The sequence below is a fragment of the Musca vetustissima genome, unplaced genomic scaffold (assembly GCF_032173495.1).
Source record: "Musca vetustissima isolate MV318-11 ecotype Yass unplaced genomic scaffold, APGP_CSIRO_Mvet_v1 utg137912, whole genome shotgun sequence".
NCBI classification, from domain to species: Eukaryota; Metazoa; Arthropoda; class Insecta; order Diptera; family Muscidae; genus Musca; species Musca vetustissima.
Window position 1 is genome coordinate 54,061 of NW_026872404.1, and position 72,089 is coordinate 126,149.

The following is a 72,089-nucleotide window of genomic DNA, read 5'->3' on the forward strand; positions in this document are numbered from 1 at the left end:
TTCTTTGCAGGATATGTAGCAATCATTTACAAAAGCTCCAACGATAACACCTTTTTCATATTTTAACCCATCCTGAATAGTGTTGACAATCATGCAATTTTTTTCCTTTTGAATAATTTGTTGAAAGATATGTGATGGTTTTCGAACATGTTTTTTCAGTGTTTGCAGTTTATTTTCAAATGCATATGCAGAAAACGAAATAAGGGGACCATACTTTTCTGCGCAAGAAGCCAAATGAAGCAGATTATGAACGTTAAAAGAAATGCTGTTCGAACCAAATACAGTTGAGAAGTTCTCGACAAATAATTGAAGCAAATTATTAGCTTGAACAATATTTTGATCCATATGTCGTGCATTGTTAAGAAGTCGATAAGCACAATGTAAAGTTAAAAATTCATAATAAATATCTTCGTGTACATTATTATAAAGAGCAATAATTCCTGTATAAGCAAGGAACTGGTGAAATTCAGTCGCTTTCCAATGACAAAGATCATCTAAAGGCCTGGGTTTTCTTGGGAATTCCCTTGGAATGTATTTTTTAAATTTCACCAATTCAGAAGATATTTTTGAAATATTTTGTTTTGAGGTTTTCTTTTCAGTTTTATTATGCATTATTCTGGTTAGCATTTTTTTGGTGACTCCGAGGTCAATGAGATGCATGCTATCTAAAGGAGTCTGATTTATCATACCAAATCCAATTTCTTCGAGAGGAGTTTTTTCTTCTTTGAACATTTGGGAATGGTGGCATGGATACTTTCGCACAGCAAAGTCCTCATCGGAGATTAGGGAACCACTCTCGCTACTATAAGTCAAGACATTGTTTACCTTCTTCGCAATTTGAGTACACTTGGTGCAGCCATGTGTTGATGTATGTCCAGGAACTCCACAAACGAAAGCTTTTGCTGGTGCGTCACATATTAAGCAACGAAACTTCAATTTTAAATGTTTTTGTTGTATGATAAACTGACCTTTTAGTAGAATCACTTCATCAATGAAGTCTTTCAAATACACATTCACACTACCCGGCTTGGTGTTTCCCAAGTATAATCCAACAACAAACGGTTTTGTTTTCTCCTGAATATTAACGATTCTGCAAAGGATTGGCCACAATTGCACACGAGAGCTTTTGAACAGTGGAATTCCATCGATATTTATATCTAGTTCGACTTCCTCATACTTTTCCAAAATGTGACCAACTTTTCGTAGTTGTGTTTCTATGCCAATATGACAATAAATTCCAGGGGCAACATTTCTCGTTAACATATTTTTTGCTCTGCCCACCAAAGTCTCTCTAGTGAGCGGAACATCTAGACCTTCTTCCTTTAATATTGATAAAAGACTTTCCAAACATTTCTTTGAAGGATTCGTTTCCATGCACCACTTTTTAAGTTTGTCCCGCAACATTAATTTCGGAACTGCAAAATCTTCCATTCCATTTTCCACGAAATCATTTATAAAATCTCCACCGTTTGACACAAATTCACTTTCACTATTTTCTTGTTCACATTGCAAACTTCTGTTTTTATACAATATTTTTTGTTTTTTAATTAATCTTTTATAATTTCTTTTACTCATTTTGTTTATATATTTAATAAATAATCACCTTTTTAACAATAAAACACACAAAACAAATTAATTGCCGATAAAAACGCGTTGTTTCGATGCGATCTACAAAAAAATTACATAAAAATGTGTATATATTCAATATGTTTTAATGACAATAAAAGAAAAGCCAACTGTCGACATTGTCAGTAGAAATACACTACAATCAGTGTCCCAAACCAAACTCTACTCGTAAATTGTTGAAATTTGAACTAGTACAATTGTCTGTAGAAATAAAGTGGTAATATAAGATACACATGGATCTTTGCTCGCAGCAGGGTATTTGCAGAAGATTTTTGACATATATCGATATAAAGGTATTTTGAAAGTTTTAGAAGGGTTTCAATGTAGGTCGATATTTTTACACAGTCTCCATATGGGAAATTACAAAAATCTTTTAAATTCCTTGAAACTGAGGTTTCCAAGGTTATAACTCTCGAAATATGTACATATTGCATATAATTTAAATTCATTTCTATAAAATGAAGTGTTCTTGTCAAAATCTTAAAATATTGGTAATAAATAATGAGTTGCGTGGAAGCTGTGATGGTGGTAATGTAAAAAATGGGTGAAAATATGTTGAAGCCACATGCTGGCATTTTGAAGCCGGATTTTCGGTGTTTTTGGAATTTTTCGTATAATTAGGATGCGCATCCAGATAATGGACTAAACTAATTATAGGATTGTAGAACTCGTGATTTAGCTTCGTTTAGTGTATATCTCATGAATGTGCTCACCGCAGCTTCTTTGCAATTGGGTTCCAAAGACGAAAATTTGGTGCGTAAATTTTTATAAAAAACCTATTTTTGTGTCTAAAATTAAGAAAGTCCATTCAAATTCCGTGGAATCCCGTGATTTTAGTTTTTTTTACGTGCCGGATCTAAAACGGCGGATATAGGTACCTTGAATGTGGGAAAACTGCAAAAACTTATTTCGACAAATTCGCGTATATAATCGCGTTTTTCTTCGAATTGATTTCACATACATTCATTCTTGTGTTAACATATTCGCGAATCTGTGTGAAAATAGGTCAAAAATATATCGATACGCGAATAATATGCGTATTTTATCCAAAATCGATTGTGGAGGCACATCCGCGGTTCTTAACCGATCCGGTGTCCTTTTGTGTATTTTCATAGGAGATAACTGAAATCGGATGCGCATAAAAATCGTATGCACGTTGCGTGCTTTTTAGCATAGTAAAGTGCATTTTGCGAATTGCGTGATTTTAAATATTGATAATGTTTATGTATTGTAACTGCAATATAGTTAGTCATTTTTACAGTCGAAACTGTTATCAGATGAATATGCCGATATTTAACAATCATCTAAAAGAATTTGAAGAAAAAAGCGTCGCATATTTTAGAAGATTAAGGCAAAACCGTATTCCCTTAACCCTACTAAAAAAATCGAAAATTCAAAAAACATTTCGATTTAATTAAAACTATAATTTATTTTATTTTCAGATATCTTCATGCTTCTATTTGTTTTTCGCGACAATTTAACCGTAATTCAATGTGATTTGACAAGTATGCAAAGAAAACAAATGTGTTTAACCATTCGTGAAGAAATTTGCGAATTACAACAAATACGAATTAATTTAATTTATATTTGAAATACAAGATTTAAAATCGCTATAACTTTTGTGCGCAGCATCCGAATTTATGAACGGGAACATATTTCGAATCAGCATATTTATCTTAACCTATGTACCAAAAATCATGAATGTGCTCGCAAAAAATTTTTCAATTTTTTTTTTATGGAATTTTAAAAGAATTTTGTAATTTCCCATATATAGGTTCCGAGCCATTATCAGTTTTTAAGGCTTTCCGCATGTAGTTTCGCATTCCGGATTTCTTTTGAATTAATTCATTCGAAATGTTATTATATTTTTTAGTTTCAAGTGGCTCACTTTCAGATATTTACTGTAGATCAATTCTTCGTAAAATATTATAACTGTTTAAATTCCATCCTATAAATATTAAGATAATAATAAACACAAATACTATGTAATAAAAAAATGACATATAAATTAATAATCAATAATTTCCTATATTTACAGTTTGTTATAGCCTTTTGTTTGGAAAGCGAACAAAGCCACTGGAAAGTAGCAACAATTTATATAAGTGGCGGAATTTCTGGTTCATTGGCCACACGTTATTTGCAGCCCGAATTGTCGCTGATGGGTGCTTCAGCCGGTGTGTATGCTTTATTGATGAGCCATATTCCGCATCTTTTGAAGGTCAGTGAAGCGTAACCTTTTTTCGCAGCCGCAGCCCCGGTCGCACAGCCACCCAATAATGAACGATTTATTTTATAAAGACGCATATCGATAAACGTGTGCCCAAAGTAAACGTGTAATTCGGATGGTTATGATGACGATGGTGATGACGCGTAAACGTTTATTTTTATGTGAGGCAGTTTTCTTTTTTGTTGTGCATTCATTGTTGCGAGTGGCAGCCAGTGTTGATTGGGTGATGGCTGTTTAACACGAATAATAATAGTTTATTTTTATTTTTCTTGTTTTTTTTCTTTTTCTCTTCCGTTGCAGAATTTTCCTTTACTCACCCATCGTTATTTGCGCATATTGGCATTAATGATTTTATTTCTGAGCGACATCTGTTTTACGACATTCCATATACTCATCAATCACAATACGAATCCACGCATTTGTGTCGAAGCTCATGTGGCAGGTGCTGTTATCGGTTTGATTTTTGGATTTTTCATTTACTCATCCCAAGCTAAGGCCAGCAGTAATGTGATGAAGCAGGAACTGGAGCCGGGGCAGCAATCGTGTATTTTGGTTACATGCAACAGTTGATTGCAAAACACACCTTTGTGCAATGTAAACGTAATGAGAGCAACGTAAGCCTAGTCCAGAGTTGCCGTTGCATTTTAATGCGATCAACATGAAAAAAATTATGTAAAATAGAAAGAAATAGAGGATACTCTTTCGGCGGGACCGAACATTAGAAATATATTCAAATACTCATTTATACAAAAATCTCAACATGAGTTAGAATGCGAGGCAAAGCCCATCATAATAAGCAAAGGAATTGTAATGCATAACATATTATTTGGGTTCTTCCCATAACCCTCAAACATCTGCAGCTTTGTATTTCTTCGATTCAAGTTGATATTAATACCACAAACGTTGGAAAATGCAACAACAACAGGGATTGATCATTCAAATAGCCAGGGACTTGATATAATAATAAATTTAGAATTACATGAAGTATTGATGTTATGGTGCCTCCCTTATAACGAGTTATACAATCTGTTGGAGAAAATTGTATATTGTCAAAAACTCGAATGTATTTTATGTATTGGCATAGTCAGAATATTCTCTCTAGAATAAATATGTTTTATAAGCTAAATTTTTTTAATAATGTATTTTTTACGAGTTGGGTCCAAATCGATAATTTGCTAAAATACATCTGGAGTTAACTCCCAAAAGTAAATCTTGTATGTCAAATGGAAAATATAACCTAGAAGATAAATAACATTTTAAACTCTTAAATAACATTTTATACACCAACACGGGCACTTTTTGACATATTTCTAAAAAGTTTAGCATTAAAAAAAATCTAGCATTTTTGTCTCAATAAAGTTTTGGAAAAACTGCTCACATGTATCTTTCCAAATTTTGCACTACAAGTTTAAATGTAGCAATCCAGCCTACAAAAAACCTTGAATGTCCTAGCTTCCAAGATATCCCTATTTTTTCCATCCCTATTTATTCTCCAGAATTTCCCAAAAATTAGTATCGCTTTCTGAACCAAGCATGGACTTCGCTTAGGAGCTGTTGAGCCAATCCGAATTAAGCCAATCCGAAAGTAGTAAAGTCGGACTGGGCCGACTATATGATACCCTTCACCACTTTGAGCATATTATACATATGTATCGTAAAGGATGTCGCCTTCTCGAAGGAACATTGACAAGAAATTGAACGAACTTAAATATGTGATCTTTATCTATATCTAAACCGACTAACATCAATCCCTACACAGCCTACACATGTCATTCTGCTACCTATGCTAAATTTTGTAAATCGATTTAAAGCAAACTTGACACACGCTATTCGGTATGCTGCACTGTTTAAAATTTAATCTCAATCAAACACCGATTGATTGTTTGGTGTACAATAAACATGAATAAGTCGAAAATATATATGGAAGCTATGCTATATCTATATCTGAACCGATTTCAATTCCAGTAGATCGGCCTAGCTAGGGGTCTTTAGTGCACCATTAAAATCAGACGAACATATATATAGAAGATGATTGTAAATCTGATCCGATTTTCACGAAACTTTGTACACATCATTCTAGACGGAATTCAGTACGCTATACCCAAAATCGAAAGATATAGGGGGCTTTGGTGCAGCATTTACATAAAATGTGACGAAAATATATATGGGTCCTATATCTAAATCTGAACCGATTTTCATGAAACTTTGCACACATTATTCTAGACTTAATTTAGTACGCTATACCAAAATTCGTGCAAATCAAAAGATTTGAAAGGACTTTGGCGCACCATTTACCTAAAATAGGGTGAAACTACATAAGGGAGCTATATCTAAATATTAACCTATTTTCACGAAACTTAGCACACGTCATTCTAAACTTAATTCAGTACGCTATTCGCCATTTACTTGAAATCTTAATGTGAACCGATTTTCACGAAAATTAGCACACGTCATTCTTAATGTAATACGCTATGCCAAAATTCGTTCAAATCAAAAGATTTGCAGGGACTTAGATGCACCGTTTACTTAAAATCGGGCGAAAGTATATTTGGGAGCTATATCTAAATCTGAAACGATTTCCACGAAACTTAACACACGTCATTCTAGACTTAATTTAGTACGCTATGCCAAAATTCGTGAAAATCGAAAGATTTGCAGGGACTTTAATAGAACATTTACCTGAAATCGGGCGAAACTATATATGGGAGCTACATCTAAATCTGAACCGATTTGCACGAAACTGTTTACACGTCATTCTACACTTAATTCAGTACGCTATACCAAAATTCGTGCAAATCTAATGGTTTTCAGGGACTTTGGTGCACCATTTACTTAAAATCGGACGAAAATATATATGGGAGCTATATCTAAATCTGAACCGATTCTTTCCAATTTCAATAGGGTTTGTCCTTGGGCCAAACCAATGGGCTGTGCCAAATTTCATCCAATTTTGCTCACAAAAATACATGGACGGACGGACGAACGGACAGACACACATGCATAGATCGACTCAGAAAGAGATTCTATGCATATTCTCAAAAGGAACCATGGGTCTATCTCGATTATTTTTGCTTGTTACAAACATATGCACAAAGACATAATACCCTTTACCACAGTGTGGTGAAGGATATAATGACATTGAAATCAAAGCCCAATCATCCCATGGAAACTTCTAGAAGAGTCAAGACCGAGAAAAGATATCAAGTTCGGTCAAATGATAAGTTTTTCCTCATTACATTCTTCGATTCAATCCAAAGTCGTTTATTACTTTGTTGTGAGATATGGACATAGACAAAGCTCACAGTTGCTGATCCTTGTACAGAAGAGTCGTAGTTTCTAAATGGGGTTTTAATCCAATTCCGTCTGTAGTCGGGTGAACAGCAACGGACAACGGACGTGGGGCAATACGGACAACACCAACGGGAGCTTTGAAGTCTATATTTTATAAAAAAGTGACAGTCGCAGGTTTAAGACTTAAAGCTATGAACGAGTGGATTGACACCGGACACAATAGACCGCACCAACGTATTATACAGGCCGCAATTGGATCAATAATTAGTAGTTTTGACTCGGACTGAATACCTGAAATAAGAGTAGCCACAACATGTGAAATTATGATAATAGACAATTTTGATAAGAAAAAAATAAAATATTCAAAATATCGAAAAAAGGACACACTCTTTTTATTGAGGACGATTTTTTTTCGAAACATTTTTTGCTGTCTAAGAACCTCGGGTATCTTATTAAGCCACTAAATATACGAGAAGTAAGGCGGGACCAGGTATTTCAAAATGAATGACTAAATTCATATAAATTTCATCTTTCAATGGAGGACAAAAAGGTATAAATCACAAAAATTTGGTCGAATAATACCAAAACTTTAATGTGGACATCATGCATTCTCTCACGCCACCATCTACGTCATGGTGCCGTCCATCCACAGCAACAATTGCATTGCAATTGGGTTCATTTGGCGACTGCAAAAAATCCAATTATCAAGTATATTTTTTCATCATCAATTTGCAGTTAATTTTATTTTTGTTGATTTTACTTTTTTGTTTTATTTACATACATACTCGCCGTACATCGACAGTTTCATGGCAATAAATTATCAATTTGAATAGTTAATTTAATTGTAATTTGTTTTACTACCGGTAACTGTTTTCATATCAACAAATTGGTCGAGTGAGGTGTTGTCTCATGCAAATGTGTATGAGAACACACACACATGGGTCGTTGTCAATTACAACCATATTTGTAAGAGGTTTAATGTGCTAAATGAAGGTGGGTATTGTTGTGTTATTGTCACTATGATTCTATTTTTGATTACTGTTGAAGAAAATAAAATTTTGACACAACTAATTCGAATACATATTTATTTATTTATGTTGTCATAAAATAGTGATGGTGTCACGTAATTACCTAGCTGTATGTTCACACTTGTATTCGCATGTCATAGCCCTTTAAGGGGGTGGTGACGAGCAATTTAAACGCCAAAATAAATGTGACACCCCCCCAAAAAGAAATTTATACTATTTTGTATTTATATGTAATATACATGGGTGTACGTGGGGTGTTGTTTGCAGTTAGGGTTTAAATTGTTTATCCAATAAAAATATTTGACAACCTACCAATGTTGTTTAATGGTGGTATGAACTCGATGAAATTAAAACTTAAAATAAAATCCCACCACATTGATATCATAACAACAGAGCAAACAATATTAAACGTTTTTTGTGCTATATCTTAAGCTTATATATTTTGAGTGCAGATCAGACCATACATTTTATACACATATCATCGCATATTGGCGTTTTTATACCCTCCACCATAGTATGGAGGGTATATTAATTTTGTCATTCCGTTTGTAACTCACCGAAATATTCATTTCCGACCCTATAAAGTATATATATTCTTGATCAGGGTAAAATTCTAAGACGATCTAGCCATGTCCGTCCGTCCGTCCGTCTGTTGTAATCACGCTATCTTCCGAAGGAATTGAGATAGGGTGCTGAAATTTTGCATAGGGTTGACTTTGAAGATGGGATATATCGGTCCACGTTTAAGCATAGCTCCCATATAAGGGTACCCCCCAATTTTCGGTATTTTGGAGTTCTTTGTGTTTCAACCGAATTCGCTGAAATTTTGTACATTGTGTTCTTATTGGGTGCTAAATGTCTTTACAAAAAATTATAAATATAGGTTCACTTTTTCTGGTAGCCCCCATATAACGGTACCTCCTAATTTTCAGTATTTTGGGGGTTTTGGTCGTATTTTTCTACCGAATTGGCTATAATTTAGTACTTTAAGTTCTTAATAGGTTTCAAATCACTCCACAAAAAAATATGAATATAGGTCCATTTTTTCTGGTAGACCCCCATATAAGGTTACCCCAAATTTTCGGTATTTTGGGGTTCTTGAGCGCGATTTTCAACGGAATTCGCTGAAATTTGGTACATTGGATTCTTATTGGGTAACAAACATTTTCCACTAAAAATTATAAATATAAGTCAATTTTTTCTGGTGTCATATAAAGGTACCCCCAAATTTCGGCATTTTGAGGTTTTTGAGCGCGTTTTCAACCGAAATCCCTGAAATTTTGTATTTTGTAGCCGTATATGGAAACACATCTCCCTACCAAAAATTATTAATAGTCAACCCCTTTTAGGCGTAGTCCCCACATAACCCCATTTTTTATATTAATATAATTATCTGATTTTTCCGCGTTTTGGGTTTGGTTATAACACTCTGTTGTAATCATTTCACCTGCGAAGGATATCGAGATAAAAAACTAGAACGTACGGTTCGATAATGAACTATATGTGAACTATAGCCCGCATTTAGGCATGGACCGATATTCCCCAAATTCGGACTTGGACTAAGTTTGGAAGACATAATAAGATGGGATAAAATCAAATTTTTCTGAAACGAATTTGCTCCAAAGAAACATGGGGTCTAGAACCAATATTTAGATATGTCGGTATAGGTCCATTTTTTGTATGTTCCCTATATTTTCATTTCAAGTCCCTGTTCGGCCCGGCCGAACTTAACGCTTTTTCACTTGTTCTTTTTAACATGCCTGTGTTATGCTTGATTCCCCCTGGATATGTTTTCATAAACAATTTTGTCAAAATGCATTTTGTCGATTCCTTACGTTTTCTATGTCTTTGTAAATGCTTCCTGAACCAAATTAACCGATTTTAACAAATATCTTTGGGTATATTTAAATTTACAGACATTTAGGTGGATAGACAATTTCCTTGCAGAAATGGGCATTGGTCCAGACAAAGCTATTTAAGTTCTCCTACTTCCTTTTAATAAAACAATGTTATATGTTAACAAGTAAAACGTTGTTAATTTTTGTTGGGCCGAATTTTTTATAACCCCATTGTAAATTTCTGTCTGTTGATATTTGATTTGGACGGAACCTGAGGCTATGTCCAAACATAACATATGTAGAAATCGAAATCCAAAATTACAACACTTCAAAGTGATAATGCGACTAAAACCATCTAATACTATGTCCAAACCTTGACCAAAATATATTTTTCTGTCAGTCTCCAAAACCTCGCAATGCGATCGATTTTGTGGAGAAAAAAAAATCAAAATATTGAAATAGGGATTGTACCGTTTCACTAAGGGTCAGAGATCCATTTTTTTTGCCATAATTAGAGCAGTGAGTTTATGAAGTAAATATTACATATAAGGGTCTCGAGGACTGATAACGATTCTGCAAGAAAACGCAAGAATTGAATAGAGTGGACGGAAAATTATGTTTTGTAGAACTAATTACAAATGTGAAATCAGATTTTAAAAATCAAACAAAATGATCCAAGTATGGTCAAGGATAACGCCTATAATTATCGTTGATGATAGATAACAATTTTGGAATGAATTGAACCGAAAACTTAAATGTTTGTGTGTTTTCGAGTCGAAAGCCGAACATCACAAGATAAGCCACGACTAAGGGAATCTGAACAAGTAATTAGAAGGGCTGTACTGAATATAAGTAATATTTGTTGACCTCTAAATATGAAATTTTTACATTGACTAAACTGTGACCCACAATGTTATAAAATTGTGAGGTTTTGCAAACGAAATGAACAACTTAACCCGAATAGTGCTGTAATTATTTTTTTCCGAATTTTGGGACGTCTCTAGATTGTGGGTCACTGAATCCAAAAATTGGATTTGTAGCCTTTTTTCTTATCAGGATAATCGACAGGATCACTTACAACTCATAAATGACATTGATGTCAGTGGTATGTTTATCAGTAGTTCACACCAGATGATTTATTGATCGTATTATGAGTGTGACCATATGGTTACGATAGCACAGCTCGGATTAAGAACGATGTTAAAATTCATGATATTTTTATGGAAAATCTAAATGGGAAAATCTAGTTAATTTGATGTATTCTAGTTCATACGAAGGCTATGTACGTACATAATAACGAGTTAATATTTAACTGATCTGGTTTTTAGTTTTTTTCGAGACATCGCTTTATACACAATTACATAAAATTTTCTTAAAATATTGTTAGAAGAATTCCCACTTTGGCTAAACATTGAATGTTTAGCTAAAATATTGAATTTATTGCTGGGGTAATGGCGCACGCCAGTTTTTATCTTAAATATCCGAATGGGTATTTGTAGAATAATGTGTGATGGTATTTTAAGAATAGACATATGAAATAAATGAGTCCATATCGTTTTATAGTCAAAATTAAAAAACAAAAAACTTTTCAAATATCGTTGGCAAAAAAAAAAAAAAAATGTTAAATGTTCATTTTTTTTATAATTCACTCTTAGTACTTTTTTGTAGTATTTTCAAAATATTTAAAAATTAGATTTTTATATTTTGAATAAAGGATAGGGAAATGCGGTCAATCACGCGAATCAAATTAAAAATAAAAAATTTGCAAATGATATTTCTGGGTCACGGAGTAACTCACGCGGCATTTTTGTTTCACGCGACAAAAAAGTTCTACCGCATTGGTATACCTTTTTTCAGGAATTCCGCAATATATAAAGCTGTCTCGATATTGGATTAACAAATTTTGACATTTTATGGGGAAGGTACCAGAAGGAGTGGAACAACGTGTCCCATTTTCTGGAAAATGTTGACCATGTTGTGTGGGTGGTACCCAAAGAAGTGGACCGGTGGGTCCCATCTTCCTACTTGAATCAAACCGCACATTCCACACCATTGTTATTGAAATAAAACATTTTCAAAATTCTGATCCATTTTGGAGGAGGTACAAGAACAAAGTTTGGATGACAATTTTATATTCTGTTTTGTTATAAATTTTTATACTATGTGGGGGAGGTACTGCATGATATTTAAAAATACATACTTCCATGAAACTTTGCATTTTAATACCCTTCGCCACACTGTCGTACATGGTATTATATATTTGAGCATATGATTGTAACAGGCAAAAGGAAACGATATAGACACATGGATCCTCTTGAGAATATGCATATAATACTTTCAGAGTTGATTTATGCATGTCCGTCCGTCCGTCTGTCCATGTATTCATGTGAACAAAGTACAGATCGCATTTATAATACGATTTAGATTATTGAAATTGAGATTGGATAAAATCTGTGCAGTTTTGTTGAAATCGGTTCAGATTTAGTTTCGTGTGATTTTAGGTAAAATCCCATTTTTATACCCTTCACCACACTTTGGTACAGGGTATTATGTCTTTGTGCATATGTTTGTAACAGGCAAAAGGAAACGAGATAGCCACATCCTTTTCCTTTTGAAAATATGCATAGAATCACTTTGAGTCGATTTATGCATGTCCGTCCGTCTGTAGATGTTAAACTGTAAACAAAGTACAGGTCGCATTTATGATCCGATTTGCCACAAGTCACTTATTTAGCCCAAGGACGAACCCTATTGAAATTGGGAAAAATCGGTTCAGATTTAGATATAGCTTCCATATATATTTTCGTCCGATTTAAGGTAAATGGGGCACCAAAGTCCCTCTATATCTTTCGATTTGCACGAAATTTAGCACATCGTAATGAATAAGGTCTAGAATGATGTGTGCAAAATTTCGTGAAAATCGGTTCAGATTTAGATATAGCACCCATATATAGCTTCGTCCGATTTTAGGTAAATAGTCCACTAAAGCCTCTGGAAATCTTTTGATTTGCACTAAATTTGGCACAGCACAATGAATAAGGTCTAGAATTATGTCTGCCGAGTTTCGTGAAAATTGGTACAGATTTAGATATAGCTCCCATATATATTTTCGTCCGATATAATGTAAATGGTGCACCAAAGTCCCTATATATCTTTCGATTTGCACGAAATTTGGCACAGCGTAATGAATTAGGTCTAGAATGATGTGTGCAAAGTTTCGTGAAAATCGATTTAAATATAGCTCCATACATATATTTTCGTCCGATTTAATGTAAAAGTCCACCAAAGTCCCTATATATATCTTTCGATTTACACGAAATGAACTAGGTATAGAATGATGTGTGTTAAGTTTCCTGAAATCGGTTGAAATTTAGATATAGCTCCAATATATAGTTTCGCCCGATTTAATGTAACTGGTCCACCAAAGTCCCTATATATCTTTCGATTTGCACGAAATTTGGCACAGCGTATTTGATTAGGTCTAGAAGGATGTGTGTTAAGTTTAATGAAATCGGTTCAGATTTAGATATAGCTTCTATATCTGGCCAAATAAAAATTTAGTATCGGTTGCAGAATGAAATGTTTATGGATCCAATTTCATTCCTTTAAAAATTCGACGTCTGTTAGGATTTATCTGTTGAATGTACCCAAAGTGGTGAAGGGTATCATATAGTCGGCCCCGTCCGACTTTACTACTTTCCTTACTGGTTTTAAACTAGGATAGAGTGTGTTAAATTTCATTGAAATCGGATCAGATATAGATTTTAGGTGCACCACTCACAAACTCCCAAGGTTTGTGCGATTAAGACGAAATATTGCGGAGCGTAATGAATTAGGTTCTGTTTGATATCTGTGAAGTTTTGTTAAAATCGGTTCAGATTTAGATATAGCTCCCAGATATAGTTTTGTCCGCTTTTATGTAAGTGTTACACCAAACCAAACGAAATATTGCGGAGCGTAATGAATTAGGTTCTGTTTGATGTCTGTGAAGTTTCGTTAAAATCGGTTCAGATTTAGATATAGCTCCCAGATTATGTAAGTGGTACACCAAACTAAAAATAGATGTCCGATTAAGACACAAGTCTGCCCGATTGGTATGTTTTTTTTCATAGATATCAGAATGGTATTTCTATGTTTTTTTATTGTTTCAAATATCTATGTAGATCACACATTTAATTTCGTCCGATTCCATTTCAATGGTGCTTCAAAGATACTGAAAACACTTACAGTGGCATGTGACAAAATTATATATATATGTTATTGGCCTTAATATTGGAAACAATTGTAATTAATTAAAACAATTGAACATCGATATTAGGAAATATGAATATGAAATCGTCAAAAGTTTTTACCTTCATTAAATATGCCCCCACCGAATCACATTTAAATAAAATTAGTTTATAATTATTTTATTTATTATTTTATTCGGTGAATTTTCAATTCAAACTTATTTTTATGTATAGCGGTATAAAAATAATTTAAATATACAACTTATTATTATTATTATTTAGAATTCTGCTTAATTTATATATTTTTGTGTCTTAATATATGAGCTTACTATACTGATATAAATATGTATGCGTATGTATGTAAATGTTTGTAATATTTTAAAAATTAATATTAAGTTTTTTATTATTGTCATAATTTAGTTTAGAGATTAAAAACAATTAGAGTATTTGTCGAATACTGAATATCATTCCTAAGGTATATTGGATACATGAGGGGTTAATACGTTATTTATAAAAAATTAGAAAATATATTCCGCACACTATGTTGGTCCAATATTTCTAAATCAAACCGAGCCCCTCAGTGGTGAACACCTGTAATTGAATTTAATCTCCTGCTAATAAAAATATATTTCAAAGTTTTAGTTATGATTATTTAATATAAATATTATATTAATTCTTAAAGCTTAGACTTAGATATTATAACTTATAATACTATAAATAGTCTCCATCCGCTAAGTTGTGCTCACAGATTGTTCCGTAGTGGGAATAACGCTAATACTAAAGTTTGAAATGTTGAAATCTCTCGAAGATATTGATGTTGAATATCCTCCACCTAACACTCCAATGGAGAACATTTAACACCAATTTCGGTACATCGACACTCCTGACATGGTGAGGACAGCTCGAGTATGATTCGACCCACTCGATACATGCGTCCATAGATATTACAACCGGCTAATTTTAAGATGCCAATTGGATCAATTAAATTATTCAGCGTTGCTGAGCTGCGTGAAGGCAATGATGTTGACACCTCAACATGGCCATGAGAGGTCGTGGTGGTGGTGCTGGTCGTACTGCTGCTGCTCGTACTGAAGGAGGGATGATGATGTTGTGCAGCCATTAATTTGGCATGGTTAACAGATGAAATATGTTCCGCAGAAGACAATGAATATGGATTTTCTGAAGATGAGGAAGATGACGTTCCGGATGATGTTGAGAAATATGGAAGACCATCGTCTGCCGGTCCATTGGCCACTAAAAAGGTTTGACTTGGAATTGCAAATGAAGGCGTTGCTGAATTACGTTTCACTTCAAAGCTGGCATCCATGAAAGGCAATTTGTCAAAAGGTGACATTAAAAATGGATTTGTTGTGGTTGTTGTTGTTGGCGGCGATGGCGATGATGTCGTTGGTGGTGGTGCCTTTGTTTGCAATGATGTTCTCCTCGTTGTTGCTGTCGTTGTCGTCTTCGTTGCAGATGAGTTTGGTAATGCTGTCGGTGGTGGTGTTGTTGTTGTGTGTATTCCAACTTTAGTTGTTGTTGTCTTCTTGGGTCTATTGCCGCCAACCGTTACAGCGCCAGTACGTTTTGTATTTTTGCCAGAGGATTGTGACTCAATATTTGTCCCATTTAATCGATGCTGTGCAGATGATCCCTTCGCCGCATTGGCTGTGGCATTAGCCATTTTTGTTGCCTGAACTGGTATGTTCGTGGGCCTGGAGTTAGGTTTATTGTGATAATGTTGCCTTGTCGGTTTATTGCTTGTTACACGTCGTGTTGCATTCGATGATTTGGTTTTCGTTGAGACTGCGGATGACGCCAATATCTTTGTTTCAGTTGCCGTTGCACTTGGCTGGCCGACAGACACTTTGTTTTTGGTCAATTTCAAGTTCGGTCTGTTAGCATTGTTGGCTGTCGTCGTTGATGTCGAAGTGCTGGTGGCATGGGCAATTGTTTTATTGTTGTTATGCTTGATGACCGGTCTTTTGCTGGCCTTAGTGGTGATTGTTGTTGTTGCTGTGGTTGACGTCGTCAATGTTGTTTGTTTTGCTGTGTCTATTGGTTTTGCTGTTGTTCCAGTGCCTGTCAATGTTGAACCGTCCGTCTTAGTATTGCTGTTTTCCTCTGGCATGTATTTGATGATATCCCCAGCCTTTGGCATAGTCGAATTTCCATCATTTGATTTTTCAGCCTCATCATCATCCTGATGCTCCTCCGTTTGAGACTTATTCATGGCATTTTCGGCATGGTTGTTCGCCGTTGTTTTTCCTGTTGTGGTTTGTTTGTCACTCATGTCTTGTGTAACTTTTTTGCTGTTATCTCCAATATCGGTCATTGTGTTCGTTGCCTTCAAATCTACATTATGGAAATGAGCTTCGGCTGCTGATGCTGTTGCCTTGACTGATTGTTCCTCCACATTCATGTCAAAAGAGATTTGTACATTTTCCTTTGATGGCTGTTGAGTGGTTGTGACAATGGTGCTGTTGTAGTTCGATTGGGTAATCAAATTTTTTAGTTTATCCTCGATTAGCGATGTTAGATCCGGTGGCAGTTCAGTGCGAATGACATCTTTGAAGGGATCTGGTGTTGTGATTTCTGCGAAATGGAAAGATGTATTTGAAAATATGAGTTATATTAGGTTTGTGATGAATAATAATATAATAAAATGGAAGGCAATGAAAACAATATATGTATTAAATTGCTTTTTACAACATAAGTCTTTGTTCTTTAATCACTACACGGAAATTACACGTATAAGCAAGAGTTTCTGGAACCGTTATCAGAATTTTGAAAATTCTGGAAATGATTCTATTTTTACTAAATATAGGTCCAAATATTGAGCCTATCAATCTGTGCCAAAGATCAAAACCTAAAAAAATAGAAATCTCACACAAAGAGTTTTTCGTCCAATCTGATACGGAGTCGGACAAACATTGGGTTGATACAGAGTTTATTTTTTCGAATGGTGGTTTTTACGTTTTGGCTGCTGTAGTTATGTGTGCAGATTAAGCCTCTCGGTACAACGTAGAAAAATGAAAATCCAACCAATTCATACTCAGAGTAACCGATGATTGGCTACTTCGTCCCATGAAAATTGTCCAATGATTGGTAATTTCGGCCCATTATTATGCTACTAATTTAAGAGAATTCCGTTTAAAAATTCAGTGTTGGACCGAAAATCGCATTTTCGTTCCATTTTCAGAATTTTTACGTTTTTTTTCGAACAGTTACATAATATCTGAGAAAGAATAAAATTTAATTAGCGTATTTTCCCTTACGCCATATCTGTAAATTTGGGATCAGTTCGAGCGTCCGTTTCCCCTTCCATCTCCCTAAGAATATATCTTTGTGTGAGAAGCAATAGTTTGGGGTTTCGCATTATTAGTTAAAACCCATGGGCACCAACCAGGTAATGGTCTGGCATATATTTTGGATTCGCCAATGTTCAGGGATAATGGTCCTTCATACGATGGTTACCATAAATCTAAGCATAGTATTAATGAACAAGTTTCCTAGATTTTGACCACACGGGATTCTTTATTCGGTGTAAATTATTTTACCATATCGGATACCCCATTTGCTTCAATGAAATTTAAGATATTTAACCAGAAAATAAATATTAAAATATTACGCACTTTGAATCAAATTGGATATTCCATTCACTAGATATGTGATTTAAAAAATGTCAAAATGTAGAAATGGGCCGATTGGGGTATTCCGTTAACTTCATACCACATTTAAACATTTTCCAAATGGCAATGTTTGGGGAAACGTCTTAATGATTTTTTTTCAGCTTTGTCTAAAATTTTGGCACTTTGTGGAATTGTAAGAAAGCACAAGATTCAGTTGTTATGCAGACATTCATTTCAGGCTCACATGGAATATTTAATTCGAGTGGGCATATGTTTCGGAAAGAATAAGAGCCATCAAATGTTATATATACGTCCGAAAGCATTAAGTTTTGCCTCCATTGCTAAGTTTCGAATATGGAGAAGATTTTTTAAATAGTTTCTGATCTTCTTCGTAGCCTAACGTCAAATGCAAACACGGTTGAAGTATATCTACAGTGGGCCAAAGTCAAAAGTATTTACATGTTTTTATACCCTCCACCATAGTATGGAGGATATATTAATTTGGTTTTCCCGTTTCTAACTCATCGAAGTTATCATTCCCGACCCTATAAAGTATATATTCCCTCATATTTAACAATGTCCGGCTGTCTTTTGTAATCACTCTAGCCTCTAAACGAATTGAGATAGATCGGCAAAATGTTGCATAGTTTTGTTTTTTACTGCAGGCAGTTAAAGTTCGAAGATTGACTACATCGGTCAAAATTTAGGCATAGCTCCCATATAAAAAAGGTATTTTGGGGTTATTGACCGCATTTTTCGACCGAATAATTTGCTACTTGGTTTGGTTTATTTTTCGTGTAGCAACCATTTTCCGGTATTTTTGGGGTTCATGAGCGCGCTTTTCAAACGAATTCGCTTTAATTCTATATTTAGTAATCGTATATGGTAGCAAATCTCCTTCCCAACAATTTAACTTTTTAAATTGTTCTTTTTAGAAAGACTACTTTCTGGCCCATAAAGTTTCACCGATACGATGTTTGATTATTCGTTCAAGAAATTTTCAGTTATATCCAGTTATAGGATTTTGAAGAATAGTCGCCTTTTGCGTTGCTTATTAGATCAAAGTTTTGTTTTTTCATCGCTAAGGAAAAATACCCGGCATTAGGCATTAGTTGTATAGTGAAGCATCCGGTCGTATTATTGGAATGTCTTTGATGACTTCGAGCGGTATACCGTCACGAGACGAGTTTCAACTGCCTCCTGCCGGGCATTTCGTTGCCCTGCTGCCTCTTACCCTGTACATATATTGAATGAACTAAATCGTTCATTTCTGAGTTCATTGATCAATCGATCATCATTCATTTAGTTCATTGATCGATAATAGACAATGATGCGAGGAGGAATTGTTCAACTCGTTCGCGAAATAAAGAAAACAAATCTGTAATTTCATGGTCAGGCACAATTTTGTTCCTGAAGCGATATGATTTTTTCGTACGCTCCGCTAAAGGAACTAGTTCATTTTAGTTCAAACGGTCATTCAGTTTATGAACGGGATAATATAGATGAAGGATTGTATAAAAAAAGTAGGTCAATGAAAGCAAAAATTATCGACTGGAGTAAAAGGAACCACCGATTGCTTTTTTGGCGGTAATGTCTAACAAACTAGTTCGTTCCGGATTTCTTCTGAGAATTATTCATTCACAAATCAATTAACATATATATTTTGAAAGGTCGACTATTATACTTCCGGATTAAATCGGATTAGATTATTGCAAATCTTTACGAGGAGTTTTAACCGAAGTTTCAATTGTTTTGACATAACATTTACATTGACCATAATTTTCGGGTTCACAGAGGATGCAGAATTTCTTGGCAGGAAATTGCCATAATATATGTAGGTTTGGTTATATTCCCCCACTTTTCAATATTTTTTGAATCGACTGACCCTCATATTCCCCTAAACCACTCTGTTTGACCTTTCGGAATTAATGTTGTTTTCACATTTCCAGAGTTACGTTTTTAGGCATACTTTCTTTTGCTACAAACACAATATTTATTGAATCAATTCCTATGGGATTTATAACAACATAATAAATATAAAAGATGTACTTACCTATAACTTTAGTGGTATTTAGGACATCCGCCGATGTAGTAATGTCAATGATATGCTGAGTCACTTGATAACTATCACCAACATTCACACTGACATTATCATGATCATCGTCCAAAATCAATGGGTCCTTGGGTACGAAACCTCCCTCGGTTTTGGTGGGTGGCGAAAAACCCTTGGGTGGTTGTAAGTTTGCAGCGGAGAAATCATATTTGACAAAAGCTGGTGAACCCAAGGTGCCATCAAATTTACCCGGTGGTGATGAAACCAATGAATCGGGGCCTTCAACATTAAATTTGTAAATATATTCCGCCTTACTGCCATCTTCCAAATCTGGATAGAGAGGATATTTTTCCGTTATCGAGGGGTATAAATTGGCATCGTCATATTGATCGTAATCTATGCGCGAAGTTGGTCCCGATCCATGATGATAAAAGTCATAAGAGGGTGGTTTGTTGTGATCTGCCTTAACAGCATCGGTGGGTAGGAAGGGTATTATCTTGAGATTGGGTAAACTTGGTGGTAGCGTATGATCGGTATTTTGATCCAGTGGTTCAGCTTCTAAAATTGTGGGATTTGTTTTGATGACAACTGGTTTTAGGGTGGATGTTGTTATGGTTGGTGGTGCGGAGGTTGTTGTACTTGTTGTTGTTATTACTGTTGTTGGTGATGTGTTGCTGGTAGTTGTTGCCGCTGTGGTGCTGCTTGTTGAGGTGTCTTCTTTTAGCAGACTTTCGGAAATTGGTATTATGGGATTTTTGCTTAAATGCGGTGGGAGGGGTTTAAATGTGGAATTGGTTAATATTTTTGTGGAAATCATGGGAGGTTTTACGGTGAGATTTGCAATTTTGGAATTTATGCGACTATAGGTTTTATCCGTGGGCAGGGGTTTGAAAAATGGCAAAGGTTTGGGGGAAGGTAAATTATTGGTGACAATTTTAACAGGGGGAAGTTTGAGACTTGTTTGATTGTCGGGTTTTGTAAAGTTTTTCGGAGGTTTATCACTTGACAGAATGCCACTTAGGCCATCTAGCAGCACACTTAGTAAATCTGGACCATTATCGGGTTTTATTTCAGGTTTTGTGGTGATATTTTTCACAGGAAGTTTAGGTGGACTTTTTGTCGTTGGCATCTCTGTTTTCAATTCCACCCGCAATTTTGCTGTGGTGCTCTCGGTGGTAATTGGTCTTTTTGTTGTAACATTAGCTGTTGTAATTTTCTTTGTTGTTGCTGTTGTGGGCTTCTTTGTAGTTGTTGTTATCGTCGTCGTAACTTTTGTATTTGTTGCATTTTTAATTTCAAGTTTAGTGGCCTCCGTCGTCTTACTTAACTCTGTTGTTTCACTGAGAGTGGTGGGCAAGGTCTGTGTTGTCTCCTCACCACTCTCGGTTTCCATGGTACTATCCATAGCATCAGTTGTGGTCAAATATAATTTATCCTGGTCCTCAGCTTTAAACACCCCCAAATCATCTTCTTCTTCACCATCATCGGTAACATTGTTACGATCCAATCGGTCAATAGTGGTGGTGCCGGTACTGGTGGTATCATCGAAATCTGTTAGATCCTGAACCGTAGAGGACTCTTTAACATCAATTTTATCCGATACCGTTGATGAAGTTCTTAGATCATCATCATCTGGAGCCAATAACAAATCGACCCATGAGATTCCTGTAGTACTACTACTCGGCGTGGTCTTCTCTTCCGGTTCAGCTTCTTCGGCAGAATTCTCCTCAGCATTGATTTCTGATGGTCCCAACAATAGATCTAATAAACTAATCTCCGTAGTTGATGAAGGTTTCTCCGCGATACTCCCCAATGGTATTGGTGTGGGTGATGGTTGAATCCCTGTCAAATCCATATTATCTTTCAGCATTTGATTATTGTTGTTGTTGTCTATAAATTCCAAACCTTCCCGCAGAGTATCAAAAATACTTTTCTCTGTTGTGGACACCACCACCTCACCGGGTGGCTTAGTTTTCATCGGTTGTTTCTCCACCACCTCTGGATGACGATCGGGTGGATATTGCACAGCAATTTCCGATGGACTTGCCTCTTGATCTTCCTCTTCATCTTTGCCAAATAATAAAGAGAACAGATTAAATTGTCTTGAATTTTGTGAACGGCGATAATCCCGCTGACTACCACAATCATAACTAGAGGGACAACACTGACCCTTCGGTACCACGGGTATGCAATTTCTCAACGCTGGAGCGCATTTCTTCGGTGCACACTTCCTCTGACCACGTATACAAAAACAAATATCACATGGTTTATCCTTGTCGGATTTCATTTTCTGTCCCTCTGCATAGAATTGAGAACCCACTGTGCAACCACGATTTCGTTGAAGTCTTTGTGACATACGTAAATAATGTTTATTGGCCGTTTTACGATAGCGAACCTCCTGCGATGATTTGCCAGTTTGTTTTGTACTGCAATCGTAACGTACCGGGCAACACGTTGAATCGACAAAAATTGGTTTACAACCTTCGAGCGGTAACATACATTTAGGTTTGACACATTTTTCAGTACCACCTGAAATGGAAATTAATGGAAATCATATACTGAAATTGGTATTAATGTATTTTTCGTGGTTTCTTACCAATGCAGTAGCAATAAGTGCAGAGATTTGACGATGACATTGCCGAACCCGATTTGTAGACAGTTCCATTTTTCACACAAACTGAAAAGAAAATAAAATAATTTAATAAATTTGTTAAATCAAATGCTACTTTGTTAATCGAAAATTGTACGTTATATGACAACGTCTTCGATTTGACGTAAATGGAGCATCGAACTCAAAATGTTGGCCGATTTAGACAAAGTTTTGTATTGTGTAGTATATTTAACCTTGAATGGTATAGCTCCTGCATATATTTTCAAATTGCATTAAAAGGTGCACCAGTTATCAGATTTTGTTTAATTTCACAGTTTTCTAATATTCGAAAGCCTATCAGTAGGGGTATTGTTATTAAGCAGAAAATCTCCCTACCATAAATATCATAATTGGACACAATTTAGGGATGGCCCCCATTGGCTAAGTTTTCCAACATAAACAGCCATAATGTAATGTGGGAAGAAAATGTTGTCTACTAAAAATTATCAATATTGGTCCTCTTTTTAAGGTAGCCCCCAAATGATTTTGAATACACAGTCGATTGTGGAGGGTATAAAAAGTTCCGGTCGGCCGAACCGAAAGTCTACTCTTTCATGTTTTTTATGGACGAAAGACTTTCTTTAGGGTTTTTTATAAATAAAACTTTCTTCGGCCAAATATATACAAAGGAATTTCTTATAGACTTCTATAAGGAAACAAGATATTTGTCTTCTGGAATATAAGACCATACTTTGGTATATATTAATGTTCCGATCATTTTAGGATTCTAATATTAGGTTAAGGAAAAAAGAATCCCTTATTATTATATGAACTATTGGACTTTATTTAACATGCCAAACATGCACCATTTTGTTGTATGATTTGTTGCCATTTTTTACTGCATAATGCCTCTCTCATAGAACCTCTGCGCCCTAGATACCAATGTTTTATCATTAAAGCAATTTTACAATTTTACAATGCAAGAAAAAAATGATAATCGCTTGGTGCCAAGTCCGCTCTGTATGGCGGATGCATTAAAACTTCCCAACCAAGCTCCCGAAGTTTCTGGCGAGTCACTGTAGATGTGTGTCCTGGTGGAACACGATACATATCCTGTTCTTCCCGTTTCTGGTCAATTGATATGTTCAAACGGTCCAGTTGTTGGTAGTAGATATTAGAATTTAGCGTTTAGCCATATAACTCATAATAAATCTTCTTCCAGTCCCACCAAATGCGTAGCAGAACCTTCCTGCCCATTAGTCCTAGTTTGGCCACCGTTTGAGGTACTTAATTTGTGATCTATTTCGCATCTCCAGTCACCATCCGTTTAAGAAATGGGTATATCTCATTCCGTTTGACCAAGGCTTCGCAGATGGAAAACTCGATCCATCCTATTTTTTATGTTAATTGTTTTGGCACCAGAACATCGAGCTTCTTTTTAAATACAGCTTTGTGTAAACGTTTTAAAACTGTTTCATGATCGATTTTTAGCTCCTGGGCGATGTTAGGACTGCTAAAATGCGGTCAACTTCGATCATTTCTCATACATGAGACCGATTATCACGAAAAGAGCCATGCTTGTTCCTTGGTCATATCCCATTCTCCGAGTAAAATTTTAAGATGTTTGGTTCGCAATCGTGGTCTGTAGAGCAACCAGAAAAACAAACAAAACCCAGTAAAGAAAGTAGTAAAGTCGGGCTGGGCCGATCATATGATACCCTTCACTACTTGGGGCATATTCTACATATGTAACCTAACAATTTCATGTCATGTCCTTCGAGGAGAATTGACTAACATCAATCCATACGCATACCTTTCTGCGACGTTTGCGAACAATGGGACAAATTTATGTAAATCGATTTATATCACACTTGATATACATTATTCGGTATTCCGCAAAATATGACTACACTAGTTCGAAATATTACTATGCATTATATATATATATATATATATATATACTTAATATCTAAATCTTAACCGATTTTCAGGAAACTCAACACACATCATTCTAGATATAATTCATTACGCTATGCCAAATTTCGTGCAAATCGAGCGATATATAGGAACTTTGGTGCCTCAATTTACCTTAAATCGGACGAAAGTATATATTGGAGCTATATCTAAATCTAACCAGATTTTCTCGAAACTTATATATATATATTTATATATATTCTTGATCAGGGTAAAATTCTAAAACGATTTAGATATTTCAGAATGTTTGTCTGTTTTCAGTGGGTAAAACTATATATATATACATATTCGTTATATGGGGACTACACCAAATTTTCGACATTTTTCAACCGATATGCTTGTAATTTGGCAGATTTCCATTAGGTACGAAATCTGCCTACTAAAAAGCATTAAATTTTGATCACAGTTTTCTACCAAATCCGCTATACTTTGGTATATTGGATTCCTTGTTTGTACCTTTTTGATCAGCGTAAAATTCTATGACGATTTAAGCACGTCCGTCTGTTGGTGTAAATTGAAATTAAATTGTTAACAAAGTACAGGTCGCATTTATAATCCGAATTCGATGAAATTTGATCCAAGGACGAACCCTATTAAAATTGGGAAAAATCGATTCAGATTTACATATAGCTCCCATATATATTTTCGTTCGAATGGTGCACCAAAGTCCTTGAGCCAGATTTAGATATAGCTCCCATATAAATGTTCGTTCAATTTAATGTAAATGGTGCCCCAAACTCCCTATATATCTTTCGATTTGCCCGAAATTTGGCATAACGTACTGAATTGGGCTTAGAGTGATGTCTGTTAAATTTTGTGAAAATCGGTCCAGATTTAGATATAGCTCCTATATATAGTTTCGTCCGAGTTAATGTAAATGGTACACCAAAGTCCGCATATATCTTTCGCTTTGCACGAAATTTGCCATAACGTACGGAATTGAGTCTAGAATGATGTGCGCGGAGTTTCGTGAAAATAGATTCAGATCTATATATATATATATATATATATATATATTCATCCGATTTAACGTAAATAATGTACTAAAGTTCTCATAGTTCAGATATATGGGATATGATGGGAACAAAACGTACTGAAATTAGTATAACCTAACCTGTGACAATTTTCGTTGAAATCGGTTCATATTTGGATATAGCTTCCATATATATTTTCGTCCGATTTTAAGTAAGTGGTGCATAAAACTCATCATGCTTGTCAGGTTGACATGAAATTTTGGACAATGTACAAAATTGAGCATAGAATAACGTAGTTGCGTTTTCTAGAAGAAGTCATAGCCCAACGGATGTGCTATTGATATTTGTTCGAAGTCGATTTACATAATTTTATGGATTGATCAAAGTCGATTTACATTTAGATAAACATCACATATATTAGTTCATCCAATTTCATTTTAATAGTCCAGTTTAATATGCACATAGTGGTGAAGGGTATCATATGTCGGCCCCACCCGACTTTACTACTTTCCTTACTGGTTTTTTAATGTTTCTGGTCGTCAGTATTTTACAATATATTGTGTTTTCGGAGGTTCATTTATTTGTAAAATGCCCTATGTATCCCACCCATTTTTTTTTACATCGGAAGTTCTACCCGGCTAAACTTAACGCTTTTTTCACTTGTGTATATTAAAATAGATGACTGATTTGCTTAAAGTGTTGAGGTTGTCCCTACATAACTGTATTACATCATAGAATGGGGAATATTCTGAACTAGAAATTTTTGCTTATATCCTATAGAGAATGGTAATCGAAGGCAATCTAACCATTTCCATCCGGGTGTACATATATTGGAATCATACTAACGTTAGAGGGTACTGAAATACATACGAAACTAAAAGTTTATGTTCGAAAATACACTATGACGGTCCACATTTAGGTATATCCCCGTATAATAATGCATCCCAATTTTAGGTACTTTAAATGTTAATCCTAGGACCAATATTTCATGGCGTTGCAAACACTTTGGCCCACATAAACGTAAAATACGTACACAGCATATTTGTGTAGGGTATATAAATTCTAAGAATAAATCCGCAACCTATTCCTAATTATGTACTGCTGCATCATTTAATAGCAACTCAACTTCATAAATAATTAATTATAAACAATATCGTTAACACAAATGACAACAAAAACAAAAATGCAGACTAATTAAAAGCCCATTTAACAATGCGAACTAAGCATGCCGCCACTATCAGAGACTCATTAAAGGATGCTACTACAACAGCAACTACGACTACTGACTGTCTGTTTCCCAATATCTTAGGGATAGCTTTTAGCCAGTCCCCTTAAACTTACCATACAAATCCACATCGGTATCGTCGGAACGTCGCTGCAGCATATTGTCATTGACTACACGATCAATTGATTCACGCTCGTAATGATCCAAATAAGCGATAATACGTCGCGTGGCTGGTATCTTGTAGAAGGCATCTAAACGTGCACACGACAGATACGGACAACATGTGTTCTTCTTTTGGACGACGACACAGCCGCGTGGTGGTGGCATCGGCATCTCTGGGCAAACTTTTAAGCGGCAGACCAATGTTTTCTTCGTACACTGACAGTTGAGACATTTCTCGGTTGTGGGAACTAATGATTTGTCCGCGTACCAAGTACCATTGTGGTAACAACCTGTAAGAAGAGAAAGATCGGTAGATAATGAATGAATCTTAAAAAGCTATCAGGAGGTAGAAAGAGGGTTTTTTTCTTTCCTGTAATGGTAGCTGATGTTGATCAGACAACAACGCATCACTTTTGGTCTTGGTTGTTGTGGTGATCGCCCATAGCAGTTACCGTGTATGGCGATGGAGGTGGTGGGATGGGAACTAAATATAAAAATTAGTTTGGTATGTCTTAGCAAAATTACTGCATTTTTAATAAAAAGCAAAACTGTTTCTTCTTTTTCTACAGTGGATCTGCACTGAAAGTGTTACCAAACAATGCCGATAAAGTTATTAAGATAAGACTTCTTGTTAGCAAATGTCGCTAACGTTACCATATACGATGATTGCAAATGGTGTGAATAAAACTTGTACAATATTTAATAAAATAACATGGGAAGATATTTAGAGTTTTTACTTTGGACAATTAGTAGATGTGTGGATAACAATATTTCAAGAATTATGGAGCAATTAATGTATAATTACTTTTACATTAATATGTATGTTACTTTAACGTAGTTCCAAATTTATATGGGTCCTTTTTAGAATTATAGAGGTGGGGTCGCAAAAGGTAGTTTACTAACTTGACTTTACCTACTAATAACCAAATTCCAATATGTGCTTTTTACTTTATGATTGTGATATCGTAACAACATACCATGGACCAGGAACCCATTTTTGTATGACCTTCATCACACTGTGGTACTGGGTATTATGTCTTTGTGTACATGTTTGTAACAGGCAAAACGAATCGAGATAGACCCATGGTTCCTTTTGAGAATATGCAGAGAATTACTTTCTGAGTCAATTTATGCGTGTCTGTCCATCCGTCCGTCCATGTATTTTTGTGACCAAAGTACAGGTCGCATTTATGATCCGATTTGGATGAAATTTGGCACAGATAACTTATTTGACACAAGGAAGAAAATCGGTTCAGATTTAGATATGGCTCCCATATATAGTTTCGTCCGATTTTATGTAAGTGGTGCACTAAACTCCCAATATTGGTCCGATTGACACACCATTTTACACAGTGTACTGAATTAGGTTCAGATTGATGTATGCTGAGTTTTGTTGGAATCGGTTTAGAATTAGATATATCTTCCATATATAGTTTCGTCCCATTTTATATATTTGGAGCAATATACTGCCAATATTGGTCCGATTGAGACAAAACATTGCACAGCGCACTGAATTAGGCCCAGATTGATGTTTAGATATAGCTTCAGGTTTAGATATAGCTCCCATATATAGTTTCTTCCGATTGTATGTAAATGGAGCACCTTACTGCTAAAGTGTGTCCAATCGAGGCAAAATTTTGCATAGCATGTTGAAGTTACTACTGGTTGACATAAGTGAAATAGGTTCAGATTTTAATATAGCTCACATATATACATTAGTCCCATTTTATGTAAATGTTGCACCATAAATCCCGTTTTATTTGCAAGACATTTTGTTGTTGAAATCGGTTCAGATGTAGATATAGCTGGATTTTGTGTCGAGATACATTTTCGATAGTGCACTGAGCTGCAACATACGGTTGCTCAAATACGCACAAATATATATAGCACCATACATATTTTGCTCGATTTTATACAAATGATTGACATTCAATATTTCATGAATTTCAGAATGTTTATTGAATGAATTTTCAGTTGTTTTAATATATTCAAACTAGCAGACCCTGCAAGTGTTGTTTTGCCGTATCAAAATTGCGGCACTTTAGGTTTGGCAAAAATTAACAAATTCATGGAAAATATATATCAGAAACAATTTATCATTTAATTTATGTCACATTTTCGCTATAAAAAATACGCATAATATTTTCCTCACGACGGTAAACCTTAATTTACTGATACCCTAATATATTAAGTAATATTGTTATGGACACCTAGATCATCTAATGCGCAATTGTCTCCATGTAGGATTCGAATTTATATAGATATACTTCCCAAATATCAGAAAATTTTCAATAATACCTTCCATAGCTAGGTAAATTATTGAGGTATTTGTAATCTTTTGTAGCGATTATTGAAATTTGGCATAGGTCACTTATTAGGTCCAAGGACGAACTCTATTGATATTGGTAAAATTCGGTTCAGATTCAGATATAGACCCTATATATATTTCGATTTGCACGAAATTTGACATAGCGCAATGAATTAGGCCTAGAATGATGTGTGCTAAGTTTTCTGAAAATCGGTCCAGATTTAGATATAGTTCATATATATATATCCGTTCAGATATATATATATATATATAAAGTTTGTCCAATTAACACGAAATTTTGCACTACGTATCAAATTGAGACTGATATGAATGACGTTATTAGGTTTTGTTGAATATACCCAAAGAGGTGAAGGGTACCATATAGTGGGCCCAGTCCGACTTTACTACTTTCCTTACTGGTTTATTTATTTTTTTCTTTTTGGAAAAAGGCAAAGTTTAGTAGTTTTGGTTCACTATTTTGTACGCGTTTTTAATACCCTTCACCACACTGTGCTACAAGGTATTATGTCTTTGTGCATATGTTTGTAACAGGCAAAAGGAAACGAGATAGACCCATGGTCCCTTTTGAGAATATGCATAGAATCACTTTCTAAGTCGATTTATGCATGTCCGTCCGTCCGCCTGTCCGTCCGTTTGTCTGTCTGTCCATGTTAAATTGTAAACAAAGTACAGGTCGCATTTATGATCCGAATTGGATGAAATTTGGCACAGGTCACTTATTTGGCCCAAGGACGAACCCTATTGAAATTGGGAAAAATCGGTTCAGATTTAGATATAGCTCCCATATATATAGCATAGAGCTACCATAAATAGCTTTGTCCGATTTCATGTAAATGGTGCACTAAAGTCCTTATATAACTTTCGATTTGAACGAAAATTTGCATAGTGTACTAAATTGAGTCTAGTATGACGTGTGCCATGTTTCGAGTAAATCGGTTCAGATTTATATATAGCTCCCATATATATTTTCGTCCAATCTAAGGTAAATGGGGCTTCCAAGTCCCTAAGTATCTTTCGATTTGCACGAAATTTGGCATAGGGTACAGAATTAGGTCCAGAATGATGCGTGTTAAGTTTCGTGAAATTCGGTTCAGATTTAGATATAGCTCCCTTATATATTTTCCTCCGATTTAATATAAATAGTGCACCAAAGTCAAATTTCGTGCAAATCGAATGATATATACTTTCGATTTAGATATAGCTCCTATATATTTTTTCTTTCGATTTTATTTAAATTGTGCACTAAAGACCCTGGTTAATATAAATTAATCTCTGGCAAGTCTCGTTGAAATCGGTTCACACTTAGATATAGTATCAGATATATACCTGACCAAATGAAAAATTTAGTATAGGTTGCAGAATGACATGTTTATGGATCCAATTTCATTTTATTGGTCCTTCAAAAATGCGACGTCTGTTAAAATGCATCTTTTGAATATACCCAAAGTGGTGAAGGGTATCATAGAGTCGGCACCGTCCGACTTTACTACTTTCCTAACTGGTTTTTTTTGGAACATCGCATTTCTTTTACTACAAACTAATTTAAAAATTAAGGAATATCTTCACCGATTGGATTTATCCTAGTTAATACAATAGCTATACACTCACAGAGAAACGTCCCAAAATTTGAAATCGCCATTCGCAAAAACGCTGTTTGGAGAAAACACGTTTAAAGTTTGAGAAGCCCTCATTCTTGAATTTGTGTAGGTTCGAATTAAATCAAAATACAACATGATTTTTTTGAAACCAAGAATGGGTGGAGTCCCCTTAAGGCATGTCATCGATTCATGAAGTGCATGCATATTCTCAAAATGAAGCAAATTTCTATATAGTTTTTGTTTGCCTGTTAGAAACACATGCACGAATACATAATACCCTGTGAGAACAATACCCACAGTGCGATGAATATGGGGGCTACCTACAAAAGGAGACGAAAATACAAAATTACATCGAATTCGGTTGAAAACTGAGTGCAATATATGTACCTTCGACTGATCTGATGTAAATTCTGCACCAAATAACTAATGTTTGTCCTATTGAAATTTCGCGTTAAAATCGGCTCACTCAACTACTTTTCCACATTATATGATGTTTCGATAATTTCAAAATGGTTGAAGACAATTATCAGCAACCTTTTACCATCAACTTTGACTTCAACCTGACACTTTAAATGGATTATTTGCCGTCATCAAAGAAATCCGCTGTCTTGCTCCAGGCGCATATCAATATTAGGTCACATCACCTGGAGCTATCATCTTCTTCGCATAACAATGGATGAAATACTAATTGTTCCAGAAATTCCCATCATACTTGTAACTTTAAACAACCACTTTCGTTGTGAAAATCAGAACTTTCAATCTCGTTTCCATTGCTTTAGGGCAGGTCAGATATTTTTCTTAAAAAAAACACACACAATAACGAAACAAAACATCTAAAACAAAACAATTAATTATTACCAACAACAATGGCTGCTGATAAGAAACCTGACCGTCGGCTGCTGTAAATAAAAGTGAAATTTCCAAGAAAAGTTCATCGAAAGTCATTCATTTATGCGGAGCAGATACACACACACAAATTCTTCTTCGTCTTAGGTTGTTCACATATTCTCACATTCGACTGCAGCTTCAATTAAATCTGTCATTGTCTGGAGTGAAAAATCTTGTGGGATGGTTGGCTCTTTAAAGTGATCAACCATCAACCTGCTATGTGACAGTAGTTTCTTAAACCATTTAAATGGACAATACCATGGAATGTGTTTTAATACTTGACCATCTGGCTACAGTGTGGATGTTGCCATTAGTTTCAATCGCCAGCCATGAATATGAAGATATTCCTTACGTGTGTGCATCATTAACCTCGTTCTGCTCTCGGTTAAGATAAATAACAGCCGGAAATTAATTGTTGTAAATGTAATAAATTTAAAGTATTTCATTTATTAGTTTTTTACCGACACCACTACATACATACATAGATATGAGCTACACGGTGTGTGTTGGCATGTAGAGTGGGTTAGGTTATGTTTATTGGGCTGGCCGACCATCTTTTATGAGAAATGAAAACAAATGGATGCTTGACTTAATTTCTTTGTAACATATCCACGCCTTGTACAAGTCCGCCTAGTAGTCGCCTCCATGAAAAAATATTCTTTAAAAAATCCACGCCTTGTACAAGTCCGCCTAGTAGTCGCCTCCATGAAAAATATTCATTAAAAAATCCACGCCTTGTACAAGTCCGCCTAGTAGTCGCCTCCATGAAAAATATTCATTAAAAAATCCACGCCTTGTACAAGTCCGCCTAGTAGTCGCCTCCATGAAAAATATTCATTAAAAAATCCACGCCTTGTACAAGTCCGCCTAGTAGTCGCCTCCATGAAAAATATTCATTAAAAAATCCACGCCTTGTACAAGTCCGCCTAGTAGTCGCCTCCATGAAAAATATTCATTAAAAAATCCACGCCTTGTACAAGTCCGCCTAGTAGTCGCCTCCATGAAAAATATTCATTAAAAAATCCACGCCTTGTACAAGTCCGCCTAGTAGTCGCCTCCATGAAAAATATTCATTAAAAAATCCACGCCTTGTACAAGTCCGCCTAGTAGTCGCCTCCATGAAAAATATTCATTAAAAAATCCACGCCTTGTACAAGTCCGCCTAGTAGTCGCCTCCATGAAAAATATTCATTAAAAAATCCACGCCTTGTACAAGTCCGCCTAGTAGTCGCCTCCATGAAAAATATTCATTAAAAAATCCACGCCTTGTACAAGTCCGCCTAGTAGTCGCCTCCATGAAAAATATTCTTTAAAAAATCCACGCCTTGTACAAGTCCGCCTAGTAGTCGCCTCCATGAAAAATATTCTTTAAAAAATCCACGCCTTGTACAAGTCCGCCTAGTAGTCGCCTCCATGAAAAATATTCTTTAATAAATCCACGCCTCAGTTGGCCCATGAAAAATATTCTTTAATAAATCCACGCCCATGAAAAATATTCTTTAATAAATCCACGCCTCAGTTGGCCCTTGAAAAATATTCTTTAATAAATTCACGCCTCAGTTGGCCCTTGAAAAATATTCTTTAATAAATCCACGCCTCAGTTGGCCCTTGAAAAATATTCTTTAATAAATCCACGCCTCAGTTGGCCCTTGAAAAATATTCTTTAATAAATCCACGCCTCAGTTGGCCCTTGAAAAATATTCTTTAATAAATCCACGCCTCAGTTGGCCCTTGAAAAATATTCTTTAATAAATCCACGCCTCAGTTGGCCCTTGAAAAATATTCTTTAATAAATCCACGCCTCAGTTGGCCCTTGAAAAATATTCTTTAATAAATCCACGCCTCAGTTGGCCCTTGAAAAATATTCTTTAATAAATCCACGCCTCAGTTGGCCCTTGAAAAATATTCTTTAATAAATCCACGCCTCAGTTGGCCCTTGAAAAATATTCTTTAATAAATCCACGCCTCAGTTGGCCCTTGAAAAATATTCTTTAATAAATCCACGCCAGTTGGCCCTTGAAAAATATTCTTTAATAAATCCACGCCTCAGTTGGCCCTTGAAAAATATTCTTTAATAAATCCACGCCTCAGTTGGCCCTTGAAAAATATTCTTTAATAAATCCACGCCTCAGTTGGCCCTTGAAAAATATTCTTTAATAAATCCACGCCCTCAGTTGGCCCTTGAAAAATATTCTTTAATAAATCCACGCCTCAGTTGGCCCTTGAAAAATATTCTTTAATAAATCCACGCCTCAGTTGGCCCTTGAAAAATATTCTTTAATAAATCCACGCCTCAGTTGGCCCTTGAAAAATATTCTTTAATAAATCCACGCCTCAGTTGGCCCTTGAAAAATATTCTTTAATAAATCCACGCCTCAGTTGGCCCTTGAAAAATATTCTTTAATAAATCCACGCCTCAGTTGGCCCTTGAAAAATATTCTTTAATAAATCCACGCCTCAGTTTCTTTAATAAATCCAGTTGGCCCTTGAAAAATATTCTTTAATAAATCCACGCCTCAGTTGGCCCTTGAAAAATATTCTTTAATAAATCCACGCCTCAGTTGGCCCTTGAAAAATATTCTTTAATAAATCCACGCCTCAGTTGGCCCTTGAAAAATATTCTTTAATAAATCCACGCCTCAGTTGGCCCTTGAAAAATATTCTTTAATAAATCCACGCCTCAGTTGGCCCTTGAAAAATATTCTTTAATAAATCCACGCCTCAGTTGGCCCTTGAAAAATATTCTTTAATAAATCCACGCCTCAGTTGGCCCTTGAAAAATATTCTTTAATAAATCCACGCCTCAGTTGGCCCTTGAAAAATATTCTTTAATAAATCCACGCCTCAGTTGGCCCTTGAAAAATATTCTTTAATAAATCCACGCCTCAGTTGGCCCTTGAAAAATATTCTTTAATAAATCCACGCCTCAGTTGGCCCTTGAAAAATATTCTTTAATAAATCCACGCCTCAGTTGGCCCTTGAAAAATATTCTTTAATAAATCCACGCCTCAGTTGGCCCTTGAAAAATATTCTTTAATAAATCCACGCCTCAGTTGGCCCTTGAAAAATATTCTTTAATAAATCCACGCCTCAGTTGGCCCTTGAAAAATATTCTTTAATAAATCCACGCCTCAGTTGGCCCTTGAAAAATATTCTTTAATAAATCCACGCCTCAGTTGGCCCTTGAAAAATATTCTTTAATAAATCCACGCCTCAGTTGGCCCTTGAAAAATATTCTTTAATAAATCCACGCCTCAGTTGGCCCTTGAAAAATATTCTTTAATAAATCCACGCCTCAGTTGGCCCTTGAAAAATATTCTTTAATAAATCCACGCCTCAGTTGGCCCTTGAAAAATATTCTTTAATAAATCCACGCCTCAGTTGGCCCTTGAAAAATATTCTTTAATAAATCCACGCCTCAGTTGGCCCTTGAAAAATATTCTTTAATAAATCCACGCCTCAGTTGGCCCTTGAAAAATATTCTTTAATAAATCCACGCCTCAGTTGGCCCTTGAAAAATATTCTTTAATAAATCCACGCCTCAGTTGGCCCTTGAAAAATATTCTTTAATAAATCCACGCCTCAGTTGGCCCTTGAAAAATATTCTTTAATAAATCCACGCCTCAGTTGGCCCTTGAAAAATATTCTTTAATAAATCCACGCCTCAGTTGGCCCTTGAAAAATATTCTTTAATAAATCCACGCCTCAGTTGGCCCTTGAAAAATATTCTTTAATAAATCCACGCCTCAGTTGGCCCTTGAAAAATATTCTTTAATAAATCCACGCCTCAGTTGGCCCTTGAAAAATATTCTTTAATAAATCCACGCCTCAGTTGGCCCTTGAAAAATATTCTTTAATAAATCCACGCCTCAGTTGGCCCTTGAAAAATATTCTTTAATAAATCCACGCCTCAGTTGGCCCTTGAAAAATATTCTTTAATAAATCCACGCCTCAGTTGGCCCTTGAAAAATATTCTTTAATAAATCCACGCCTCAGTTGGCCCTTGAAAAATATTCTTTAATAAATCCACGCCTCAGTTGGCCCTTGAAAAATATTCTTTAATAAATCCACGCCTCAGTTGGCCCTTGAAAAGTTGGCCCTTGAAAAATATTCTTTAATAAATCCACGCCTCAGTTGGCCCTTGAAAAATATTCTTTAATAAATCCACGCCTCAGTTGGCCCTTGAAAAATATTCTTTAATAAATCCACGCCTCAGTTGGCCCTTGAAAAATATTCTTTAATAAATCCACGCCTCAGTTGGCCCTTGAAAAATATTCTTTAATAAATCCACGCCTCAGTTGGCCCTTGAAAAATATTCTTTAATAAATCCACGCCTCAGTTGGCCCTTGAAAAATATTCTTTAATAAATCCACGCCTCAGTTGGCCCTTGAAAAATATTCTTTAATAAATCCACGCCTCAGTTGGCCCTTGAAAAATATTCTTTAATAAATCCACGCCTCAGTTGGCCCTTGAAAAATATTCTTTAATAAATCCACGCCTCAGTTGGCCCTTGAAAAATATTCTTTAATAAATCCACGCCTCAGTTGGCCCTTGAAAAATATTCTTTAATAAATCCACGCCTCAGTTGGCCCTTGAAAAATATTCTTTAATAAATCCACGCCTCAGTTGGCCCTTGAAAAATATTCTTTAATAAATCCACGCCTCAGTTGGCCCTTGAAAAATATTCTTTAATAAATCCACGCCTCAGTTGGCCCTTGAAAAATATTCTTTAATAAATCCACGCCTCAGTTGGCCCTTGAAAAATATTCTTTAATAAATCCACGCCTCAGTTGGCCCTTGAAAAATATTCTTTAATAAATCCACGCCTCAGTTGGCCCTTGAAAAATATTCTTTAATAAATCCACGCCTCAGTTGGCCCTTGAAAAATATTCTTTAATAAATCCACGCCTCAGTTGGCCCTTGAAAAATATTCTTTAATAAATCCACGCCTCAGTTGGCCCTTGAAAAATATTCTTTAATAAATCCACGCCTCAGTTGGCCCTTGAAAAATATTCTTTAATAAATCCACGCCTCAGTTGGCCCTTGAAAAATATTCTTTAATAAATCCACGCCTCAGTTGGCCCTTGAAAAATATTCTTTAATAAAATCCACGCCTCAGTTGGCCCTTGAAAAATATTCTTTAATAAATCCACGCCTCAGTTGGCCCTTGAAAAATATTCTTTAATAAATCCACGCCTCAGTTGGCCCTTGAAAAATATTCTTTAATAAATCCACGCCTCAGTTGGCCCTTGAAAAATATTCTTTAATAAATCCACGCCTCAGTTGGCCCAACTGACGCCTCAGTTGGCCCTTGAAAAATATTCTTTAATAAATCCACGCCTCAGTTGGCCCTTGAAAAATATTCTTTAATAAATCCACGCCTCAGTTGGCCCTTGAATCCCGCCTCAGTTCGCCCCATGAAAAATATTCATTAAAAAATCCACGCCTTTCTATAGTCATTAGAAAAATCTTATTTAAAAAATCCACGCCTGTATGGCCCTTGAAAAATATTCTTTAAAAAATCCACGCCTTGTACAAGTTGTAATCGCCTCCATGAAAAATATTCTTTAAAAAATCCACGCCTTGTACAAGTTGGCCCTCCATGAAAAATATTCTTTAAAAAATCCACGCCTTGTACAACGCCTCAGTTGGCCCATGAAAAATATTCTTTAATAAATCCACGCCTCAGCTGGCCCATGAAAAATATTCTTTAAAAAATCCACGCCTTGTACAAGTCCGCCTAGTAGTCGCCTCCATGAAAAATATTCTGGAGTCTATACCTTCATGGGGTCTCTGACACATATTTCGATGTTTTGCAAAGGTAATAACAAGCTGCTGGATTTTTATACCCTTTACCACACTGTGGTACAGGGTATTATGTTTTTCTGCATATGTTTGCAACAGGCAAAAGGAAACGAGATAGGCACATGGTTAATTTTGAGAATATGCATAGAATCACTTTCTGAGTCGATTTACGCATGTCCGTCTGTCCGTCCGTCCATGTATTTTTGTGAACGAAGTACAGGTCGCATTTATGATCCGATTTGGATGAAATTTGGCATAATTGGGAAAAATCGGTTCAGATTTAGATATAGCTCCCATTTATATATTCGTCCAATTTAATGTGAATGGTGCACCAAAGTCACTATATATCTTTCGATTTGTACGAAATTTGGCACAGCGTAATAAATTAGGCCTAGAATGATGTGTGCTGAGTTTCATGAAAATCGGTTAAGATTTGGATATAGCTCCCATATATAGTTTCGTCAGATTTTATGTAAATGGTACACCAAGGTCTTTCGATTTGCACGAAATTTGGCACAACGTAATAAAATAGGCCTAGAATGATGTGTGCTGAGTTTCATGAAAATCGGTTCAGATTTAGATATAGCTCGCATATATATTTTCGTCCGATTTTAAGTAAATAGTGGACCAATGTCCCTATACATCGTTCAATTTGCACTAAATTCGGCATAACGTACTGAATTAAGTCTAGAATGATGTATGTAAAGTTTCGTGAAGATCGGTTCAGATTTAGGTATAGGTCCCATATATATTTTCGTCCGATTTTACGTAAATGGTGTACCAATGTCCCTATATATCATTCGATTTGCACGAAATTTGGCAGAGCGTTCTGTATTAAGTGCAGAATGATGTGTGCTGAGTTTGGTGAAAATCGGTTCAGATTTAGATATAGCTCCCATATATATTTTCGTCCGATTTATGTAAATGGTGCACCAAAGTCCCTATATATCTTTCGATTTGCACGAAATTTGGCACAGCGTAATGAACTAGGCCTAGAATGATGTGTGCTGAGTTTCATGAAAATCGGTTCAGATTTAGATATAATGAATTAGGTCTAGAATGATGTGTTTTAAACTTGCTGAAATCGGTTCAGATTTAGATATAGCTTATTTATCTGACCGAATGAAAAAATTAGTATAGGTTGCAGAATGGCATGTTTATAAATCCAATTTCATTTTGCTGGTCCTTTAAAAATGTGACGTCTGTTAGAATTCATCTGTTGAATGTACCCAAAGTGGTGAAGGGTATCATATAGTCGGCCCCGTCCGACTTTACTAATGTCCTTACTGTTTTGTTTAAAAAAATGTTCTCGTATTCTGAGGATTCTTTCTACACATTTCTGTTGATTTATCTCTACATTTATCATCATTTCGGCACATATAACCTATTTAACCTTACCAACTTTGGATATATCCCGCAGACTTAGAACGGTGTACATCAAAGACCTTAACATTGAACTAAAAAAGAAACCTTAACCTTAGATCCCAAAAGCACTACCTGGAAAAAATTTAAAATCAATTGCGAAAAGGCAAAAAACCAAATGAAAAATGATATTCTTATCCTATTCTATTCTGTCCCATTTTTAAAAAATAAATACCCTTTTGTTAAGCGAAAAAAGTTCAAAATTGTAAAAAGAAATAATTGAGGTAAAGCAACCGATACTTATTTAGTATTGACTTGCTTTGTGAAAGGTTTCTTTCTTTTTTTCTTTCTTTTTGCTATCCCGCTGATATTCTGTTGTATAATTTTTGCTCTTTTGTTTGTGACTTTAGGCAGTCGATTCTTTCGGCCCATCTAATGACTATTTAACTTAATGTCTTTTCAGCGATTCATCGAACTAAACAAAAAACACGAAATAACGAAAGGCTTAATAAAATTTTTTTGTTGATGTGAATTTTTTTCTATTTCTTGCTCTTTTTGTGTTTCTAAAGTATCATTGATATTGGGTTGCTTTTTCCTTTGGAGTATTCTGATGACGTTTGTTTAAAGTACTTGAATTCGGTTTTTATTAGTAAAGCAAACTTTCACCGTGAATTAATTTAATGACAGCCAATAGAGATGACTTTTAATGACTGTATAATATTACATTGACGAACCATTCATTTCATTCCATTTCATTTTGAAATGGTTACTTATTTACAGGTCAGGATTGAATTGATTTGTGATTGGTTATTGATTTTATTTATTAGTAACGATTTTGATTCACATTTCGATTCAGCAAAATGAGCTCTAATAAAGCAATAATTAAATTATCAATATGGAATAGGGGCGGAAATATAGTAGCCTTAGCTGTATTTCGGGTTCATACTGGTTAGAAAACCTCTATGCAGACAAGTCCAATTAGGAATAATACAGAGTTTGATAAACATTTTGAAATATTGGAATATTAATTTTTTTAGAATTTAATATAAGCAATTCATATTATTTCTAAATTCGGGACGAGTGAATCTCATACCTCTTTTACATGTAAGGTCTTTGAATCTGAATGTTATTTATTCGATTATAATAAAGCGACAAATAAAGTTTCCCATAAAACAAACAATTTGAAAACGAAAGTTTCGAACAATATGTTAAATTGATAGATTTGTTTTTATCAATAAAATAATTTTATTGGAGAAGCGTTTTGCATAAAATTAACAGACATTTATGCTGAATAGAGAACATTCTTTAACAAAAACCAATCAGAAAGTCATAGTAACAATAAACGTCTTAATTATCAAACACAAATCGATCAGATATCATGATGCTATCTTATAGTCAGCTTGACAGAATATCAGCTATTTTTGGAATTCATGTCTGATCATGTATAAGAAGAAATTTCTTTTAAAAATCCAATTCATGTTTCAATAAAAAATCAATAAGGTAAGATCCAAAGTCGATCAGATCTGGTAACCACCACTGTAGGTATGTGCTACAGATTCTTCTACGATTTTTTATAATTTGCAATAAATAGAATTTACTCGTATATGGAAGCAACATCGGTGAAAACTACATGGGAGATTAATCTACATCTGAACGGATATTAATCAAACTTGATATACGTTCTTCTACATTTAACCTGATTGTAGTGCAATATGTTGCGGGTTTAATAAAGGATTTACTGAGATCGGACGGAGTTAAATTCGGAGTATTCTTGGATATGATTTATTGTTAAAATCAATGTATGGAATCTCATATTGCCATGATGTACAGTGATCCGTCTTCTATTGGTGGTTTTTGAATTTGTGTAATTATTTCGTGATGTACCACTAAGTTATTACGTTACCAAGAATCAACTTTCGCAGGATTTGGTCCGTCCGCGTATTTTTGTAAACAAAATGCAGGCAAATGATATGAAATTTGACACTACTAGATTATTTGGTCCGAAACATTTTGGAGTTGGTAGGAATCGATTCAGTTTTATATATTTTTGGAAGTTCGAAGATGGGCTATATCGAATTATCTAAAAATTGGTAATTTGGGTTCTTGTTGGGTACCAATACTTTTCACTTAAAATTATAAATAAAAGTCCACTTTTCTACAATTTTCAGTGTTTTTGGGATTTTCGGCGCATTTTCGACCGAATTCGCTATAATTTAATACTTTAAGTTATAAATGGGTACCAAATCTCTCCACTAAAAGTTATGAATAACGGTCCATTTTTTCGGGTAGCTCCCACATAAGGGTACCCCTCAATGTTCGGTATTTTGAGAATTTTAAATGTGTTTTTCGACCGAATTCGATTTAATTTATCACTTTGAGTTCATATTGGGTAACAAATCAGTTTGCTAAAAACTATAAATATAGGTCATTTTTTCAGGTAGCCCCCATATAAGGGTACACCACACATAGAGTTTTTGATCGCATTTTTCAACCGAATTCGTAATTTGGTACTTAGTGTTTTTATTGGGTAGCACTAAAAATTATGAAAAGGTCAATTTTTTGGGTAGCCCCATACAACGGTACACCCGAATTTTCGGTATCTTGAGGATTTAAAGAACGTATTTCAATAGAATTTGGTATATTGTATCATCATTCCTTCTGTATTTTACACACAAATACACAGTGGCATAAAATTGTACCACAGTGAGGTGTATGGTATTAAAATCGTAGGCAGTTATTATCTCCGCCACAGGGATGCTGATATTTATTTGCAAATTAGTTATGCAACCCCACCTACCTGACTGATCTTGTATGTTTGTACTGTACTAAGCCATAGTATATCAATGCCTATTCTAGGAAAATGACACAAGCCATATTCTACTAATATTGCATAATGTTTCTGGCCAGTGTCCAGCTAAAGAGAATCGTTTTGGGTTTTAGTGACATTTTTGGTATCCTTTAGTAGGATAGAATAGCTGGAGTGTCGGAGTGCTTCTGGTTGTATAGAATTGAATAAGGTCAAATCAGTTTCTACTAATGTAGAACAGAAGAAGGTCAGGTGTACTTTAGCTTCTATTGAATAGAAGGCAACGTCAAGACCAAATTTGTTCCTTCTTCCATATAATAGAAGAACCAACTTAGATCAATCCATAAACATGCCATTCTGCAACCGATACTAAATTTTTCATTTGGAAAGGTATAGAATCTTTTGTTTACAATGAGACAAAATAATGCAATTCGATTTAAAGCAAACCTCAATCCAACACCCGGTTGAAAATGTGTTATGTCTGCTTTTATACAAAATGCAATTACGTTATTCTATGCTCAATTTTGTTCGTTGTGCAAAATTTGCTGGCTATCGGACAAAAATGAAGAGTTTTATTTAAAATCTGACGAAAATATATATTCAAACCCGAACCGGCCATAATATTGATCCTTGCTGCATCATTTACTTAAAATTGGACGAAAATATGTATGGGCGCTATTTCCAAATCTGAACCGATTTCAACAAAACTTGACACACGTTAGACTGCACTAACTTCATTACGTTGTGTAAAATTTTGTGCCAATCGGTCTAACTTTGGATTTTTGGTGCACCATTTATTGAAAATCGGACGAAACTATATAATCTGAATCTATATCTAAATCTGAACTGATTCCAACCGATGTTCAATATGGTTCGTCCGTGGATCTGTGCAAAATTTCATTCTGATAATAAATGCGACCCGCACTTTGTATACAATTTAATATGGACAGACGGAGTGACGGGCATAAATCAACTCAGATAGTTATTCTATGCATATTCTCAAAAGGAACCATGGGTCTATCTCGTTTTCTTTTGCCTGTTATATAGATATACAAATACATAATATTCTGTACCAATGTGTGGTAAATGGTATACTAAGTTCTCAAAATAGTATATGTACATTTTATCAATCACAAAAGGGTAGATCTTGAGGTACCGACGCATAGTATTTGGCAATGAAAATAAAATCACAATCATTTTTAATTTTGTGATCCTCCAAATTCTAGATTTTCTTTCATTTGTGCTTTTCAGAAATTTTGAATAATTTGAATTTTTTCAAATACCTTTTTGAAAACTTTTTAATATAAACATTCCAGATGTGTTCACATTACCATTAAATAGATGTTAATAGCCTCACGAAAATATGTTGAAATTTACTAATTGGGAAAACATTTAAAATTTTCAGTTTTCTTGTGTTGTTTTTTGATCACCTCTAAGCAACTTACCTGTATTTTGTGTATAATAGGCATCCAGCTGAGATGGTAAGATGACCACAACGGCCGTTATGGCCATAGCTAGAATATTCATCAAACGTAACGATGTCATGCTGATTTATGTCGTTTTTCTGTGCAAAACTTTACAGAGTTCTTAACACGTTTATGATTAATGAGACGAAATGAAATGAAGCGCTGGCACACGCGGTCTGCTGCATGCCAGCCGCACAACTTTGTGCTTTCTTTCGATTTGGATATTTGTAAATCGACAGATGTTGTGTGTGGTCGCCTAGACGTTTGGCTGCTACTTAATCTGCCGAATAATATGTATTCGAATAAGAATTTGTTGCTTGCAGCTTTGCTGCCAAATCGTTTGTTTCTCTCAAATACTTTCTTCTTTTTGTAGTCTTTAAAAATCAATTAAGTCAAACTAATTTCTTGTAGTAAATTCGTGATTATTTCCGGTTGAATATTTTATTGTTCGCTACTCAAGGGTGATCATTTAGATATTCTTTAGGGCGAAAAGAAACTACTGCACTGCCATTGTATCTGAAATAGAAAGACAATAAATTAAATAACTATCAGAAAACTTTTTTTGTAAATCAATATAATATGATATTTATTACATAACAATAAGTTTTGGGAACATATCTAACTCGAGTATAAACTAAACACAAATCTTTATACCCTTGACCACAGTGTGGTACAGGGTATTATGTCCTTGTGCATATGTTTGTAACAGGCAAAAGGAAACGAAATAGACACATGGTTCCTTTTGAGAATATGCATAGAATCACTTTTTAAATCGATTTATGCATGTCCGTTCGTCTGTCTGTCCATGTTAAATTGTGAACAAAGTACAGGTCGCATTTATGATCCGACCTGTGGATGAAATTTGGCATAGGTCTCTTATTTGGCCCAAGGATGAACCCTATTGAAATTTGAAAAAAAATCCGTTCCGATTTAGATATAGCTCCCATATATATTTTCGTCCGATTTTATGTAAATGGTATTCGAAAGTCCCTATATATCTTTCGATTTGCACGAAAATTGGCACAGCGTACTGAATTAGGTCTAGAATGATGTGTGTTCAGTTTCCTGAAGGTCGGTCCAGATTTAGATATAGCTCCCATATATATTTTCGTCCTATTTAATGTAAATGGTGTACCAAAGTCCCTACATAGCATCCGATTTGCACGAAATTTGGCATAGCGTAATTAATTAGGTCTAGAATGATGTGTGTTAAGTTTCCTGAAAATCGGTCCAGATTTTGATATAGCTCCCATATATATTTTCGTCCGATTTAATGAAAATGGTCCACCAAAGTCCCTATATATCTTTCGATTTGCACGAAATTTGGCATAGCGTAATTAGGTCTAGAATGATGTATGTTAAGTTTCTTGAAAATCGGTTCAGATTTAGATATAGCTCCCATATATATTTTGTTCCGATTTAATGTAAATGGTGCACCAAAGTCCCTATATATCTTTCGATTTGCACGAAATTTGGCATAGCGTAATAAATAAGGTTTAGAATGATGTGTGTTAAATTTCCTGAAAATCGGTCCAGATTTAGATATAGCTCCCATATATTTTTTCTTTTGATTTTATGTAAATTGTGCACTTGTGTGTCCGATTGACACACAATTTTGTACAATGAACTGTAGTTAATCTCTACCAAATCGGTTCAGATTTTGATATAGCTTCTACATATATATTTTCGTCCGATGTAACGCCAAATGTACACAAATTTTGCACAGCGTACTTAAGTTAGTATAACCTAGGGGTAGGATATAAATGCATCAACAAGGTGGGGTCCAATCGGCACAAAATATTGCACTACGTACTTAAGTTACTATAACATAAGAAGCAACCCTATATCTGTTTATGAATCCATTTTCATGTTAATGGTCCTTCAAAAATTCGATTCATATGTTGAATATGCCAAAGTGGTGAAGGGTATCATATAGTCGGCCCCGTCCGACTTTACTACTTTCCTTACTGGTTTTCAATTACGACAATTAACATTCACCAGAAATACATGCATAATTAACTAATTTGTACCGCATTTTGGGTTGTCAGCGTATAACCGGATTCCACCATAGTATGAAATTCTAAGACGATTAAGTCATCTGATGTAATAATTTAACCTTCGGAGGATATCGAGATAAAAATCTAGAATGTCAGGTTGGAGAATAACATATATCGGCCCGCATTTAGGCCTAGACCGGTTTAATAATTAGGGTGAATAGAGATATTGTGATACAAACTTAGCCCTGTAGATTGCAGTATTTTATGGATTTTATACACATTCTCCACCCCAAAAATGCGCATTGAGGTTTTGAGATTTGATGTACATTATGTTTTACAATTATCGATTTGTAGAATTGTCGTTATATGTCCACATTTTGATATGTTCCCTATATTTTCATTTTACGTAACTATAAGTATACCTATGGTGGAGGGTATAAAAAGTTCAGCCCGGCCAAACTTAACACCTTCTTCACTTGTTATGAAGTAAAACGTATCCAAAGTACAAACATCCACTTGTGTTCTGCTCGCCACTGTATATGACAAAAGTTCTGATTCTCCTCACTGTGATGTTCGGGCCATAATTGTGACAAAAATAAACTTTTTGGTTCATTTGATCCCGTAAATATTATCCTATCAGTGCCAACAAATATATGTCGTCTTTGGCCAGTATTGAACCTATAAGCAAAATATCGTAGCTCGCAGCTGCGGTCTGTACTTTGATTACAAATTATAATAGACAAATTTAATCAGCTAGTCGATATATGGCGTTATACTAAAGGGCGAGTTTAGGCCGCTTTATAATAACCTCACAACATATACAATTTCAAAGGTTTTCCTAATTTAAACTTGTCTGAATTTCTTGTGTGACGGTGTTGAAAAATATGTTTTTCAGAGAAAGATCATAAAGTTTAGTATCGGTCAAATTGACGTATTAAACTAGCCAGTAGTGGTATCTTTTTCCGAGGTAAACTATTGCACGCCTTATACTCTGAGTACATAAAAAATATATTACTTCAGACTTTTATTTAGGAAAATTTTCCATAATGTCTAATCATCTCTAACATTTTGTAATACCAAAACATCCGACACTATGCCACACATTTTAATGTAACAACACACATTAATGATGCGATTTAATAATTTCCACTGTTTAGTGATGTTCAAAATGTTAATGATTTAACACATTTCCCGTTAAAGAAGAGTGAGAAAATAACATAAGATTAACACAGACGACACATCAACAACAGCAATGAAAACAAACAAACAAACAAACAGAAAAAACCACACACATGTTGCACAGTTAGAAGAGATGTTGTGACACCGAAGTTGTTTTACAACTTCATATGGCTGCATCATCGTCGTCTTCATCATCATCATGAACGTTGTCGTGGACTTTTGATGGACACACATAAATAGTTTGTAAACGATGTCAAAAAACAAAACCGACTTCCAGCGAGTTGGAGAAGAAAGATTGTGGTTTTACAGTCAAATGGACAAGTTTTTTGTAAACAGCATGAGGTCTGATGCCGTTAGAATCTGGTAATGTAAAACAATTTTAGATGTTTGATGTTGCAACATTAAATCACAATCGAGAAAGATAAGATGTTTTTTTGTTTTATTTTCTTGAGTTTAGTTTTGATTTTATGATGTACACTGGTGTTTCGTCACAATGGGAGAGAAGGGGGAAATACATTGGTAATAAAAATAAATATTTGTGATGTAAAAGAATGTACCAGTTCTTTCAAAAGTAAAACGTTTCGAAGACGATTTTCTAGAATTTAATGTTTAGTAGCTTTTGGTAAAGTTTAAATAAAGAAAAATTATATTCGTGACCAACATGTTTGTTTTAATGTTCAACGGTTAAATTGAGCTGGTCATATGAATCAAGACATTTAAGGCTCCCCTATCCCCCCCCCCCCCCTTTTTCGAATTTTTTATTTTTAAGATTCTAAATGGGCTGTCAAATGAATACCAATGCTTATTATGGGTTGTAACTTTGCACATATGGGAAATTACAAAAATCTTTTAAATTCCTTGAAGCTGAGGTTTGCAAGGTTATAACTCGCGAAATATGAACATATTGCATATAATTTAAATTCAATTCTATAAAATGAAGTGTTCTTATCAAAATCTTGAAATTTTGGTAATAAATAATAAGTTGCGTGGAAGCTGTGGAGGTGGTAATGTAAAAAAATGGGTAAAAATGTGTTGAAGCCAACGAGTTTTTTTGTGTTCGTTCCCGATTTGTGGCTAAACTACACAATGCACGCACATGTGATCAGTGACTAAGTTGCAGAATACCCCATGGACAATATGGTTCTAATGTATGATTTTTCGATATAATCACTGCATCCACCCAAAATGGATGCTGACATTTTGAAGCCGGATTTTCGGTGTTTTTTGAATTTTTCTTATAATTAGGATGCGCATCCAGATAATAGAATAAACTAATTATAGGATCGTAGAACTTGTGATTCTGCTTCGTTTAGTGTATATCTCATGAATGTGCTCACTGTAGCTTCTTTGCAATTGGGTTCCAAAGACGAAAATTTGGTGCGTAAATTTTTATAAAAAACATATTTTTTGAGTCTTAAATTAAGAAAGTCCATTCAAATTCCGTGGAACCCCGCGTGATTTTAGTTTTTTTACGTGGCGGATCTAATGAGCCCATCCATGTTGAATTCCGTCCAATAAAACGGCGGATATAGGTACCTTGAATGTGGGAAAAACTGCAAAAACTTATTTTGACAAATTCGCGTAAATAATCGCGGTTTTCTTCGAATTAATTTTACATTCATTTATGCTTGTATTGTCAAATTCGCGAATCTGTGTGGAAATAGGTCAAAAATACATCGATACGCGAATAATATGCATATTTTATCCAAAATTGATTGTGGAGGCACATCCGCGGTTCTTAACCGATCCTTTTAAAATAGGTGTCCTTTTGCGTATTTTCATAGGAGATTACTAAAATCGGATGCGCATAAAAATCGTATGCACGTTGCGTGATTTTTAGCCATTTTTAGGGTTTTTGCATAGTAAAGTGCATCGAGTGGCACACTTTGACCGCTAAATTAAACATCGAAAAATTAATAATTATTGAAAGACATTGATTCGGTTTATACGAAAATCGCATGCGCATCAACTGATTTCAACTAATTCGCGAATTGCAAGCTTTTCAATATTGATAATTTTTATGTATTGTAAGTGCAATATATTTAGCCATTAATGACGTCGAAACTCTTATCAGATGAATCTGCCGATATTTAACAATCATCTAAAAGAATTTGCAAAAGAAAGCGTCGTATATTTTAGAAGATTAAGGCAAAACCGTGTCCTCTTAAACATACTAAAAAATCGAAAATTCCAAAAAACATTTGTTTTAATTCAAAAATTAATTTATTTTATTTTCCGATATCTTCATGTTTCTATTTGTTTTTCGCGACTATTAAACCGTATTTCAGTGTGATTTGACTAGTATGCAAAGATAACAATGGTGTTTAAGCATTTGTGAAGAAATTCGCGAATTACAACGAATAGGAATTCATTTAATTTATATTTGAAATACAAGATTTAAAACCGCTATAACTTTTGTGCGCAGCATCCGAATTTGTGAACGCGAACATATTTCGAATCAGCATATTTTTCTTAACCTATGTACCAAAAAGCAGGAATGTGCTCGCAAAAAAATTTTTCAAATTTTTTTTAATGGAATTTTAAAAGAATTTTGTAATTTCCCATATATATTTGACAATTTAAAAAGGAAGAAAAATAATTTACAAAAAATGTTTGTTGTTGTTGTTTTTTGTAATCAAAGAAAAGTCCTCATTTTTTATGGCGGGCATGATACCTTCTCACTGGAACATCGGAATCCGAAAATTCCAAAGGTATTAGAAAGAGTACATGTCAGGCTCTCGTATGAACTAGGATTATTGACATCGCACAACAATTAACAAAATTGCGGAACTTTGATTTTTTTTTTGGAAAATCAAAGCCCCATTGCTGTCACTTGATGCTAATGCAATAAATCGGCTATGTCTTCAAAAATTGTTGAGATTTTCATTCTTGAATTAGTGCAGGTTCGAACATTAGTGCAGGTTCAAATTAAATTAAAATAAAAAATTAATTTCTGAAAATTCCAACGATATTAGAAAGACTACATGTCTGGCTCTCGTATGAACTAGGATTATTGACATCGCACAACAATTAACAAAATGGCGGAACGTTGAATTTTTTTTTTTTTTTTTTTTTTTTTGGAAAATCGAAGCCCCCTTGCTGTCACTTGATGCTTCATTCATTCTTGAATTAGTGCAGGTTCGAACATTCTTGAATTAGTGCAGGTTCGAATTAAATCAAAATAAAAAATTAAATTTTTTGAAACCGAGAATGGGGACCCCACCCATTGTAAATGAAAATTTACAATATGAAACAGTTTTGACATTTTTAGGTATAAATATACTCAGTACGATTTGGTGTACCAGGTGTTGTGTCCGATCAGTTTTCAAAACTTGACCAAAAAGCGTCGATAAACCTAATTTTATGTATGGCAAATATATCCAATCATTCGTGTGAATAAGGACGGACATAATACAGGGTATTATGTCCGTCCGTCCGTCGGTCTGTCTGTCCATGTTAAATTGTAAACAAAGTACAGGTCGATTTATGATCCGAATTGGATGGAATTTGGCATAAGTCACTTATTTGGAAGTACCTTTTTGAAATTGGGAGAAATCGATTCAGATTTACATATAGCTCCCATATATATTTTCGTCCGATTTAGGTCTAGAATGATGTGTGTTGAGTTTTCTAAAAATCGGTTCAGATTTAGATATAGCTCCCATATATATTTTCGTCCGATGTAATGTAAATGGTGCACCAAAGCCCATATATATTTTTGATTTGCACGAGATTTGGCACAGGGTAATGAATTAGGTCTAGAATAATGTGTGTTAAGTTTCTGAAAATCGGTTCAGATTTATATATAGCTTCCATATATATTTTTGTCCGATTTAAGGTAAATGGTGTACCAAAGTACCAATAACTTTCGATTTGCACGCCTAGAGCCTAGAATGGTGTGTGCTAAGTTTCGTGAATATCAGTTCAGATTTTCGTTCGTGCAATTTTACATAAATGGTGCACCAAAGACCATATATATCTTTCGATTTGCACGAAATTTATCATAGCGTACTGAATTAACTCTAAAATTATGTGTGCTAAGTTTCGTGAAGATCCGTTCAGATTTAGATATAGCTCCCATCTATTGTTTCGTCCGATTTTACATAAATGGTGCACCAAACTTCTAATGTTTGTCCGATTAACATGAAATTTTGCACAACGTATCAAATTGAGACTTGAATGACGTTATTGCGTTTTGTGGAAATTGGTGCAGATGCAGCCATAGCATCGATATGTAGTTCGAACGGGTGTCTGATTGAGATTAAATTTTAAACAGTGCGGCGTACCAAATAGCGTGTATAAATTTTGCTATAAATCGTTTTCCATGGCACGCAGACGACTTTAAATCTGCCCGAATTAAATTAATGGGAGGGTCCCCATTCTAGGGGTCAGAATTTTTTTGATTTAATTCGAATCTACACTAAATCAAGAATGTCCCTACAAAATTTCAAGTGAAAATCTCAAGAACTCTTGAAGATACAGCCGATTTATTGTGTCAGCATCAAGTGACGGCTAAAGGGCTTCTCAAACTTTAAACGCGTTTTTCTCTTTTGTGAATGGCGGGCACGATAACTCAAAAACTAATAACCCAATCGATTCCAAATTTTTACACGTTTCTCTGTGAGTGTATAGCTATCGTATGAACTAGGATAAATAACTTGGTTTTTGACCAAAAACCAAGTTATTTTTTTACAATGGTTTTTGGTCAAAAATCTGCGATTTTCCAAAAATATTTTTTCAAAGGTCCGCCATTTTGTTAATTTTAGAGCGAAGTCAATAATCGTAGTTCATACGAGAGCCAGACATGTACACTTTCTAACACCGTTGGAATTTTCGGATTCCGATGTTTTAGCGAGGAGTTATCATGCCCGCCATCAAAAATAAGGACTTTTATCAAAAATAAGGACTTTAATTACAAAAAACAACAACAAAACAATAACAAAATTTTTTTGTAAATTATTTTTCTTCCTTTTTAAATCTTCAAATATATATGTGCATAGTTACAGACCATAACAAGCATTGGTATTGATTTACCAGCCCATTAAAAATCTTGAAAAATTAGAATCGAGAATGGGTGGGGTTCCCTTAAATTTATCATAGGTTGCAGAAAGACATGAGTATGTTCCTTCGAGGGAACATTGACATACACTTGTAAGGATACATATTACAATATACCCAAGTGGTGAAGGGTATTATATACATATTTAAATTTCTTCAATTTCATGCCATTGTTCCTTCGAAAAGGGGACGTCTGTAAAGATATATATGTAGAATATACCCAAAGTGGTGAAGGATATCATATATCCGGCCCAGTCCGACTTTACTACTTTCTTTACTGGTTCTTACTCAAAATTATCAGTAACAATCCATGATCAGGTATTGTTTACATATCATGGAACCCTTAATTTTTCTTTTTCCAATGTTCAAGGTCCTAACCAAATTTTCAACCCGATGGTCAGTAGTTTGGGATTTCTTTTGAAAGAAATTTATGGCATATGGCCCCAATAAAAATCCCGATAGATTTTAGGTGTTTTTGAGTGTCCGACAACATTCATTGTTGCTCTGTATTATTATGTGATCTTCTTTATTTTAATTCAAGTAACTTCCTCATACCCATTTATTTCTAATAACAATGACATTGGATATATTTTTTTTCAAAAATGTCTTCCTTTTTCTAAGTTAATGCCAAGTGAAAAAGTTTCTCTAAATAATAAATCCACTAATTTGTAATGTTGGGGTTTTTTCCTTGTAAATATTTCCATGAATTGGCAAAATAATAAAGGGCTTTCCTTATTGTTGAGCGTGTGTGTGAGTGTTTATTTGCAGTTATTATTGTTTCCGCTTGCTTGCATTATTTTCTTCATCTGCTCTTTCTTCTTCTTATTTCTAAATAAAGAAAGGTACAAGGTAAACTTGTATTGTAAGCATAATAACGTGACTATTAACCATTTCTATAGCTCATAATTGTAGTGATGTTTTAATTAAAACAACTTCAATGGTTTTTGTTCATTCTTTCCTATGATGTACTTAAATCTCTCATTCTCTAACTCATTGTCCATATTTATGATTATTCATTTATTGCCATGTGATAGGGTTAATACAAACAGACAAACATTCATTCATTTATTTAGATAGTCGTGGTCGTTGTTAGCTTTCATTCATAGCTTAACACGCGAGTCGCTGAGTCTAGAAGTCACAGTCCATGCTAATAACAAAATAAAAGACTTAAGCAACAAACGCGTTTTGATCTTTCTCTGTCAACGTGTGTAGTACCTATTAGCTTTTGTGGTTTCTGGTGTGCGTGTATGTGTTCAACTAATTACCAACAATGAATCTTTAGTACAACTAATATACATACATATATGGTTGTTTGCACATTACCGTTAGTTAATTAGAATTTTTGCAAATAATCTTCTCTCATTTAGAGCTGAAATTATGTTTTTATGTAGAATATTTATGATGCCATTTGCAGTTAACAACAACATCAAGCCTGGAAGATGAAGACTTAATTTGTGGTGTATACATATTTTAAAAATAAATAATAAAATGTTACATGATTTTTGTAACGGGTGTAACTCAACGAATATATAAACAACAATGCCTTTATAGAGGGCAAATGAAGCCAGTTTATTGATGGTATTGGTGATTTTTTAACAAAAACAGGATTAAGGCAATCCTTTCGAAGTTATATTGAATATTTGTAATAGATTTGGCATACATTATAAATTGTAATGAAATGTTCGGTTTGGTCGTGAAACCATAACTTTATTTTTGATTGTTCTCTCTAGATGTCACAGGTCACAAATTTTTACACGGAATGGGAGATATGTTCAAATGAACAAGCAGAGAAGCATCCATACCAGTTATGAACTGTATGGTTCTGATTCCCCTATCTCCAAATAAAACCAGTAAGCAAAGTGCAAAAGTCGGACGGGCTGGCTATATGATACTCTTTACCCCTTAGGGTACATACAAGAGATGGTCATTTGAACAAAATCCTGTAGTTAGAACGTAAATAGCATCTTTGGAGGACCATTGAAATAGAATCGATCGAACTTAAGTGTAGGAACTACATAGATATTTAAAGTAATTTAAAACCAGTGAGAGGAGCAGTATAGTCGGACGGGGCCGACCATACGATACCCTACACAACTTCAATGAAAATCTAACTTTCTGCGGTTCTATATTCACCTAACGTTTTAGACGTTGTCCTTGACCATAAATGGAACCTCATGGACCATTTCAAAGCGATCAGCGCTATATTTCCGCCCTAGCTTACTAAATAATATATGAATACGTAAGCACGTGTAAATATTTAAGTGTAACTCCCGCATTAGAGTACATACGACAATATAATTGGTACAAATTTAAGGGCCAACCACTCATCTTGGATATAATATCAACTTCTCGGCTTTATGTCCTTCAGGAGTAAATATATACGCTATAGAATACTGATTTTGTCATTTTTCACACAAAAGTCAAGGACCCGCTACATATTGGCCGATCTTTATAAAACAGGCATGCTTATTCTATGGGCCGATCCCCTTCTCCACGATGTTTCTGCCATAATTGGGGCCTCTGGAGCGACCAGAAAATCAGACAAAAATTAAGTATTTGGGCCATTTCATCCCCGTGGCATCTACCACTTGGCAAGACGTTTTTCTAAAATAAATTTGGTGCTCTGGGCAAAATTCGTCCCAATCGGACAAACTTAAGAGTTTTGGTACACCATTTGGATGAAATCGGATGAAAATATATATGGATGCTATATCTAAACCTGATTCAAATTTCAACAAACCTTAACAAAAAACTTTGTAGACTAAATTCCATATCGACTGCCAAATTTTGTGTATATGGAACAAAAGTAGGCTCTTCGGTGCACCATTTACATAAAATCGTACGAAAATATAAACGGGGTATATCCAAATCTGAACCGATTGTTACAAAAATTAATATACACCTAATTCTATTTTTACACGATAGAATGGTTCCCGAGAAATTCGTGTAAAAAAAGATACTGGCCAAGTACAAAAATAATAGATTGGTTCTAGACCTCAAAAAATAAGTTAAAATTAGGCTAAATAATATAAAAAAATATTGTTGTAGTTATTTTAAGAATTTATTTTCGTTTTAATTTATTAAATAAACTAAATTATAATATAATAAATTAAAATTTAAATTTCACAAAAAAAAAAATAATACCAGAAATTCATTGCCAAAAAACTTAAATAGCATAAAGTACAACCATAAGAAAAATTTAAACATTAAACAATTTTATTTATTGTCACTGTCTGATAATAAACGTAAACGTTTGAAAGACTACAATATCACTGCCATCACTGGAATGATTTTGTTGATCATTATCATTTCTAGCCGACTGTGTTGGGACATCAGTAGATTTTTGAACGAAATCAGTTATCTTAGATTGAGTTTTATTTCGCGTTAACCTATTATAAACTTCCCTGTAAGATGCCATTAATGATTTCAGTTCACGTTGAAATTTGGCAGCTCGTTCCTCGTCATGATCATGCTGTTCAAAATGACTACCTAATTTTGTAGCGAGATCAAGACCTTCTTTAATTAGAGATGCTTTCAAAATTGGAGATCTCTTTCGTCACTGTCACTATGTTCTTTATCGTAACGAGTCTCAAGGGTGAGATCTATAATTTCATTTTCGCTCAAGCTTTCATCTACCAACAATTCTTCTACATCTGCTAACGATAGGTCATCGAATCCATCCCCACCGATTGCATTGGCCGTTGTTATTATATCAGCAAGTTCAGCGTTATTATCGATAACAGGATCTTTGCATTTTACGCATTCTGGCCAAATATTTTTCCAACACGAGTTCAAAGTTGATGGCTTTAATAAATCTAACGCGATCTTGACTTGATTAATGCAGTCCATTATAGAAATTTTTTTCCATTCATCTATGACTGATGATTCCTCATAATTACACAGAAATTCATGCCATGCAGGGTTGTTACTCTAATTAAGGCAGGGATATTTGAGCAAAAGCTTTCCAGAATTTTCTTCAATAAATAAATAGTTCATGTAAAAAAAGTAATTTTGTTTTTTTTTTGTATTCGTGTTATTTCAAATTATGTCGTGTAAAAATAGAAATATTTGTTCGTATTTACTCGTGTTATTTCAAATTCGTGTAAAAATAATTCGTGTAAAAACAGAATTAGGTGTACATCACTCTAAACTCAATTCCATACTCTATGCAGAATTACGTCTCAACCGAAAAAAACCAATGGTAGTTTGGTGCACCAATTGTGTAAAATAGGACGAGAATATGTATGCGAGCTATACTTAAATCTGACTCGATTTCAACAAAACTTCACGGACAACATGTAGTAATTTCAGTATGCTTTGGAAACTTTGTCTCAATTGGCCAAATATTGGATGTTTGGTGCATTATTCACATAAAAACGGACGAAACTATATATGGAAACTTCACCTAAATCTGAACCGATGTCAACAAATTGTAATACTTTTCCCTAGCCTAGAAAAAACCCGAAGGTGGGACCCATCGATCCACGCCCACTGGTACCTCCAGATGGTCCCTAACATAAAGATGTGGTCTACACATGGAATACCTTATTATTGCCGACGCCAACAAAACTTGGCATATACAAATCTGGGTCTATTGCAATACGCTGTACAAAATGTTGTCTCAATCGGACAAATATTGAGAGTTTTGTGTTTTACAATTTAACACAGGCAGACGGACGGACTTACATAAATCGACACAGAATATGATTTTATGCATATTCTCTGTTACAAATATATGGACAAATATTTAATACCCTGTACCACAGTATGGTAAAGGGGTTTCTACTCGAAATAATTGGTTTCTACCACTAAAAAATTTAATATAGGTGAGTAGGCTTAGCTGGGCAATTGTTGTGTCGTATGGACCTAGTCAACATGCAAGACATGTGTTAGGTATCGAACCGTCAATTCTTGCCCACTAGGAATTGAGGCGGTTGGACCATCCTGATCGTAGTTGAACTAAGACTACTCATAATGTCTCCATCGACCGTATATTTCAGTCGTCGATTGTATGAATTCCATTCAGACCTGCTAAGTAAGCCTGGTGACCTAGAGGTTCACGCTTTTGTCTTTCAACCTCTCTCTATAGATCTGGAAGATCTTTTCTAACGTGCTTGGATGGGGAAGTCTGTTCATAAGGTTATGACAGGAGTGTGCCCGACGATAACATCGTTGGACGGGTAAGATTTTCTATTCGTCATGAAGATGGTCCACTGGTGCCATGAGCAGATACCATGTTGCAATTTTCAAGCCGGCATTCTGACAGGTCTGAATATTCTTGCGCTGCGTATCTCTTACATTCGCAAGAAACACTGACCCGCCTATTTTTTATAGGAGGTCAACAAGATTTCTTTGTAAGAGCTCCAAGTGCTGCCGGCTAGCAATATAAGGACCTTGTTCCTTCATCTCAGCTTATAACATAAGGCAGTGGCTTGCGCAGACGACTTGAAACGGATTCGAACATTACACCCCATATTTTGAGGTAGTTTGTGTTCGGATTCAGTTCTTCATTGACCATTATGTTCAGCGGGAGCTTCATTTCAGTCGTCCATACATTACGATCACTATGGGGGATCACCAGGCTTGGGGAAATTCCCACTTTCACACTAAGGGGGTTGGACTTCTTCTATCTGAATTCCAGATATGACTGGCTTCCACATATATAGTTGATTATTGATTATTATTATTATTATTTCAAACACGACCGGGAATAGGCCTCCATTATGTCCATGAAAAACTTGATGTTGGACAATTAGGACACAGCATTTAGCGATGGGAGGGGAAGCGCCTCATGTGTCATATCTACTGACGACAGGAGTGATTATTCCGGAGACACACGTGCTACCGCAGCCTGAAGCGACAGAACTCCTATCGCAGTTCTCCTGGATCCCGTTTAATCCAGAAAAGCTTCAGAAAAGCTCACATTCTCAACATTCATTGAATCTCACCGAGATAGTGGATGCGCTTCTGACAAACTCTACAAAAACCAGGTCGGGGGCTTTTATCCCGCCACGGACAGAAAATGGGTCTGAGCAAGCATTCTGGGATATAATGTCTCTCCCAAATAACACACGAATATTTCTTGAGGTTTAAACACGGTGTTTTCAGACAAATTTTCCCTGACAAAGTGACTATCCGTCATGTTTAAAAATTGCTATCATTTTATCTATGGTTTAAACCCGGTATTTTCAGAGAATTTTTCCCTCAAAAAAGGATGCACGGTATGTTGAAAAATCTAATTTGAAAAATGCCGGTATAGATCTACATTCATATAACGACCCCGACCGTATTTATTACATCGTTGGTTATTGCCACACTTGCCAGCGTAATACGCCGGGTGTAGTACAGATCATTTTATCTTCAGGTTTTGCTACCAACATTAAAAAGAAAGTAAACTAAAATCTCCGGATTAAATATTTATTGATTTTCTATATACATGCAATTACGTCGAATACACTAATATTATACTAAGTGACCAGGACCTGTTATTATTCCCCATTGATCCACATATCCATAAGTGTTTTATCCAAACCAAAACTATTACAAAATATTGTCAATGACAGCTGTTTATTTGCCATCAATTGAATCGAAGACATTATCCTTCACAACAACTTTAATTCACTCGCAAACACTTCGCAAAAAAATCTATACTTGAGATAATGTTTGCAATAAGATTTATATCGAATTGGACCAAGTCTAATTAAATTAAAATTGATGATCTGGAAACGACTATTCGTATGTCTCGCAAAAAATCAATAGAACCAGCTACAAAAAAAATGCAGCAAGTAGTCAAGTAATTCGTGAGTCCAGGCTTTTTTTTTTTTTGTTTCTCAGCGATTCTTTTGCCAACAGAGAAAAACAACAACAAACAAAACATAACAAAAAATAGCTTATATTTCACTTGCCGTGCGAAAATAACCACTACACTCAAACACTGCAAAGAGTAGTTTTGATGTTATCATAGGCGGCCGAGCTGAATGGAGCGACTGAATGCAAGCCTTTGAACCAAATAAAGAAGATACGAAACAGAAAAAAACGAAAGACTTAAGACACAAACTTGATTTTTTGTTTGTTTGTTGTTTATTATGTCTGCTAAGCAAACAAACAATCCAACACATGACAACGAAGAAGGCGATGAAGACGACAACAACGACGAAGACGACGACAAAACTCTAGCATTGCTCCCGCTTAGTCTGTGATGGTACCACAGACCAATGACTGCTGTAAATAATAACTGTAGAACGTAATCTATTACACCCGACAAACATACAAATACAAACAAAATGAACATTGCAAATATGTCTAAGAGTCCACTTGGAAGTAAACAATAAAATAAAACACATACAAATATACACACATGAACGAAAAAAGTTATCCATTTAACAAAAGGAGCTGTGCAAAATAAAATAAAGAAAACGATTGTAGGAAATTGTGGTTGGAGGCTATATTAACATTGAAATAGGAGAATGTGCCAATAAAATGAAGTATGAGGTGTACTTGTAAAGTAAAGTTAATGAAATGGATTTTTAGACTGAACTTAATAGACTTTATAGCTAAATTTTTTCGATCTTGGGATTAGTTATTGGAAATTGGGACTTTATTTCTTGAAACAATATTCCCATCACTTTTCAACCGTGATGGGCATTTCGAGTCATTGGTGGATCAAGGACAATTTTTCAATACAGACCCATGTTTTGACTTAACTTACATATAAAGTTGGAGACCCTTTTTCAGTATCTTTACGGTAAAAGCGAATTGGTTATATTTGACATACTCGTGCAGGGCTATTAATGGTGAATATTAGTCAACGACTGACTTCGCCGCGGCAATAAACAAGGCAGTTTTCAGCACCAGATTCAAGCATCTCTATATGCATATGGTCAAACACAACTGATAGCAGAAACCTACTCCACTCAACTTACTAACTTGTTAGACGAAAGCTCTCCTTGCGCAGATAATTATATAGAAGCACAATGTGAAAGAATTGGCCACTCCCTACAAACTGCAGCAAAAGCAACACTTGGGTACTAAAGACCCCTATAAAGAAACCCATGGTACAATCAGGAGTGTCGTAATGCTACTTAGGCGACAAACGCAGCGTATAGGGCAACCCTGCAAACAGTGACAACACGTAATGGCAAAGAGCATTATCGGAAGGAAAGGTGATAGGAGAATCGTATGTTCAAAAAACAAAAAAAAGAGAAACGTTAGCGTGAGCAAATCGAAAGGGTCTGAATAAAGTCCGGAAATTTTACCAAAGAGCTAAACACCAAACCAAAGTTTTTGGTGTAGGTACACACTCCTCTACAGATGAAGATGAAACCTGGTGACAGATATAGATTGAGTGTTTGGGATCTGGAAGCAACATTTTGCAAAACTTCCAGTATCAAATAGTAGCGGTGAAGGAGATTCCCATGAATCAATAAGAGATAACGGTGTAAATTGTACAGCAACTAGCCAAGATGAGATCAGAATATCAATTAATCGGCTGAAGAATAATAAGGAAGCAGGTGCTGAACTATTCAAGACTGGTGGTCAGATGCGAATCAAGATCATGTGAAAATTAATTAATATTTGATTGTAACCGCTGCATCCTGTGTCTCGTGCACAAAAAGGCGACGATATGTGCCAACTATAGATAAATAAGTCTCTTTCCAATCGCATATAAAGTGCTATACAGCGTGCTGTGTGAACGACTGACATTATTGGACCATATCAATGCAGCTCCAGACCATACAAATCCAACATAGACCAAATTTTCACACTGCTCCAAATCCTGGAAAAGACCCACGAAAAACATATCGACAAATTCCGCCTCTTCGTCGACCATAAAGCCGTATTCGACAACCCAATCCGCTCAGTGGTGTTTAAAGTCATGTCTGCGTTTTACATTCCTGCAAAATTAATACGGCTATGCAGGGTATCTTTAAAGTTTCTCGGAGCGCTTTAATACTGAACGAGGATTCAGACAAGGTTACAGTTTTTCGTTTGACCTTTTTAACATCTTGCTGGAAAAGGTCATACGAGTAACAAGGGAGAACTGATATGGCACTCGGTACACTAAACAGCTCAAGTTACTCGCCTACGCCGATGACATCGATATAATGGGTCGAACATTGCGGGCGGTGACAGCCACGTTCAAGGAGAAGGATAGTGTTAGCCAACATATGCTCTATGGTCTGAGTAAGCAATTTAAAAACAGGGTAACCTCTCGCCAGATCAACCTCACACTCTACAAGATGGTAATATTACCGGTGCTCGTGTATGGGTCAGAAGCATGAGTATTTGCACAAGCAGATGAGGCAGCTCTCTTGGAGTCGACGGTGAATATCAGCGTCTAATGAACCACCAGTTATACCATATATACTCGAGCATGTTGTGAGAATTGATGAGGATATTCCAGTTCAAAAGGCATATAAAAGGGAGCCAAGTGATGGTTCATGAAAAAGGGGAAGGCCACGAATTCGATGGAAGGATCAAGTGGAAGATAATCTTTTTGGATCTGAAAACATTTTTTTTGCAGGGTCTTAGTCATATAGCCATGACTCGTCATCAGGTATGACTACATCAAAATCTCCTGATCGATATCAATTGGACGTTATTTTTGATCATTATTTATCAATTTTGGATCAATCATCATCATATTCCTTCATTACAAAATGTCTGTAACTTTGTCCTCAAATCGCTGCGGGAACATGGTGGTTTCTGCATACCGCCACACACAAGTCACGCTGCATTTTCGGTATGTTGAATTTTCCAACCTAATTTTGTTTACTCAAAGAAGAAGGAATTTGTCTGACGAACCACAATATTTTAATGCAGAATATATAGTGTACGGATTTTTTAACTAGTTTAAAGACTTTTTAGGGTTTTCTGCCCTTTTGAAAATAGATGTGTTGATTTGCAAACCGAAATAATTACATGACCCTCATATGTCATAAAAAATACCTTTCATACTACTCCCTTTCACTTTGCTAGAACATAAAATTACTAGTTGTTGTGATGCTTATTTACCTGGCCTCTGTAAACGTGAAAGAAAATTACAAAGTTGCAATTGTGTTTTAGCAAACGATCATCGACTAATGTTGATGAATGCAGACTTTCAGCAGTCGAAAAAGTTAAGGAACACCACAAAAATATATAAAAATCCCCAACAAAGAACATGAAAGAAAACATGTGGCCAGCCACTAAGAGTGTCAAACAAAATTGCACTGACATGCAAATGCCTTGTCAGACAAGACAAAACAGACATGTTGAATTACACACACACACACACACAAAAAATACAAATACAACACAAATAAAACAAAAAATAGTCAAAATGTTGAGGAGGTGGACGGTTACATGTTGAAATGTAGGTTCTATTTTCAAATGAGCTACAATATGCAAGAGTGTGGAATGCTGGTCGATATGCCGGTGATTTGAAAGAGAAGGAATATGGAGAGCAGGGATTTATATGCAATATTTCATATGAATAATTGGGTACTTGCTACATAATTTGCATGAAATCGATCGAAAATACATATGGAAGCTATATCCAAATCGTGCTGTAGGGGTATATATAGGAATATATAGCTGGAGGATGACTTTATAATCGTGCTGAAATCTTTATAGAAGAGCTGGGGGAGTCTTTCTGGGCGAGATGGTAGGAAGTCTTTATAGACGACCTTTAGGGAGTTTTTATAGAAAGCGGGGAAAAAAATTCACAAACGAGTCTATTGGTAATCTGAAGGCCTGTGAGTCTTTGTAGATATTTTGTGTAGATATATTGTGTCTATCATAGACTAATATTTATAATTTTTGGTATTTTGGATTCCATTGAGTACCAAAAATATGAATACATACATGCTAGGAAATATGCTTAAGTTATTTTAACCGACACTATGTCGAACAAAAAGATTTCTTCCAATCGGGGAGGTACCACCACAGTTTGCAAAGAGCGAATTTGAAAATTACACCCGTAGCGCTAAGTCATCTAATGCTTTGAGCCCTGACGGAATATCTATGGTAATGCGAAAACAGTTGAACAAGACATGATATGAGTATCCATAGTTTGTCGATAGCTACCCACATATTTTCCAAAGGATGGACAATGGGCTGGTTAGTCCCGCTACTGAAGTCAGTCAAAGGTGCCAGCAAAGGTAAATCGTGCATACCGATCTCATGTTTGTCACCAATAGCGATGTCAATTGAGGTATTACTCCTTCCCAGCATTAAGGAAAGCTATCCACATGCCCATCATCAGAATAAGCAACACAGCGATACAACAAGGTTGCACGCCATTTCTACACATATAAGTCGAGGACTAAACCTGAACCGGTCGTAGCGATGTCAATTGAGGTATTACTCCTTCCCAGCATTAAGGAAAGCTATCCACATACGTATCATCAGAATAAGCATCACAGCGATACAACAACGTTGTACGCAATTTCTACACATATAAGTCGAGGACTAAACCTGAACCGGTCGTAGCATAGAAGAGTGGTGGTAGTGCATGATCTATAAAATTTCAAAAGACCGTTTATTATGTCTCACCGTTTGAGGACATCGAGAATACTTTTCTCCAAGTTTGATAGTTATAAATGTAAACGCCAGCCGTACTTGGAGTTCCGGAATAAGAAGACCAAAACTCCGTCGAGTGCGACAGGGAGTTCCACAGAGTTGGGTCATATTCCCGGAGCAGTTTAGCCTGTGCCTCGATTTAGCAGTCTTCTTTCACTTCATGAATTTGAAAATATCAGCCACGAAATCTTCAGCCACATAGACAACGGATATGAATGTATTTTATACCGTTAATCATGACGCACTGTTTAATGACATGGAGAATATTTCAATCCAGCCAAGTTTGAAACGAAATCGTTATCCACGTGGAATGCGGAGATTAAAATGTCATTGAATGCGCTGGTGGATGGTCATACAATTCCGACTACTATCTGCACCAAAATTATCGGGGTCACACTCGATAGCATGTTTAAATTGTCTACGCAAACTTCAGCTATCGACGATAAGTTGTAGAATAGGAATAAGGTCGCACTTGGGCGCAGATACAAAAGCCTCTTATAAAGCAATATGTCTTTTTGTAGCGCCATACAATGGAGAAGTATTCAGACATGTCGGAACGTCGTCCTGAGGTGAAGTTCCTAACTTTACATTAGCATAGCAATATGCTTTCGTTGCAGTATCTGTTCAGGTGATTCATAACCATGATATGGTGGATAGAACTCCTACACACAGAGAATCAACATAACATGTTTGTTGGTATCGCTGAAATGCTATGACCATTCAAATGAACGTGCTGTCGTCTATTTTTAGATTCAGTATGGCATTTGTTCCGACTAGCCAGAACCGAAAATATCACCTTATAATACATGGATACCGTTAATGAAGGCTGTGATCTACTTTAGGGTACCTATGCCTAAACGGCGACCGAAAAGACCCATCATCGGATTTTACTTGACTGCAGACAAAAGACAAGTCTATTGAAATGTCAGCAACCTATAATTTTCTGCGGATAATTTTCTTCCTAGATTGCTTATTAAACCAAACAGCCACTTCTTCCGACTGTAGGGTATTAATCCATCGAAATTAAAAAAAAAAACTGCTAAGCCTGATCATAAGCTGTTTATAATGACTCGCAGCTTAAATGCTGTAAATACACCATCTACTTAGCTCTAAAGCACATTAACTACCTATGACTTGAAGGCATTCAAATTACAGCGGAGACTCCAGCGATTATTAAGATAAACAGCAGCCACAGAAGAGAGAATGCAGATGAAACAAAAGAAAACACCAACAACAACCACAACAAAACCCTTAATATCGGCCAAGCGGTTTTGTTGATGTGGATGTCCGGTGTGCCCCACTGATGATAGGCTAGATTGTTGCTAAGGATGATGGTGGAGTGGCATCTTCGATAAACGCTGGCTGTTGTCAAGTTTTATAGCTCGGAAGCTTGTAATTAATAACAACCTGAGAGCATCACATATATATATATATATATATATATATATATATGAAGGTATGTACATGTGTGTATGTTGTGATCATTTTGTTGGGGCTTAGTTAATAACAGCTCCTTTTAGACGGACACGCAATAAAGTGTTTAAAAGTTGGTGATGCCCCGCCATCGTCCACTCGATTCATTGCAAATTGATTCGGCACGATTCTTTGCAACATTTTATTGATAATAAAAAAAGAGGAAAACAACATTGTGTTAATAATTGATTATCACAATATCAATGTATATAAAAACAATTATGGGCTATCTACTGGCCAATATATTGATGGAGTATGTAGGCTTGGTAGTAGGGGGCGTGGCATATGTTCTCGATCATTTTTCTTATGAACATGTATTGTTATTTGATGGGTGATTGAGCGGGCGTGGCAAGGAAAAGAGTAATATCCAAGCTTATTAAAAAAGGCTTTCAATTTGTAAGCTAGAGAAGGAATGATGAAATGAATGGAATGGTGGGCCAAAGATTGGACAGTGAAAATTCAAAATATATGTCACAAAGTGAAAATAAGACCAATATTAAGAAATAGAATTTTTCTAAGAAAAAGAAAAGTGTAGATTCTTTGAAAAGTTGAATATTTAATATACCCCTTATGTGGAACAATAGTTTGTATAATTAGTGGTTTCACATTTTTTCGAAGTTATAATCTTCCAAAGTTCGAATACAATAGCTTATCAATACCATCTAATAGGTTTTCATTTTCAGTAGTTTTCCAATACATAAAATGTGACGTATTGAAAGGTACCACTAAATTTTGTGTAGACATACACAATTATGTCGATTCTAAGCAGTTAATTAACTGCCACCAACAAACAAGAAGAGTGAAAGTGGTAACAGATCTTCTTTTAATTATTTAATGGGTTTCAACATTTTGGAATTTGAAACACAAAGATTTGAAGAGGTTATATTCAGTATGGTCCGTTCACTATTGTAAACATTTATGGAAATTAGGCTCTTGGTCATTAACTTACTCAATACCTATTTAAGGTGGGGAACTCGGTTGACTTACTCTTCTATATGTAAATTTTGGAAAGATTTTGAGACAAAGATTAATAAAATTGATTAAAAGTAAAATTTCAGGTTCAAGTTTTAATCTATACTAAATTCTGATAAATGCATGTATATGTAAGCGTAAGATTTTAAAAAAGGGGATAACATTTATTTGGGACCAAGAATATAAATTTCTCTCGACCGAATATACATGAAATTTTGAGACTGGTATTATGTATTGACCTAATTAGGAAAAGGAACATTAAGATGAAAACGAGATAAATAAAGTCGGACGGACCGATATAACCAATTACAACATACGTCATTCTTAATAATCTTGGTCCTATATGTGCAATAAACTGCCGATAGAATAAACGTAGCTTCGTTGGAAGATCACTATAGATATTTGAACCTATAAATGTCATTCTTAAATCTATGCACAATGTCATATCAATTGAGCTGGCATAGAGTAGAGTCAACAAAACTTATCAAAATTAATGTAAGAATACAGACCGATATTCCAAATTTTGTCTTAATCGGACAATAATTAGGAGTTTAGCCACAATATTCATAAACTCAGTCAAATATATGCCAAAATTCGTGCAAATCGAAAGATATATAGGGACTTTGATGCACCATTTACATTAAGTCGGACGAAAATATATATGGAAGCTATATCTAAATCTGAACCGATTTTCATCCAATTTCAATAGGGTACGTCCTTGGTCCAAATAAATGAGCTGCACCAAATTTCATCCAATTCGCATCATATATCCGACCTGTAGTTTGTTTAATATTTAACATTTCTTTCTAAGAATTCTATGCATATTCTCAAAAGGGACCATGTGTCTGTCTCGTTTCCTTTACATAAAATTTAAAACTTGGTTTTCTGAAAAAATATAAATGTTTTAACACAGATGGTTTGCACTCCAAACTGTTATCCTATTGAAAACTTATATGAGATTCCTATGGCAAAAGTGTATGACTCGGCATAAAGTTTTCTTTTGTAAATTACCTTAAATATAATGTGAAGGAATGCTGGTTAGATATCAGCATAAATACTGTCCAAAAGTTGGTATACTCTATGTCAAACCGTATTCTATCTGTTACAAAAAATAACGGTGGACATGCTAAGTCGAGATATGACATGTGTGTCCGTCCATCCGTCCGTCTGTCCATTATAATTTGTAAACACGATACAGGCCACAGTTATGGACCAATCCTCACGAAATTTTGCATGTAGGATGGGTTCTGGTCAATGAAGACCCCTATTGTTTAAGATGTGTTAATATTTAGGGGATGAAATGGACCGCAATTATGGCCCAAACAAAGAATAAGCATGCCTGTTTTGATAAAAATCGGCCAATATTTAGCGGGTCAAATGAACCCTGACTTTTGTGTGAAAAATTACAAAATTTGAATTGTATGGCGTATATATTTACACCTGAAGAATATAGACCCGAGAAGTTGATAGTGTATCGAAGAGGAGTGGTTGACCTTTAAATTGATAACAATTATATTGTAGTATGTACTCGGATATGAGAGTTACACTGAAATATTTACAGGTACTTACGTATTTATATATTATTTAGTAACCCATTACCAAACTATAGGGCGGAAATATAGCGCTGATCGCTTTGTAATTTTCGATGATGATCAGATAATAATTTTGGGATGAAGTGGACCGAAAACTTATTTGTTTGTGTTTTTGTTTTCGAGTCGATCTATAGGCCACAATTGAAAGCCCAACATCACAACATAACCCACGGTAAGCAGAATCTGGACAAGTACACCCCTCGTCTACTGAATATTAGAAATATTTCTTGACATCTATTCGGTCAAGAGGGTGCAAATATCGCGAAATATTGCCCAAGCTCGGAATATATAGAACCGCAGAAAATAAGATTTTCGTGGAAGTTGTGTAGGGTATCATATGATCGGCCCCGTCCGACTATACTGCTCCGCTCACTGGTTTTAACTCTGTTTTTAAAGTAAATTTTTATTTTAATATGAGGTGCGCTCCAACGATTTTCCTGACATAATATGGTTTTTATTTGATATTCGATGCCTAAAATAAGTTCACCATTTTGTTTAAAAAAATATATAATAATAATGTGTTTTCATAGTAAAATCCGTTACTGTATAAGGTATACGTTTTTATCAAAGATGAGATTTACAAAATGTTGAGGTACTAGAAGGAGTATAGGACAGGGCCCATCTTGGGATCTAATTTTGCGTTGGACATTCAATTCGATTTTATAAATTTTGACACTTTGTGGGGGAGGTACCAGAAAGTGTGGACCAATGGGTTCCGTATTCCATGCTGAAATTTTGGATTATAATATTCCGATTTACAAGTTTTCAAAGTATTGACCCTTTTTGTGGCAAGTTCTAAAAGGAGTGAACCGATAACTCTCGCTCTCCAACATTATGCACGCTCTGTAAAATTATTATGTTGTGCAAAGTTTGGTTCAAATATTATTCCGATATATCTCATTTTTAATAACGAACATCCTAGGAGTAGTAGAAATATAAATGCTAAATCGACATATCATATTAATCTGATAAGGAATATGCGGTCTACTGCAATATTTCGAGGTGTTAAAAACGAAATGATTCCACCTTACGGTGGAGAGTAAAAACATGTGCATTCTGATTTGTGAAAGATAACATGAACACTATTTTCCAATTCGAGTGTCTTAAAATTCCAAATTAACTGGTACAAAAATCCAGCAAGGCTGGCAACCCTCTAGGATGCCATGTGAGATCAAAGTACCAAACTAAAGACACCCAGGTTGGAAAATTGTGGGGGGACATTGAAAATACCTAAAATGATGTGTGTCATTTGTGGGTTATGTAAAAACATGAACTTATATTGAAAATGTTCTGCGAAGAACATTTCTTCATTTGTTTTTGAAGGAAGATTTGTTAGAAAGCTGTTAGAAAACGTGGCCCAAAACACGGAATATTGTAGGTACCTTAATATGAAGTGTATACCAAAACTTTGACAGACACATTTCATTTTCAATACCAACATCATATAAGTAATAACAATGTCTGTCATTACTTCAAGAGAAATACGAACATAGCAAAATTGACAATAGACTTAATGGAATCTCCGGTGAATGTTTCGAGAATGACAAATTTAATAAAAATAGAAAAAAGTCCTTATGGGGATGAAAGCCTTTGGTGAGGATATTAAGAACCCAAAATGACAAAATGAAAATTTCGATAAATGTCTAGTTTTTGTGTTATAACACGATGAGTTTTGAGCTTACAACTCTTAAGTTCGTAAAGAAAAGTCTTTATGTCTTTCTTACCGGCTACTGCAGGTAATTTTTGAGATCACATATCTTCAATCAAATCGAATGAGGAACATTTTTGCAAACTATTACCCTTTTCTATATGAAAGAAGGATACATTTCTTCGAACGTTATCTAAATACCCCAAGACGAGATTTTTTACTTTTAAATATTTTGCAAAACTATCCATCATAAGATTTTTACACATTTTCGCCAAAGATAAGAAATCGATATTCGCATGTTTTCTTCGTCATTTTCCACTATAACCCGATCTTTATTCAGAAATCCTTAAATCTACGAATACTAATTAATTTAGATTAATCTGAAAAGATTTACACAGTATGTCGTGACATGCCCTGAAAGTAACATAGGCTAGATAAACTTTAAAAATTCCGCGTGGATGAAGAGTTATATCATCAATAGTGAACATACCTCAAAATTTCTGAACATGTAATATGGGTATATCTTAAGAACGGTTACAGATACCGTCTTCAAAATCTGTCTGAATAATGCAGGTGTAAATACACATCATCCATTCAAAAATGAGCGCGGTACTATTGGAGATAAATTCAATCCCCGTTGCACATAAATAATTTACATATAGAGAATAAAAAAGTTTTGTTTGAAGAGTCGAAACCCGCTAAACATATTTTACTGAGATTTTTGCAGTATCTCATGCTATTTCATAGAAGTAACGTAGGCTAGATAAAATTCTAAAATTTAGCGAGGATGCGGACTTATAGCATCAAATGTAATCACACATAGGGTTAATATACCTATTCATATATCTTAAGAAGGGTTACAGATTTCCACTTCAAAATTTCTCTGACTATCTTCCTTAAAAATATGCATCATCCCTATAAAAGTTGGTGTGGTACAATAGCGGTAATGTACTCCCTATTGCATTACATCTATCTATACATATGAAATAGACAAAAAATTGCTGAATAGATTGCACAGAAAATTTCGCAGTCAGTCATGCCATCGCATTGAAGTAAGATAGGCAAGAAAAACTTCAAAAATTCCGGGATGTCGATAGCATCAACAATTGTCATACCTCTGAACTAATATCCATTTTCTATGAATATACATATCTAAATATCTTTAATAAATCGGCTCATGAAAGTAAGAGTTTTACTCAAATAATTACAGATCCAATCTTAAAGGACCAGGAAGTAAAAAATGGATCCAAATAAAGAACTTTCGACTCATTATGAGTAATGATAATAACCACCAGTTCAGTAATTCCACTAACATCTGCTGTTTTTCATCTCTCCATTATCATCACATATTGGAATAAAAATTACATATGTACATACATACATATGTATGTAAAAGGAAAAAAATTATTGACATTATAATGTTTACATTTTGTCAGTTTGTGAAAAAACATTTCAATTTTTAAACTTTTTTGAATTTTAATAATTCTACCTTTATTGGAGAATGAATTCAATAAAAGCATGCATCAGCAATATATGAGATAAATCTAAAATCGAAATGCGGATTGTGGATTCAAAGTTATAAAAAACTGAAATCTGTGGTGGGTTATCATCCTAGATGACATGAAAACAAAATGTGTCCATTACCAGAAATTAAGTTTAGTTGACCAAACTGATATGGGTAAAACTATTATTTAGAGGATGTATAGATGAAACGACTAGCTAATTTGATCTAGGATTCTTAAAAATACTAAGATATCTACAGCTAAGACCAATAATCCATTTAGGTTCGTAATGCATTCGTTTAAAAAACATTTTGGGCAATGAAACAATTAAAGATACAAAATTCAAGATACAGAGAGAAAGGCATGCCAAACATATGAGGAACAGCTGAGAATAGGTTGGTGGAAATGGAAATGAAGGATTGTATTAGATTTTGAACGATTAATGAAAAACATATGAATATTGAAGATAATATATTTTTGTGTGGTACTATTACAACTGGTTAAGATACGTCAAGATAAATTTGTTATCAATATTACCATTGTTAGTCAAAGATGATTTAAAAATGATTTTTTTAATTTATTGAATCAAATCAAATATATTTATACATAAACCTGCTGCTACGATATTACTACGAAATGTCTAAAGTCGAGCAGTAATGTTTGAATTTGGGGCTACTATAATACCTATATTTTGCCTATCAATATATATTTAACCATTTTCAACACCATGTTACAGTAAGTTTGGCAGAAGGGTCAAATACTATCAAATAGTATCTTTTAATCTAAATAAAAAAGCTTTCTAGTTGAACTATCCCTATGTCAATCACTTTAGTAGGGGCAGCGAAGCGCCACGGGTTCGGCCAATTTCATAAAACTTACAGCATTTAAACGTTTCTGAAAATATTTTTCTTATTTTCCATATATTTCCATAATATTTTTGACAACACTCATATTCACTTTAACGCCACTATTTATTCACTCAATACACAATCTTCTTTAAAATCCTTTTTTGCACAAACATAACACTTTGCACTTGAATTTGGTGGGATTTATTTCTTTTGTTTATTCTTACTTCTTTTATTTTTGTGTGTTTATTTTATTATTTTTTAAAGTACATTAAAGGTCCAATAAGTCTTAATAATGGATAGGTTTTTGGTCCCAATAATAGATTTTTATAATAATTTCTTTTAAGTCCCAATAAGGCATAGCCTTTTAAAATAATGTGTGTAAAAGGCCTTCTTAAGGTGTAGACTTTTGAAAGGATATTCCCCAAAACTTAGATAAAACGAGTAAGGAAAGATCAAAAGTCGAAAAGGGCCGACAATATGATACTCTTCGCCACTATTGGTACATACAACAGGCGTTAATATATACAATATCCTATAGATAGAACAGGAACATCATCTTTAGAGGGCCTTTAAAATAGAATCAGGCGAACTTAAATTGTGATCTACATAGATATTACACCTATTACAAAATCCAATAGACATACCATGTTGAAATCATTATTTTCCATTTATTTCCATAATATTTTTGACAACACTCATATTCACTTTAACGCCACTATTTATTCACTCAATACACAATCTTCTTTAAAATCCTTTTTTCCACAAACATAACACTTTGCACTTGAATTTGGTGGGATTTATTTCTTTTGTTTATTCTTACTTCTTTTATTTTTGTGTGTTTATTTTATTATTTTTTACTTCGCTTTTTTGTTAAATAATCTTTACTTCTTTAGAATTTATGTAATATTTTTTTTTGTATTTTATAGTGAGTGGCCTTTAATGTCATTAACATTTTATGTCATATAATTCTACTGGCATTCAGTTCAGTTCAGTAGCTGTTGTCTATTTCTTCTACATTCTCCGTTTTGCCTTTTAGAGATTGGCTTTCAAGCATAAAGAAAAAACATTGAATGGTTGCATTTCAAAATGTGACTTTGTTTTGTTTAGAAGGTTAGTTGCATCTGTTGGCCATGCTGTAATACGGCTGTCAATGAC

At 34.9% G+C, this 72,089-nt stretch overlaps 3 protein-coding genes across 4 annotated transcripts in view; 1 reads left to right on the plus strand and 2 right to left on the minus strand.

Annotated features, from left to right (window-relative positions):
- LOC133331680 (uncharacterized) overlaps positions 1-1,878 on the minus strand; it is a 3,070-nt gene extending 1,192 nt beyond the window's left edge. For both annotated transcript variants that reach the window (XM_061546071.1, XM_061543503.1), the window contains exon 1: positions 1-1,878. This exon is cut by the window's left edge. In XM_061546071.1, coding sequence (XP_061402055.1) covers positions 1-1,575 — 1,575 coding nt within the window. In that variant the 5' untranslated portion in view covers positions 1,576-1,878.
- The window catches only part of LOC133320893 (rhomboid-related protein 2-like), a 19,379-nt gene extending 14,956 nt beyond the window's left edge, over positions 1-4,423 (plus strand). The window contains exons 3-4 of the mRNA XM_061533338.1: positions 3,665-3,844; positions 4,154-4,423. Of these exons, the coding sequence (XP_061389322.1) occupies positions 3,665-3,844; positions 4,154-4,423 (450 nt within the window). The remainder of the gene's footprint in view (positions 1-3,664; positions 3,845-4,153) is intronic.
- A 10,648-nt stretch (positions 4,424-15,071) lies between these two features.
- Positions 15,072-43,253, minus strand: LOC133338588 (mucin-2). The gene is made up of 7 exons (XM_061530003.1): positions 43,083-43,253; positions 26,804-27,139; positions 22,521-22,601; positions 21,248-22,453; positions 19,925-21,127; positions 15,800-16,834; positions 15,072-15,730 (listed from the first exon to the last, which is right to left on the minus strand). The coding sequence occupies exons 1-7, from the start codon at positions 43,180-43,182 to the stop codon at positions 15,072-15,074; spliced, it is 4,620 nt and encodes a 1,539-aa protein (XP_061385987.1). The 5' UTR covers positions 43,183-43,253.
- Between the last annotated feature and the right edge of the window lie 28,836 nt (positions 43,254-72,089).

Excerpts from the sequence above, each read along its gene's own strand:
- LOC133338588 (XM_061530003.1), bottom strand. The coding sequence starts at position 43,182 with ATGACATCGTTACGTTTGATGAATATTCTAGCTATGGCCATAACGGCC. Across the intron at positions 27,140-43,082 it reads CTATTATACACAAAATACAG|GTTGTTACCACAATGGTACT; the intron begins GTAAGTTGCTTA and ends CTCTTCTTACAG. Across the intron at positions 22,454-22,520 it reads CACTTATTGCTACTGCATTG|GTGGTACTGAAAAATGTGTC; the intron begins GTAAGAAACCAC and ends TTTCCATTTCAG.